At 36.3% G+C, this 72,089-nt stretch overlaps 7 protein-coding genes and 1 pseudogene across 8 annotated transcripts; 1 reads left to right on the forward strand and 7 right to left on the reverse strand.

Moving 5' to 3' along the window:
* Positions 1–2,158: 2,158 nt before the first annotated feature.
* Positions 2,159–3,097, reverse strand: LOC131395747 (olfactory receptor 5M8-like). The gene is given in 1 exon segment (XM_058527581.1): positions 2,159–3,097. A coding segment is annotated over 1 exon segment (936 nt). The 5' UTR covers positions 3,095–3,097.
* Positions 3,098–13,390: 10,293 nt separating this feature from the next.
* LOC131395748 (olfactory receptor 5M5-like) lies at positions 13,391–14,329 on the reverse strand. Its single transcript, XM_058527582.1, is given in 1 exon segment — positions 13,391–14,329. A coding segment is annotated over 1 exon segment (939 nt).
* Positions 14,330–21,216: 6,887 nt separating this feature from the next.
* Positions 21,217–21,858, reverse strand: LOC131395416 (olfactory receptor 5M5-like). Its single transcript, XM_058527299.1, has one exon. The coding sequence runs from the start codon at positions 21,856–21,858 to the stop codon at positions 21,217–21,219; it is 642 nt and encodes a 213-aa protein (XP_058383282.1).
* Positions 21,859–22,369: 511 nt separating this feature from the next.
* LOC131395750 (olfactory receptor 5M10-like) lies at positions 22,370–23,343 on the reverse strand (annotated as a pseudogene).
* Positions 23,344–31,333: 7,990 nt separating this feature from the next.
* On the reverse strand, positions 31,334–40,468 carry LOC131395099 (olfactory receptor 5AP2-like). Of its 2 annotated transcripts, none has more exons than XM_058526897.1 (2): positions 40,406–40,468; positions 31,334–33,442 (listed from the first exon to the last, which is right to left on the reverse strand). In XM_058526897.1, exon 2 carries the CDS (start codon positions 33,413–33,415, stop codon positions 32,477–32,479), a length of 939 nt encoding a protein of 312 aa, XP_058382880.1. In that variant the 5' UTR covers positions 33,416–33,442; positions 40,406–40,468; the 3' UTR covers positions 31,334–32,476. The 2 variants fall into 2 exon arrangements, with proteins under 2 accessions (XP_058382880.1, XP_058382881.1); XM_058526898.1 differs by having other exon boundaries at positions 31,334–33,445; positions 40,406–40,467.
* On the reverse strand, positions 37,894–40,579 carry LOC131395417 (olfactory receptor 5AP2-like). Its single transcript, XM_058527300.1, has one exon. The coding sequence runs from the start codon at positions 40,577–40,579 to the stop codon at positions 39,602–39,604; it is 978 nt and encodes a 325-aa protein (XP_058383283.1). The 3' UTR covers positions 37,894–39,601.
* A 12,300-nt stretch (positions 40,580–52,879) lies between these two features.
* Positions 52,880–53,812, forward strand: LOC131395751 (olfactory receptor 5AR1). Its single transcript, XM_058527583.1, has one exon. The coding sequence runs from the start codon at positions 52,880–52,882 to the stop codon at positions 53,810–53,812; it is 933 nt and encodes a 310-aa protein (XP_058383566.1).
* An 8,003-nt stretch (positions 53,813–61,815) lies between these two features.
* Positions 61,816–62,751, reverse strand: LOC131395752 (olfactory receptor 2G3-like). Its single transcript, XM_058527584.1, has one exon. It carries the CDS (start codon positions 62,749–62,751, stop codon positions 61,816–61,818), a length of 936 nt encoding a protein of 311 aa, XP_058383567.1.
* Between the last annotated feature and the right edge of the window lie 9,338 nt (positions 62,752–72,089).

A 72,089-nucleotide genomic window follows, 5' to 3' on the forward strand; every position in this document is an offset into this window, starting at 1 on the left:
TGTAGAGGAGTCGGAGAGTAGAAAAGTCCATTAAGTGTTTGGTAAAATTATCTTTGCTGAGTAAAAAGAACAATATTTTTTTTTTAAAGTGATCAACCCATTTAAAACTCCTCATTCAGTCTAACTTGATGGAATATTGGCCACATATCAAGTGACGGCAAATTAAATGAGACGTGAAAGCAAAGTGTTGCAGTCTCTTTGCCCTGTCAACTATGGGAAACTGCAGCACCATCTGATAAATAAAGGAGCCACTTTCGTGGCATAAACTCTTCCTACTGTTTCTCCCATTTGTTAAGCTCCAGCCACATGTCCTTTCTTTCTGCTTCTCTAACATGCCAGGCTTCATCCCCGAAACTTTGACTTGCTGTTGATTCTCCTGATTACAGTTTCCAAAGCTGTGTCTATGTTTTCCTTCTTCTGATCATTTAGGTTTCATTTCAAATGTCACCTTCTCCAAGAGTCTTTTCCCATCCATTGAAGTTGACACATCAGCATGACCCTCACTTCTGATGCTGCCAAGTCATTGTCTTCCATGTTGCCTGGCTTTACCTTCTCTATGACACTTACCAATATCTGAAATATTTGATTATGTTTGTTTAGATGACTTGCTGTCTAACTTCCTCCCCTAAAATGTAATAAAGGACTTTTTTATCTTGTTTATCACTGAATCTCCAGGTTGTAACATTTTGCCTATTAATCACATAAGTTCAATGAATGAAAAATTTTAAACTGATGGTGCCAATTCTATCTCCAGAGCACAGCTCGGCAACAGACCTAGAGAGCAAGAAGGGTAGAATCCAACAGGAGGACAGAGGACCCCCAGAGAGAAAATGTGGGAAGTATAGATCATCTATCATTTTTTCTCTATAAGAGGTGCTTTATAGTTCTGTGGAAGTTTGGGGAAAAGTAGATACAAAAAGGAAAGCAAAAATAAGGATAACCATTAACTGTATGAAAATCAAATAATTGTACAAGAAGATAATTCCATTCACAGTATTATTCATAGTGTTAGTAATTAGTATTAGTAATGTTTATAGTGTTGCTCACGGTATTGTTCAGGTATTACTAATGATATATTCATAGTAATTTTAACAACAATTATCCATTCAAGAAAAAATTCAAATACGATGGTATTGTGAAGACAAGGAGAAAGAAGTGGTGGCTCTTGAGAAGGGATGTGGGGATCAGTGGAAGAATTTTAATACTTTATATTTAATAAAAAGATGCCAATTAATCATGTCCAAGATTGAAAAATCAATAAACAGACATATAAGCATACAGTTTAAAGTGAGTTAATTACCTGAGGAAATAATGACAATAAATTATCTATGCAGGAGAGCCATGAGGCAGGAGATTACATAAGCCTTGTAAAATCCTTTCGCTTTTGAAACAATGTATACATTTAACATTGTAGTTTTAAATAGTACTCATAATGAATTTTAACTGAACATGTGCATGTGTATAAAAACATAAAAAAAAGACCAAAAGAACATAAAATCTCAAATGTGATTTCTTTGAGAGTTGTGGTGTTTAATTTCTATATTATATGCATCTACATGTTTGAACTCGGTATAGTTAAGGTTGTATCACTTAGAAGAGGCTACTTTCTGCCATGGAAATAAGCAACTCAACATATTGTAGTATCTTATAAAACAAAGAGCATTTCTCATTCATTCTACATTTCTATTGTGAGATGGTGGAGGGCTCTGTGCCCTCTCTCCTTACTCAAGCATCCGTGCTGAAATTTTAAATCTTGCTGTTCAGCGTGACAACAACAAAAAAGCTCACTGAAGGATTCTCTCATGAACAATTAAATGCTCAACTGAGAAATGACACATGAATGTAATCCAACTCATTTTCCAGAAATATCCACACACGTCCACCTAAACCGAGGGAGAAGTGGAATGCTATGATGTATACAAAAGACAAATAAATTAACATGACTGGAAAACAAAATGAATGACAAGCACAAACATTTAACATTCATAATGAAAATATTATTTTTCGTGTTTGGATTTTTAAAAAATCATTAAAGCTTTAAAAAAATGCAATGATCCCTGTTGGCATACTGTACTTTTCATTTCACCATCACTTCTGTCCTGTAACTTAGGAAAAAGGTCTAGAAAATGTTTGGGGACCAAAAGAGTAGTGATATCTTTTAAGAAAATAGTTTCTTCCTTAACAGCTCTCTGGTTAATGCCTCTTTCACATCTTTATTTCTAAGGCTATAAATCATGGGGTTCAACATGGGGATTACCGTGGTATAAAATACAGCAACCATTTTTCCCTGCTCCACAGATTCCTTTGAGGGGGGTCTAAGATACATGAAGAAAAGAGTTGCATAGAAGATGGTGACAGCTGTCAGATGGGAGCCACAGGTAGAGAACGCTTTGTGCCTGCCTTCTGTGGAATGAATCTTCAGAATAGCAGGAAAAATATACAAGTAGGAAATCAGGATGATGAGGAGAGAAAAGGAAAGGTTACAGCCAGCCACAACAAACATTGACATTTCTTTGTTGTAAGTGTCAGAACAAGCCAGCTTAATCAGAGGTGGGTCAGCACAGTAGAAGTGATTAATTTCATTGGGGCCACAGAAGGCTAGATTGTAGGTCCACATGGTCTCCATCAGGCCAGTGAGTGCTCCGTAAACGTAAGGCACCGTGATGAGGGATGTGCACACACCCTTGGACATTTTGCTGCCATAAAGCAGAGGGTTGCCAATGGCCATGTACCGATCAAAGGCCATCACAGCCAGGATATAGACCTCCACGTGGACCAAGGCAATAAAAAAGTAACACTGCACCAGACAAGCAGCATAGGAAATGGTTTTCTTCTCTGATAAGAAAATCTCCAGCATCTTTGGAGTCACATTGGAAGAGAAACACAGATCCACAAAGGATAAGTGGCTCAGGAAAAAGTACATGGGTGTGTGGAGCCGGGCACTGACCTGGATGAGCACAATCATGCCAAGATTCCCTGCCACCGTGGCCACATAAATGGCCAGAAACAGCAGGAAGAGGGGAATCTACAGTTCCTGGCGATTGCTCAGTCCTAGGAGGATGAACTCAGTCACTGAGGTGAAGTTTCTTCTCATAATTTCCTTCAATGAAAAATGAGGACTTTGGATCAATAATTTTGTAAAAAGGCAAAAAATTCATATTTTCTTAGGGCATCATTTTGGGATTTTTTTCCTGTGCTTTTTTTCTTTCCTTTTCTGTAATATTTTTGTCCCAGGAGACACTAACAGTGGTTTAATTAAAACAAGATCTAATTAAATGTTTGCAAACACACTCAGACTGGCTCTGGGTCTTAGTCACTAGTCAGCTTCAAGTCTTTTTCTTTGCTAATTGCAGTCCTATTTCTCCTTGTCTATTTCTCTTTTTGGTTTCTATCATTATATTTCTTACCCATGTCCATTTCTACTTTCTCTACTTTCCACATTTTCCTTAATCTTACATCATTTTTTTCATCTCAGATATTGCTCTCAGTGCCAATACACAAATACTCACCATTTATCTAAATGAATTTAACATATAACTTAATTAGAAGTTGAGAACTTGTACCAGAATCTCTTTTCCTCATAACAATTATTTCTTCCAGGACATACCAGATAAAATCCCTTAGGTTCTTTGTAAAAGGATGCTAATTGATAATTTAAAAGATGTATGTTAATTCATTCTTTGGAAGACATAAAAGGTCAGCACTTCCTATTTTAGAATGACTAGATGCTATTTTGGGGAAAAAATGGAAGAAAAGAGAAGTTTTTGAAAAGTTGAACAATTGCCAATGTTTTGTCATGAATGGGAACCAATCAAGTGTACAGGAAAGCTTTCAAAAAGTCTTCTAACATTTTTCCCGTTAATTCAATAAATTTAGGAAAAGCTAATTTTTCAGTCCATCAGACCTGAATTAGACCACAGAAAAGACTTAGTCCAGCATCTTCATCTACAGTTGTGAAAACAGATTGAAGAGCAAAGTGATGGCACAGAGCCACAGACTGGATTTGGGAGAGCCTGAGCTAGAAGCAGTGCCTCCCTCATATCCACATTAGTGCTTGCTCCTTGAAACCAGTTGGTCTTTATGAGACAGCACTTAAAAAAACAAAGCAAAGCCAAAATAAACATAATAAACAACCAAAACCATTCCTTTTCATTGTTTATTGTCAAACTAGATTTGCTACAACCAAACAGTAGATTCTCGCTGAGAGAATGTGATAAGAGAGAGAGTGCAGTTTTTATCTGTCCCTTTACAGCATAAGCTTGTCCTCCTCTTCCACTTTTCTGCCTCCCCCTGGCTGTAACATGGATGCAGTACTGAGCCATCCTGGGTCGTATGGATGAGATGGTAGAAAAATTAGAGTCAATAAGTCAAAATTCCTACAACTGTGGCAACGCTGAACTGACATACCAGATCAGAATGTTATATAAATGAGAATTGAACTTCTGATTTGTTTAACTATTATTTTGTTTTGCTCTTGCAGAAATTGAAATTCTCATCCAACTAATACAAACCTATAATATCAGTGCTCAAAAAAAAGATCAGTGTTCAAGATTACTATTATATAAGATAAAATTGTATCAAGTGATAATTATTAGTTAGAATTTAATTAATCCCTCAGAAATTATGCCCAAGGATCATGCTATGACTTTAAAATTGTGATGGTAATGGTTAGATAACCCTGATGTCAGCCTCTTGAGACCTTTTAAAATTGCCTTAAACCTCCTTTCCATTCATTCCATGCCATTTAGAAATCCAAAATGTTCTCAAATACACACACACACACACACACACACTGCAATTCTATAGAATGCAGGTAAAAGATAGTATTTGTTGCAAAAAGAATAAAAAGAAATGAAATTTAAATATTAGACATACTTTTTCTTTAAGTTCCCCTTCTGCAGCCTAATCACAAAGGATTTTTCCACTGTCCTACAGTCCTTAATATCTAGCTTAATAGCACATCTCTCATTTCTCTTATTTCTAGCCCCCTCCTATTTCACACCTCTATCTCTTCTTCCTTGGAGTGACTTTGAGAATTCCGTTTTTTCCTCCCCATGTTATTCTGAGACGCTCACCTTTTGCTTCCATGTGTGTGCATGTATTTTCAGGTGGGTTGGGTGTCTCACTATCTTATTCTCATCTCCTATTGGAGAACGCTGAAACATCGTGGTGTGCCCTTCTGTGTTTCCATGCCCTAGTCTTACATCCTGCCTTCCTTAAAAATGTTCTACCAAGGTATCTTTGTGCTTTCCAAAATTTCAATTTTGTGCTAAAATGTTTCTAGTATCCTTAATACTGATATTCATCTCACAAAATCAATTCATAGGTTTGGAACTGGCCAGACAGGATTTGAAAAATTACAACTGTGTTACATATTATCTCTACAATTGTAGACAACTTAACCTTTTTGAGCCTCAGTGTTTTCCTCTTGAAAATGTTGTCTCTGGTTTTCTGTGAGGATTTTAGAAGTTATAATGTATGTAAATATCTGACCATGTGTGAGGCATATAAAACTATCACAAGAAATTTTCAGTTTCTACATTCTTTGTTTAATGTTTAGAAGAAATAAAAATTCCCAAATTATGAGCATTGGTACTTTTCATACAATGAACCCTAATCATTTCTATGTAGTCATTTAACTATATCCAACTATGCACTTACTCCTGTCGAATAAGAAATCAGATTCCAAGTATAACTAATAATACTTTGGCTAGTTACTAACACACACAAAATAGACAACCCTACCTATAAAGAAGTAGAAAAACCAATGGGCCTTCAAAAATAAGTGAGGGAAGTTGTTGCCTTTGTTTATAAAGTTGATTCCTTTTCCCTATGGCATTTTTTAAAAATGTCAAGACTAAGCAATCAGTTCTGCCAATTAAAAGTTCCTTGGAGATAGCTCAGGGGCTTTTAACTTGGAAGTTAGGAATGGCTTAAGCATCTCTTCTGCATTTTCTTCTTCATCTCTTTTGGTAGTGACCTTGCCTACTGCTCGCCCTGCATTGCTGGGCACCATTTTCCCTCACTACATCCATTATTCAGCAGAGCTGAATGAGCTGCATTCAAAAGAAAGTAAGTTACTCATTCATTTCATTGGCCACTCGTGCAGCAAGAGCATATTCTACCACATGGTATCATTGCAGTGATCTCACATTCATTAGAAAAAAACGGATATTTTTAGGCATTTTTTTTTTTTTTTTTACTTCTTTCATATTGTTTTGTCTTTGTTGTAGAAAGTCCAAGGGAAAATGAAAGCAGTTGAATAAATCTATATTATTTACTTTTACTTACTATTATTTAACAAATAGTAAAGTATTATTAGTTTTCCTTAAATAGTAAAGTATAATTTATTGTAAAGTATTATTTAATGAAAGCAATTGAAGAAATCTATATTTTTTACTTTTACTTACTATATTATTTACTTACTGTTATTCACACAATTTACTTTCCTAGGCCATGAAGTACTTTATATAGTTGTTGAATTTCTAGTGCTTCAGTGTTTTTAATATATTTTATTAATAAAGTAACTAACTTTCATTAAACTCAACATATTTTTCACGTATAATTTTTTTAGAAACTCATAAAAAGAATCTTCGGTTAATATTATTAAACCCATTTTACAGTTGAAAGTACTGAGCCTTAGAGAGGATAATCAATTTTCTCAAATTCAAAGAGCTACTAAGTGACCTGGCTAAGATGAGAGAGCCGATTTGACTATGAATCTCTTTTCTTTAGCCACTGACATTCATGGATTTCCTTATAGTTGGTTCATCTCATTTCATGAAATGGATTAGACATGATCTCATTTTATGAATGGATTGAACATCTACTTCAATGAATCAAAAATGCCCATGCTTTCCAGATTCATGGAAGCAATTTCTAATAAATCCCTTATAACATTTAGCTAGAAAGAGAACTAAGTAAAGTGGGTTTAGTTCCACTGAGTAATTCTGTTGACAGAGGCTAGTCCATTAGTTTTCAGCAAGTTACCCTCTTTCAGCTTCTTCATCTTTAAAATATATGAGTATGTATATTCGAGGTCAATTCCCATTCAAACATTCCATCTTCTAAATATCTTAATAAAATTAAGAAAATAGAGTACATATCTAGATAATGTGTTGGGGAGTTTAGGAGACACAAGTTTTTTTTTCTTTTTGTTCTAAGAGCTTAATGGAACTCAGCTTCTGCTCAGCAATTTGGGAGATAAGGGTGATTTCTCAACATGCACTTTAGAACCTTGATAACAAGGAATTGGACAGCACAACACTAAATCTGTAAAGAAATAGGGCCCTGCAAAGGTAGTAAAGAAATAGAAACAGGGGCCGGCCCGGTGGCGCAAGCAGTCGGATACGCGCGCTCCGCTGCGGCGGCCTGGAGTTCGCCGGTTCGGATCCCGGGCGTGCACAGACGCACCGCTTGCTGTGGCGACAACCCATATAAAGCGGAGGAAGATGGGCATGGATGTTAGCCCAGGGCCAGTCTTCCTCAGGAAAAAAAGAGGAAGATTGGCAGATGTTAGCACAGGGCTGATCTTCCTTAAAAAAAAAAAAAATGGAAATAGAAAAATAACCAATTTATATGGTTCTCCTAAAGCCATTCTCTAGATGGAAGTAAGAGCTAGTAATCTTGAAGAGGAATAAAAATGGGTTGGGAAGATGACTCTCATTTGCCAGATTGACAATTGCGGCCCTTCATGCAGTCACTGTCTACCTTGGTTAAAAAAAGATCATTGTTCTTCATGGAACCCTTGTCTTTCAGGAGCATGCTGAATAATGGGGAGAAGTCATATGCCCTTCATGACACTACTCAGATTAAAAATTGTTGATGGTTCCTATCCATATCAAATGAAGTCTAAATATGCTAGCAAAGCACTCCCTTCCCTCCTCTTCTGATCCAGTTTACTATTTAGTCTCATCTTTTCTCACTTTCATATGCGTGATTGATGTCCCAGGCACAACCAAGTTATTCTATTTTGATCAGTTGGTTCCCTCTTTAGGAAATGCTTTGCACCCTTCCTCTACCCTTTGAAATGCCACTCAACTTCCAAATACCAGCTCAACGGTCACCTCCTCTGGGAGAACTACTCTAAAATCCTTTGTCAGAATTAATTTCATCTTCATCTTTACTCACAAAACAATTTTAAAAAATGCCTCAACTGTTTCTCTTGTCCTAGCAAGTCTTATAATGAAATAGTTGTAGAAGTTTCTCCGTAAATAAACATTACTCTTCAAAGACAGTGGGTATATATTTAATCATTTTTAAAATCTACAGTGCCTTGCCTTTGATAGACCTCAATAACTATGTGTTGAGTTTAGTTAAATTAACATATGACCACAAACATATCAGTCGAGGTGTGAAGCAAGAGACAACTTGGCTTCAACATAGTCTTGCCCAGGTGAAACAGGTTTTCATTAAGGTCATTAAACAGAGCAAGTTGTCTAGGAAAAATCTGTTCTATTAGAATAGGTCTCCCAACCTAAGATCCTCAGAATAAATAATGATTTTAAATATATTGCAATTTCCAAATCAATGGCTACTTTCATATGCATTCTAATTTTCTAAGTTCATGCCTCAGAGGATCACATTGTTTCTAAAATGCTCTTTAAAACTCAGGAAAATTAATTCAACAATGAAATCACCTTTGGGCAGCTACTTGTGGAATGCGAGACAGATAGGATTTATAAACAGAGGAATCAAGGCTTACGAAGCCAAAGATTTGCAGTCAGTCACTTACCTAGCTATTATTCTTGACTCTTGATTGGACATTCTTTGCAAATTTCCTTTACAAGATTTTATTCTGTTGTTTGAAGAACCACCTTCCCTCATTAAAGATGAACAAAAAATATAATGGTTTAAGCCTTCCATTATAAAAACACAATTATATATGAGCCTCTCAAATTATTCATATTATGGTGATTCCTCATGCTTATGGATGAAAAAGAGATTTATGTAACAATTCAACTTTGGATTTCCTCATATTTTCAAAAATCATTTTCTTGCTCTTTCTATTTATTTGACAGTTCAAAAGAAAAGTCACAAACTTAAAGGAGAGATACTATTTTAATTTTGCTATTGATTCCTTCAAGGAGGTACCATTGCCTAGCCATATTTAAAAGATAGAATTCAAAAGAAGAGATTTTCTTCTGGCTTACAAAATGTAAGTACATTCCAGAGGTTCAAAATCCAATTTTACTTGGTCGGAGTAGCCACAAAGTGGTGACACACAATGGTGTTTTATGTTCTCAGCTCTGCAGAAAACAACTGTGATGCAAAATAAGTCTATATGAAACCACCTATGTAGACAATGGCAGCCATATAAATGTAGAACACCTTAGATCCAATATTGTAGTAACATGAAAAGTAAATGATCACGTGGATGTGATTGTTACAGACAGCAGCAGGAACAAAACATTGAGTTAACAGCAATGTGATCATGTTATATTGTTCAAATAAATTGGCCAAGGAAATGACCTTTTTAAATAAAAAGTTAAGCAGAATGTGTGAGATTGGCAGATTGGTGAGGAGATAGTATAAGGGAGTGATCTGCAGAGTTAGGCTCAAACTTTCCACAAGAAAGAGAGTGCAGATAACTAGAAACAAGACAAAGAAGACCAACTGCAACACTGGGTAACTGGTCAACCACAAAAGGCTAAATGCCTTGTCTCTCATCTGATTTATCTTGAACATTTCCCGACAAATTCTTCTGTTTAAGGAAATAAAAACAGACCAATTACACATGAATAAATTATACACATTTAAGATTCTATCAATGTGTCTCACATGTTTTCTAATTCCCATCACCTTATAAAACTAATGTTATAATTTCCAATTTGTAAAAGTTATCTATATTTCTAGCTAGCTATCATCTATCCATCACCTATTTGTTTTCTTAAGAGAGGATAGACTATATACCAGGCTGAGCAATAGAGAAATAATTGCTTTCAAAAGCTATATCTGACCTTGTGGCATTTACACTACCATGGAGAACACAGCCATTAATTAAATAACCAAAACTATAAGGGTATTATGTTCAAAGAATGATAATGGAAAAATACAGAAAACTATGACAGAGAACAGAGTCTCAAATAGTGAAGTAACTTTCTAGTTAATAATAAAAGAGTTAACTTTTACTGAGTGAATATAGTGCATCAGGCACAGTGCTAAGTACTTTATTGTATTAATCCATTTCTTCTACACAGCTTCCCTGTGAGATAATATATATTCATCTTAGAGAGGAAAAACTGAGGCAGAGTGAAGTTAAAGAACTTACTCAGTAAATCTGATTCCAGAGTTCATGCTCTTAACTATTACTTTAGCTGATAAATGTTGGAGTCAAGATCTGACTACAAAGTTCACTTTATTGAGCAAGTTAAATTGTCTATACATGATAAAATAGGATGTTTTCTTATAGTGGATTATGTCATTCAGTGTGCATACAGCTGTCAAATACCTTATCCACAACATTTTTGGAAGACAGAAAATGATAGTTTTATTCATTGCATGGCTTTTTCCTTCAACAAAATACAGTGGAAAAAGTACATTATAGTAGGGAAAAAAACAGTAAACTTTGAAGTCAGACAGATTTGAACCTCTCTTCTAAGCTCTGATTTTAGGTTAATAATTAATCTATGAGTCTCTGTTGCTCGTCTTTAATGTAGTGATTATAACACTGAAGTCACAGGATTGGTGGGCAGATTTAAGTGGAACAACATACAGTAAAACAGTGCCTGAACTTTGTTAAGTGTTATTTTTTCTTTCTCTTTCCTTCGTGTGTGCATGCATGAGTATGAGAGTGTAAAAATTCTTCAGATATGCACTGCTCCCAATAAAAGATATGATATATGAATAGAAATGTTAGACTTATAACATTACCATTTTTTGGAAAATTTCTTTATATTTGTAAAATAGATCAGTTTTCCTTAAAAAAATATATACCAATTAGAATCATGATCTTTTATAGGTGGGAAGAAAAATAGAAAATATCTTCTCATAATTATTGTTCCTTACGGAAGTGCAGTAAATATTCTGTATTTTCTCATAGATTCTTCCATCATCACATGGCTCAATTTGTTCAATACATGCAGAATCCAGCAGAATTAAGTCTAGAAAGAGAAGAGCAAGGATTTAGGAGCCTATTGTAAAAGCCTTTATGAAAGACTTTATATAAGGGAATTCCCTAATTTTTGGTAAAAATCTAGAGTGTAATAGATTTTTTTTCAGAACAATTATTATGTGCTCAATAATTCATGAGCACATACTTATTCTATGTCCATCACAGTGCAATATGCACTAAAAAATAGCCTTTCTGATGCATAAATCCAGCCACCCAGTTAATGCATGTAAGCATTTGGTAAAATTCCTCTTTTATCTTAAACTTGTGTGCATGTGGGTATAACTATGGGCTTTATATTGCTGGTTTCAGTCATAAATGTCAATGACATGATGGGTCATTTGTATTTCTGAACAGTACTGTTGTCTTATAACTAACGTATTTCCCCAGAGTCATTTGTTGGTCCACTCAAAGACCTTGTCTAATATATGCAAACATGGAGGCACTTTGTTTACTTTCAAAATGGAGATTCATTTATTTTTTTCTATCCGACAATCATTATTGAACCTTTATTGGGTGCCAACCTAGGCTGTAAAGATAGAGACATGGATCCTGAGATCAGAAAATTTGGAATAATAAAAGGACTGATTTTATATAACTGAATATGTGTGTATGCTTAAATAGTAATAGATCTCTAGATATTTAAGTAGAATCCAACAAACTACTAATTAAATATTAAAAGTTACAAAAATAGTTGTTTATTTATATGTGTGTTTTCACAGAATTTGTAGGCAATCTGACTTTAAAAATAAAGTTATTTAAGTAATAACATCTAGTAATAAAAAGATTGAAATAACTGAATGGGATAATATAGAATTAATGAGTATGGAAATGTTACTCTGCAGGAAACATTGAGCAAAAATAAGTTCTAAGGTAGAAAAGAGCTTTAAAATTCCACTGAGAAAAATGAATCAATTGGGGGAAAGACTAATTACAGTTCTGTGGCTTTTCCTTTTTCATTGACAGTAACATCTACATATGTGATCAAAAATCGGTTCTAAAAGTTATTTTATTCAGAACCTGCCTGGTCTGACATAACATCGTACTAGGAGCTATGGGTATATTGGAGCAGATGCACAAAGGATGAACAAGTTCTTGTCTTGTACAATCATAAGACTAACTTCAGTTTCCTCAGAATAAATTGCTTCTTTCCTCTGTTGCATTAGCACTTGATTTTCTTATATTATAGCACTTAAAGAATTGTACTGATTTTTCTCTTATCCTTTGCATCCTTTGTCATTAAGATACTTACAAACAAGTCAACATGTTTAATTCTGAAGTTAGAAATATAATAACTACTTGTGGCAAAGGACAATTGTGGGTAAAATTTGAACTATGGTACAAGCAGCAAATATCTGTCCTCACCTGAAAAATAGATTAATAAGCAGACATGAGGGAAGGCATGAAAATCCCAGACCCCGGGAGGCGAGAATGTCATTGATTAAACTCTGCAGAAGTCACAATTCCTTCTGGGGCAAGCATTGTATCTTTGTAAGAGCCATTCTTTGCCTGTCTCAGGAGTTAAGATCTAAAAAATAATTGTTTGAATGTTCTTGTTTCCTGTCATGACAGAAGGAGGAAGGTGTCTTACTGAAAGTGACTCTCACAAGTGGAGAGAAATAAATGGATGTCAGGCATGGACTTGGGGTTGTTGTCAAAAATTCTCTCTCCTAGAAGTGACAGCAAGTCTCATCAGCAGTTGTGGTCACATTTTTCTAAACCATGAGATCAAAGTCCCTGCATTATAAATATTGCAGAATTATAAACTACTAAAAATTAGCTAGTGACAGTCAAAATGTGTATTAACAATGTTGTGTATATGTGTATATATGTAGCCATTGTCTACTAACATTTGTTAGTAGACATTTAGAAATGTTCTGGAAACTTTCTGGTAACTGTTAATAGTGGTAACTTTGAGAAGTGAGAATGGAAGATCCCGGTGGGGGAAAGAAAAGGAAATATTTTACTCTTTTATAAAATACTCTTCCAGAGATCAACTATTTTACTATAAAAATGTATAATTTCTGTAATGTAAAAGTGTATAAAGGAAGAGAAATTATCCACTATACCTACACATATAACTCCCAACCCTTTACACACACCATGTACTCACATGTCACGTGTAAAACTAGAAACATCTATACTTATGTCTTTCATGTATTCTTGTTAGATTATAGCTTTTCATCATGGATTTAAAATTGACTTTAAATGCAGTTACAGTTGGATCCAGTTTTTATAGATATATTTTATTTAACTTATAAATAAAGATACACTATAATTTTACTTCAAAAGTATATTTCTTCTGATCAGTTTCCAAAAAGCGCGTTTCACATCTTTGTTCCTCAGATTATAAATGATGGGGTTCAACATAGGGCTTACAAAAGTGTAGAAGACAGCAATGATTTTGGACTGCTCCACTGACTTGTCTGTGGGAGGTCCAACATACATGCAGAACACGGTCCCATCAAACACAGTCACTGACACCAGATGGGACCCACAGGTGGAAAACGCTTTGTGCCTGCCCTCCGCAGAATTCATCCTCAGGATGGCAATGAGAATGAAGATGTAGGAGATGAGGATTATGAGAAGGGAGTTAGAGAGGTTAAATCCTGCTACCAAAAGCATGGATGTCTCCTTGATGAAAATGTCAGAGCAGGAGAGTCGGTTGAGGGGCGGATCAGCACAATAGAAGTGATTAATGACATTGGAGCCACAGAAGGTCAAACGTTACGTCCACATGGTTTCCATCAGGCCACTAAGGAACCCGTAGACATATGGACCAGCAATCAGGCGAATACAGACCCCTTTGGACATATTGCTGCTATAAAGCAAAGGGTTACAGAAGGCCATGTACCTATCATAAGCCATTACAGCTAGCGTGTAATATTCAGTAATAGCCATGGCAATGAAAAAATAACACTGGACTAAACAAGCGGCATAGGAAATAGTTTTCTTCCCTGATAAGAAGTTCACCAGCATCTTGGGAGTCAGATTAGTGGAATAGCACAAATCCAAGCACGACAAACTGGCAAGAAAGAAGCACATGGGGGTGTGGAGGTGTGAATCTACCCTGATCAATACCAACATCCCAAGGTTCCCCCCAACAGTGATCAAGTAGATCACCAGAAACAACACGAAGAGGATGGGTTGAAGCTCTGGGCGATCTGTTAATCCCAAGAGAACAATTTCAGTCACCAAGGTGGAATTTCTTCTGACCATTTTCTTAGATGTCAGCCTTGTTCACTTAGGGGAATTAAAAAAAAATTAAGAAGTGAATGAGAAGCCCATCATAGGCTTCTTCTCTCTCTTTCTCTCATTTTCCTTTTCTCTTTTTCTTTCACTCTCAGTCACCTTCATGCATAGCTATTATTGGACAGAGTCTGAGACTGTAGGAGTTGGTACTTTTAAGAAAATCATGGCCTCTATTAGCTAGGTGTATAATATATGGATGGTTCCCAAAGAGAATGGCTCATTTGACACCAACTTGTTTTGGAATGAGGAAATTAAGACCTAAAGTTTCTCTAAAAATGGATTGAACTACCAATTGCCAATTGCATTTCACTATAAAATTGTGGGCTTTATCATTGAGCCCAGGAATGGTTCTGGACAAAATGGTGATGGTGACATATGTTTGAAAATGCTTTTGTACTTATTAACTGTATCGCATATTTAGAAGTTCAACCTTTAAGAATTGCACTTCTTACTTGCTGTATTAGAGAGCCCAAAATTATAGGGATTTGAAGGACATTCTCTGGGCCTGTTTACTGCTATATCCATAAAATACAGGAGATTGTGGTATTCCTCTGTGAATAGACAAAGATAAAGACACTACATTTGAGAATAACAAGGCTCTGTGTGAATTACTGATGATGGAATTTTCATTCAGAAGAGTTCGTATGAATAATGTAAGAGCGACACAGATAAGGAAAAAGAGAAGTGGCCAAAACTTAGATCACAGTTTTGTTTGCTTATCCACTTATTTATTTATTTTTTCATTTATCCCAGAAAGCATTTAAGGAGTTTAGAGCACATAACAAAAATGGGGAAATTTGTGCTGCTATTGAAACACAAATTTGACTCTAAGCTTTCCAGCAGCATACGTAAATACTCCAACCTTCCTCATTAAAAAATTATAAAAATAATGTTCAGAAGTTATAAAACAAAAACTAATTGAAAGAGAGAGAATTATTCTTAGTGCAGAGTTCAGTTATACTATTTGTAATGAAAGAATTATACTTTCAGATAGTATAATCAGTTTAGATAATATTGATTTTAATGAAAGAATCAAATTAGAAATTTTTATGCCAGGAGTCTGGAGAATATATTTTCATTATTCTCAATGCTGTCATGTGTTATTTTATAAGGGATAAGATATGAGATCAAAACTCAAATGCCTATGGGAGCCATTTAGATGATAAGAATGAGAGAAACAGGCTGAGTACAAGAGTGAACTGAGGTGAACGAGTGGTTCCCAGGCTAAAGAGACAGCAGCCATTCAGGCCAGTAGACTTTTTACTATATGGTAACATGGGCCCTGTGTTCCAAGATCTCAAGAGCTTCCAATTTTAAACAGGTTTCAGAATTCATTATTTTTATATGAAATTTTCCAAATACAGGGTTGGCAAATAATTCAATTTTTAAACTTGTCTTTGATCAGAGCATAACTAAAGAAGTCAATAAGCTTGATCAACTGAGATGCAAATAAGAATTCCATGCAATGCCAATGTCATTGACTGTATCTCCTGTATCTAATCTGTTCCTGGAGGTTGAACCAAATACCTTCAAAAGCTAGTTACTTTGACTCTGTGATGCTTCCAGGATGTTGCAGGATTTAGTCATTATAATGAGGTAACCTTTGCACACAAACAGCATTGAATACTACATGTGTGCAAGTCACTTTGCTAGGGAAATAAAGATTTCTGGTAACAGTGCTTGTCTTGAAAGATCTAATGGTGTTTCCAGGGTAAGGGAGACATATAAAGAGAAAATTAAGGTTCAAAGCGATTAGTTCAATAATAAAGACTTGAACAAAGTAACTAATTTTGTTTCGGAATCAGGATTGGCATTGAAGAATGATAACCTTTAACTAGGACTTGAGGGATAACTAAGAATTCTCTTGAAGGACAAGGGTAGGCAGCGCTTTCAGATACGGTGATCACTAAATGCAGCGACGGGAGGCTTTCTAGAGAGATCAAAGATATGACACATAGATGCAGGGATGAATTTTCTATTGTGTCAAAATGTTTAAGAAGTGGCAAGCAGCCAAACAAACTGAAAATCCCTATCACAGGCCGAGAAGTGTGGACACTCCTGAAAGCTACAAGGTAGCTTGTTTTTGAATTTGTCTTTGTTTGCAGTGTGTGTGTGTATTAGTGTGTTACACCCCGTGAGAAACGTCTATATTCTAGGATTGAGGATAAACGCTCTCTTTAAAATAGTGAGCAAAACCAGACATGGACCTTGCCCTCATGGACCAGACAGTTGAGGAATGATACAACCATGAATCAATCTCACAAATAATGTTATTATTGTTATGAAAAGTCCTATAAATTAAAGGTACACGAGACTGTGAGAATATATACTAAGGGGATATGACTTAGAAAGATAAGCCAAGGAGGCATTGAAAATGGAAAAGGATAAAAATAACTTAATCCCAACAAAGACAAAAACTAAAACTGAAAATAACCAAATTAAAAAAAAAATAGAAGATATTTTCCCTATAGAGATATAACAAAAAATCTGGTAGTACAATCACCCATACAACAAAATTAATAGAAGCCGGAGTATGAAGTATTTTCTAATACTTCAAAACAAATATCTGCCTATCTAGATCCATACCCAAATGAATTCTTTGACAATTTTAATGAGACATTTTCAAACAAATAAAAACAGAGAGAATTTATCTCCTACAAACTCTCACAGAAAGAACTAATTAGTGGTATATATTACACTGTGGAAAACTAAATTCAGAACAAAGAGTGGGATCCAAACAGAACAGTGAGAGAGTCACTGACAAAAGTGGCTAAATTTAAAGGAATATTGATAATATATAAAAATTTCATATAATTATAATTGTAATATATATAATTATATTTCGACTGTCTGTTACTATATGATAATTTACTACCAGTGATTTATTGTATACTTCCACATGACAGCACACAAGGTAGAAGCAAAAGGTAACTAGAATTAAAATATTCTAAGTATCCTTTTATTATTACTGATTAACAGAGACTTAGTCAAGACAAGTATATGCACCAAAATTTGATGGAATTTATTAAAAATAGAAAATAGAATGTGTAATAATCAAACAAGAAGTAGAAAGAAAAAGGAACTTAGAAAACACAACTTAATTCATAGTAGGAAAAGGGGAAAAAAGCATAGGGAAAATTTTTTAAATGCGCAAAATAAGCTGTTAGAAAATATTCCCAAGTATCACTATGCACAATAAAATAAGAAACTCAGTAATTAAAAGGACCAACGCCTGAAAGTCAAAGGGGAGAAATACACATAACTGGCATCAACTAACCAAAACAATGAAAAATACTGCTGAAGATATGTGAATATCAGACAACATAGACTTTTAGATTTTAATCATCAAAAATGGGATAGAAACTATAAAATAATAAAAGGAATAATACTGGTTCATTACTTGGCATTATCTAATTATATGGTGCCAATGTTTAAAGAACAAAAGTACAAAGAGAAAAAGACAGTTCCACAAACATCTCTCTCAGCTTTCCTACGAAACAATAAAACATTTGCTCATATGAAACAATAAAACATTTGTTCATATGAAACAATAAAACATTTGCAGGGATACTGAAGATCTGAAAAAGAAAATCAACTCGATTGATGCTGCTCTGCTCAGCTCTCATCTCTTGAGAGTTTTTTGGCACCACTGGCCTCCATACCTTGTATGGTTCAAGAGGAAATGTCAAAAGTAAGAAGTAGGTTGCCATGAAATGGATAGGTGTGCAAATGGTCCAGCAGGAAATATACTACCTGTGATGTCTAGAGAGTACAATAACATGACTTCGGTGGCACTATCCTTACGAACTCTTAAATCAGGATATAGCAGCTTCCAGTTTGGGAATTGGCCCAGTGGGTAGGAAAGAAAGAATGATCAAGGCATGCAGAACTGATGACACCTTATAAAATAGGTTAAACCATAGCTAGGGAATATTTGTAAGGGTGACTACCAAAATAAGAGTGTAGATACAGGACTAAATATAGACTATAAATTACTTTTTTTCTTCTACTTCTCATAGCCACCACTATCAGGTCAATGAAGTTGGTTTCACATCGCTTCTGAGGAAATGATGGACGTGGACTCTGGAGAGGATATAGGTGTTTCTATACACTCTAACGCCAGCCCTGGTAGTCTAGTGGTTAAGATTCAGTACTCTAGCCTCCAGTCCCATTTCTTGGTCAGGAAACCACATCACCCTTCTGCGATTGTCAGACTGTGGCAGCTGTATGTTGCTGTGATGCTGAAAGCTATGCCACTGGTATTTCAAATACCAGCAGCGTCACCCATGGTGGACAGGTTTCAGCAGAGCTTCCAGACTAAGACAGACTAGGAAGAAGGACCTGGCCACTCACTTCGGAAAAAATTAGCCATGAAAACCCTGTAAATAGCAGCAGAGCTTGTCTGATATAGCACCAGAAGGTGAGAGAATGGCACAAAAAGACCAGGCAGGGGTACACTCCACTGTACACAGGGTCGCTAGGAGTTGGAATTGAATTGACAGCATGAAGAACAACAAATACATTTTAATGCTATCTTCTGTCTGAGATCTTTCAAGAAAATAATGTTTCAAGCTTCAAGATTAGGAGTGGCAAAGCTATTTTTATAAAAATAGTTTGTATTGATGAAAGATTGACAAATTGGTCATAGAATAAAGAACCCAGAAACAGACTGATACATGCGAAAACTGGATATGTGACAGAATTTACACTAAAAATTTAATGAGAAATGTATGGAGTATTCAAAAAATGGAAAATTTATTATTTTCATTAAAAGTCGGATTAGAGGGGCAGCCCCGTGATGTAGTGGTTGAGTTCATCAAGCTCTGCTTCAGCAGCCTGGGTTTGCGGGTTTAGATCCCAGGTGCGGACTTACACCACTCGTCAGCCATGCTGTGGCAGCGACCCACGTACAAAATAGAGGAAGATTGCCACAGATGTTAGCTTAGGGCTAATCTTCCTCAAGTTAAAAAAAGAGGAAGATTGGCAAAAGATTAGCTCAGGGCGAATCTTCCGCATCAAAAATATAGATAGGATTAGAGTCTGTTTTGTAACATTTACTATACCAGGAAAAAAAAAGACTTAAATATGCAAAAGCAAAACTTTAAAACATTGAGAAAAAAGATAGGATAATATCTTTATCATAGGAAAGAATTATTTTAGACAGGACCTACAGAGCACAGCGATAAAGAGTAAAGAGAAGATTGACAGCTTTGAACTATGTCAAAATGAAAAACTTCTGCAGCATCAAATATATCACGCACAAAGATGAAATACAAGCTACAAACATGTTGAAGATATTTGCATTTGATATATCATTAAAAGATTAGTATCTGACTCAGAATATATAAAGAGCTATTACAAATGCAGGAAATAACCAGCTGAAAGGTGAACAAAGAGTGTGGACATGCACCTGAAAACAAGAGAAATCTTCAATTAGCATCAAAGCATTTAAAAATACTTCACTTCACTTATAAGGACAATTCAAAAACTTAAAAAAGAAAGGAGAATCCATTTTGCACCCATTAGATTTGAAAACATTTTAAAGTTCTGACAGTACATTGTGTTGACAAGACTGTGGAGTGAAGGACTCGCTCACACCGTCTTGGCAGGAGTGTGAATTGGTAGAGCAATTTGGTGATATCTACTAAGTTTAAAGATGTTCACATCTCATGACCCAGATATTACCATCCTCAGTATATGTGTGAGAGGAACTCTGGAACTGCTACACATTCAGAATTCCACAAGAAAATGTTTTGCTGGATTTTCATATTTTCAGAAACTAGAAAAATGTAATTGTCCATCAATAGTAGAATGAATAAATATATTGTGCCGTATTTATACATTGCCATAAAATTATCAGTGATAAATTCTGCTAAATGAATCAGCATGGATAAATCTAACAATGTTTAGCAAAAAATAAAATAAATTGCAGAAGACAACATGGAGTGATTTCATTTATGTCAGGATTTAAATCAAGCAAAATAATACTATATCATTCTGTGGATACATAAACACCCAGAAAATGCTAAAATTCTACATAGGGATAAGAAATATTAAATTCATAATTAGAGTTTAATTCGGGAAATGGGGAGAGAAACAGAATGAGGTAAGGAAGAGTCAATTTGAGAATATCTGAGTTTCTGAAATATCTGAAACAGAAGTGGCATCATGTGAAAACTTAATAATGATTAGTTATGTTTACATAGGTGGTCTTTATATTACAATTTTCTATTTTGGGCTGTGTGTTAGAAATATTCCATAATAAAAAATCAGCAAGTGAAACCACAAAACCAGTTTTATAATGAGGATGCCTATTAGTAAAAAAAAAAATAAAAAGTAAAATGCCTTCTAAAGGAAATTTGACATTTCCACCTTAAGGTAATAATCTGAGATGCCCAAAGATCTTCATTGCTATATAATTTATATGAAGGGAAAATAAATAAAAACTCACCTGTTGCGGTGGATGAGTTTCTGGAAAATACTTTAGAATTTACTAAGCAGTTTAAAAATCTAACAAATTATCATTGTCATAGCATCATTTGGTAATTCTGTCTTTCCTAACTTTAACCAGTATGAGTACTATAGGTAGATTCATTTATTCTTTACCGGTTTTATAGAGCAATAATAATGCCGTCTGGTCTTGACTTTGAATTTCTCTGTGGTATTATTTTTAATTCACTGAGACAACACTGTAAACACTAGCAAATAATTTGACACGCTCTTCCAAGTCCCACATGCGAGTTACAAAAGACAAAAAAATACTCAATGACGAAACATGATTGGTTAATTTAAAATGCTCATTAATTTGTCAGATAATATGGACTTATTACATCCCTGTGACCAAAATGTCTATTTTATTTAGCAAACAATTTCTTTCGGATCACTTTCCTGATTGCTGTTTGAACATCTTTGTTCCGCAAGCCATAGATAAAACGGTTTAACATAGGACTCACAAAGATATAAAAAACAGCTACAATTTTCCCCTGTGCTACAGTTGCCTCAGAAGGGGGCCTCAGATACATGCAGAACAGGGTCCCGTAAAAGATGGTGACAGCTGTCAGATGGGACCCACAGGTGGAGAAGGCCTTGCGTCTCCCCTGAGCAGAGCGCATACGCAGAATGGCTGTGAAAATGAACATGTAGGAGATGAGGATGATGGTGAGAGAACAGGTGAGGTTGGAACCAGCCACCACAAACATGGAGGTTTCTTTGACATGAGTATCTGAGCAGGCAAGGACTAAAAGAGGAGGGTCGGCACAGTAAAAGTGTTTGATTTCATTGGGTCCACAGAAGGAGAGACGAAGCATCAGGATGGTCTGTGCCAGACCGTTTGCAAAGCCATAAATGTAAGGAGTAGCAACAAGAGAGAGGCAGACACATCTGGACATTTTGCTACCGTATAGCAAGGGTTTGCAGATGGCCATGTAGCGGTCATAAGCCATCCCTGTGAGCATATAAGCATCTGTGATCCCCAGGGCAATGATACTAAAATGCATGTCAATTTATGTTCTAGTCTGTCTCTAAAAAAATTCTGAGTTGGCTTCCACCCCAAAGCATACACAATGAAAAAATTAAATTACAAATAGAAGTAAATAAAAAGATTATTTTAAAAAAGCCTACAAAGAGAGCAACCAATTGGGTTAAGAGAGTTGCCAAGATGGAGTATAAGTTTGGTTCCCGAAAGCCACAGTAGCTCTCAGGACTAAAAAATAAAGGGAAGCATATAATTATTTAGACAAAATATAGAGTACTAAAATGCATTTTTCAAATAGGATTATAAATCTGGATATCAGCATATTCTGGTGCTAGGAAGGGAATACAACTCTGCTTAACAAAAAGAGAAGTTTGTTATGCGTTAAGGGAATGTCCCACATACAAAATGATGCTGATTCTCAAAAGGAAATTGGAACCAGGGACTCTGTCACATTTAGGACCCCTCTCTTACTCATTTTTAGGTACAAATCACTATCTTATCACAGACATTTAGTCATTCAAATTAACTCATGCCTAAACTGCAATGTTATGAGGGAGATTTCCCTTAATCATTTGCCACATGGCATGGATCACATCCTTGTTCCTTAGACTGTAGATCAATGGATTCAGCATTGGGCTCAGAAAAGCATATATGACTGCAATTATTTTGGACTCCTCTACAGACTTCTCAGTTGGAGTCCTTAAGTACATGCAGAAGAGGGTTCCATAAAATATGGCGACTATTGTCAGGTGGGAACTACAAGTAGAAAAGGCTTTGTGCCTGCCTTCAGCAGAACAGATCCTCAAGATGGCTGCAATGATGAAAAGGTAAGACAGGATAATGATAAAGAAGGAGCTTGAGAGAGTAAAACCAGCAACTACAAACATTGCCATCTTTTTGACATAGGTGTCAGAGCAGGCCAACATTATAAGAGGAGGATCAGCACAGTAGAAATGATGGATTTCAAGGGAGCCGCAGAAAGATAAGTGAAAAGTCAGCAGTGCCTGAGAGAGTCAGTCCATTGAGGAAGCCAAAAGTATAAGGGACCATGACTAGAAAGATACAAATGTTCCTGGACATTCTGGTACTGTAATGTAAAGGGCTGCGAATGGCAACATAGCGATCCAATGCCATGGAAGCAAGGATATAAAACTCAGTGATCACCAGGGCAATGAAGAGAAGACATTGCATGAAGCATCCAGCATAGGAGATGGTCTTCTGGTCTGAGAGGAAATTGTGCAGCGTATTTGGAGTAATGTTGGAGGAATAACAAATGTCTAAAAACGATAGGTGGCTAAGGAAGAAATACATGGGCGTTTGGAGGTGGGAATTGGTCTTGATCAGCAGGATCATGCACAGATTCCCTGCCAGTGTGATTATGTAGATCACCAGAAACACCCCAAACAGGAAATTTTCTAACACTGGATCATCTGTGAGTCCCAAGAGAATGAATTCCGTCACTAGAGTGTGGTTTTGAGAAGACATTTTCTTATCTCTTGAAAACTGAAAGTGAAGAATTCTGTCTGATCCAGATTCTGCATTTGTTCCATTTATTCCAGTAAATGCATTCCATCATTTACTCTTTGATCTAGTCGTCTATGAGGAAATTACTCTTTTTTCAACAAACATCAGAATTTTTACATAAATATTTTCGCTCTTTGTCTCTGTGATATCTCTTTCTCTCTGTATCTCAAATTCTCTCGCTCTCACTTGTAGATATATATATAATCACACGTTTATACCTATCATCTTGGAGAACTCCCAATTTGGTATTTTTTTTAAGTTTTGTGGAATAAAAAAGAACAGGATTTAAAATCAGATACAAAAGCAGCAGGTCATTGGCGTCATTCAAACGGAAAACTGAAGGAAGTTGGATTTCTAGGGTCCTCCAGATCGGACATCCTATTTTTCAGATACAAAATAGAAAATGAATATTCAGTACAACATTTTCACTTGGAACTCATAATTGTCTGGCTTAGTTTCATTCAGAAGGCATTCAGTTAATAAATTTATCTCATGACATATGGCTTAGAAGGTACAGAATGAAGAATTGTTCTCTCTGCTATGTAAATTCAACCACTCACTTATTCACGTACACTATAAAGATTGATTTTTTTCTGTTACAGGTTCTGGGGTTATGGCAGTGAGCAAATTTCCCATCCTCATGAAACATATGTTGTAGGAGAAGGTACAGATATTTAACACATAGATAAAGATGTATAACATGTCAGTTAGAAGCAAGTACTATGAAGAAATGAAGGAGGGATGCTTTCAGATGGCCATTCAGAGAAGGCCTTTCTGAGAAGTTAGTATTTGAACAGTAAATAAAATACAAGTATCTGGAGAAGAATGTGCAGTTTTTTAGTCTCCAATTTTTGTGCAGCTAACACACATATGAACATATTTGTTTAGGGAAAATACAGATCATGTTTAAATGTGTCCTTAGCTCCCACCTGGAGCTGCTCTCTCTCAATTTTTTGTGAAAATAAGATATAGCTGGAAAAATTGTGCCTCAGAATTGTACCCTAAGGCTATTTTTATTTAGTTTTCACATATACATGAGAAGAGCTTGCATATAATAATTAATTTTTAGAGATATCATGAAATATTAACGTATGAATGGAAAAATCAAGTAGAATTGAACAAAATAATTTTTCAACATTGGTGGGATATTAATCTCCACACAAAAGAACACACATATTTTTAGTGAACAAAAATATAAAATGACCTACCTGTAAAAGTTGACTTACATATTTTGTACAAATGAGATGGGAAGATTCATAATATATTCCTTGGTTACACTCCCTAGGGTATTTTAAAAACAATTCTAAAACATCCAATTAAAATAGTCTTTGTTCCTCAAGGGTATAACCTTATTTTGGTGCTTTGAGATCCTAGATTCTCCTTTGAGGCCAAAATTTCTACCCAACTTCTGTGTACCCTGCTTGGAACTGAGTGCATGAAGTCTGTAATACAGACAGAGAAATTAGTCATCATCTTTTATAATATGGAAGGAAGAAAATATGGGTAGATAAGTTTTGTAGTTTTAGTATAGTAAAGAGAGGATTCTCAACAGAAGGCTTCAGTGTTCCTCAATAAACACTGAGGTTAGGTCATTTAATGAGAGGGAGGAGAAGGAAGATAAATTCGGTGAGAGATTTGAGGAGCAGAAAGAGTGTGGCAAGCAGAAGGGTGATATGATCAATGGAAGGAGGTAGAAGAACTGGCAGGGGTGAGGACCCTTTGGAGGGTGAACATTATGGATTTATACTGGAACAATCTGCTCCAATTGAGTTAATTTCATCAACATGCTAGGAACCAAAGATGAGTCTGAGAGCCAGGATCATTCATGAAACTGATGATTCATAAAACTTGTGATTTAGGAGGAGGGTTGAAAGTAGAATAAAGAATATTTGAACAATTGTTTGGTGCTGCATCTGTTAGAGAATAAATAAATCTAGAGTTGCTTTCACTAGTCTGTCCAGTGCACTGATAGTTCCAGGTCAGTACAATCAAAGAAACCAAAGTGTATTCTGACCAAGAGGAGAAGCATTTCTGATTTTGTTAGCTCTTCAAATATTGGGTTACACTGTGAGAAATCAGTCAGTGAGATAAAGCTGTACATCAATATCAAAATGTAGACTGTTATCAACTCACCACATTTGAGGAGATTTGAACATTATCGTATATTATTTTTCAAATTGAAGTGGAAAGATTTCTCTATCTCAGTTTCTATATCAATTTTTATCTTGATTTCTTGCACAAATAATAAAATTTAAAGAGTAAAATCTACTGCTTAAATATTCCCATGAAATAAAAGTTTCTTGTAGAATAGTAGAGCTCATTGCAGGATGGCAGAGCCCTCATTTCCTGATGCCTTAATATGGAGATTTCTTGTTTTACATAAAAATAGTAGAAGTTTTGACTCTTCTTTAAGAAGAATGTCAATTTTTAGTTTGAAGAAAATTTGTCTTAAAGTACTTATGTGTGTATTTAAGTATCTTCTGATATACTTTGACACATTATATACTTTGACAACGTTATAATAATCATAAGATTTACAAAACAAGTTTTTCCAACAAGAGATAGGACTAACTAAATAGTAACTGAATGGATAGCCAAAAATTAGTGAATTAGCTCTTTCAGATCTGGAAGGCCAAGTATCCATACTTTTCAGTATGAATCACTTGATCAGAAGTCCACACGGAAGAAGCTGATGTTCATTGATTTGTAGAGTAATGAATAAGATTAGAGGTCACAGACTTTACCTAGTGTATAATATCTACTCAAAGAAGAGATTTGTACATTCTTATTTTATTTTCCTAGAAAGGCTTCAGAAGACTCTATTTAAATTCGACCTGAAGACATGAATTCCTTAGTCAATATCACTCTGCTTCAATTGCAGTGACCAGCTGACATGAGTCTGCCAAAAAGACACCTAATGACTTTAGCTACATGAATGTCATGATAGTCAGATAGTTGGAAACATCCTTCTGACATTGTAAGTTTGTTACTTTTGTTTTTGTGATTATTCTGCTAGCTATGTTTTTAAGTTATAAGGTTCAACATCATATTGGAAGTTCTAATCTATGTAATAAAGTTATACAGATTGGAAAGGAAGAAATAAGATTGTGTTACTCATAGATCACATGACAGTTTATATAGAATTTCCTTTTAAAATATGTGAAATGAATGTTAACTAGAGTTATTGTTGTGACCTTTTTGTAATAAATAATAATATCAAATATTTATGCTCTACACCTGAAACTAAAAAAATATATATACAAAAGAAAAGTTGAGTGTATATATATGTATACACACACACACACACACATATATATATATTTTTTTTTTCGGGGAAGATTGGCCCCAAGCTAACATCTGTTGCGAATCTTTCTCTTTTTTTGCTTGAGGAGGATTAGCTCTGAGCTAACATCTCCGCCAATCTTCCTCTATTTTGCATGTGGGTCGCCACCACAGCATGACTGACGAGCGATGTAGGTCAGCACCTGGGATCCAAAACTGTGAACCAGGGTTGCCAAAGTAGAGCATGCCAAACTTTAACTACTATGCCGTGGGGCCAGCCCCTGAAAAGTTGAGTGTATTTTAAAACGTGACATGATTACAAGATCAATATAAACAAATCATTTCTATTAGTATAAAAACCAAACACAGCCGGCAAATGAAATTTTTAAAATATCACTTACAATAACCTCAAAAGCACAAAATGTTTAGAAATTAATAAAATAAAAAACATGCAAGAGATACATACTGAAAACTACAAAACACTACAGAGAGAAATTAAAGAAGACTTAAAAATATATCTCACTTGTAGGTTGGAATATTTGTTATTAAATAGTCAATTCTTTCTAAATTGAGCAATAATTTTAAAGCCAGTCCCTTCAACATTCGGTTGGTTTATTTTTTCAAAAACGACAAACTGATTCTAAAATATATATATATAGATGTAAAAAAGACTTAGATTAGCCAAAGCTATCTTGAGAGAAAAGAAAAATTATCAAATGATCTACACTAGCTAATATCAAGGGTTAATAATGGGCCGGCCCCGTGGCTTAGTGGTTAAGTGCGCGCGCTTTGCTACTGGCGCCCCGGGTTCGGATCCCGGGCACGCAGCGATGCACCTCTTCTCCGGCCGTGCTGAGGCTGCATCCCACATACGGCAACTAGAAGGATGTGCAACTATGACATGCAACTTTCTACTGGGGCTTTGGGGAGAGAAAAGGAGGAGGATTGGCAATAGATGTTAGCTCAGAGCCCGTCTTCCTTAGCAAAAAGAGGAGGATTAGCATGGATGTTAGTTCAGGGCTGATCTTCCTCAAAAAAACAAAACAAAACAAAACAAAAGTGTTAATAAGAAGTTACAGTACTCAAAACAATGTGTGGATCTAAAGATAACAAATAGATTAATGGCACAGAACCCAGAATCCAGAAATATATCCACTCATGCACAGTTAGTGGATTTTTCAACAAAGATACAGAGGTTTTTCAGTGGGGAATGTTGCTGGAACAATTGAATATCTGTAGAGCAAAATTTAACTTCAATTCCTATATCACGTTATAGTCCAATATGCCAATGTTAATTTGATGTACATCATAGGACTAAATGTAAATACTAAATCTACAAGTCCTCTAGGGAAAAAAAGAGAGGAATATCTTCATGGTCTTGAGGTAACTAAAGATTTCCTAGGGAGGACAAAAAAAGCATTAACTGTCAAACAAAAAATATGTATTTTTTATGTTATCAAATTTTGAAACATGCACTCTTCAAAAATAGTGTTAAGATAATGAAAACGCAAGCCACAGGCTAGGAAAAATACTCGCATTAAGTAATTCTGATAAGAACTTTTATTCAGAATGCATAAAGATTCTCCACAATTCACTGATCAAAATACAATTGACCAATTAAATTTTAAAAAATCAAAGATGTGAACAGACACTTCAGAAATGAAACTATGTTAATATCCAGAAATCAAATGAAAAAAATTTTGATATCTATAATTGTCAAGGAAATGCAAATTTTAACTAAAATGGGATACTATTTCACAGTCTCCTCAATATCAGAAATTTAAATGACTGACAGTAACAATGTGAAGCAACTAGAACTCTCATAATACACCACTTCATTAAATGTAAAACAATTCAACTACTTTTGAAAATGGGTACTTCCTTATAAAATATTTACAAAGCTAAAATTTCTCAAAAAAAACCTGTGACCAAGCAATTCTACTCTTAAGTATTTATCGAAAAGAAAAGAAGACATATATTCACAAAGAAACTCAAATGTATATTAGCAGATGCATAGATAAACAAATTGCGATATTTCCATTTGGCAGACTACTATGCAGAAATAAAAATGAACAACCTACTCATACACCTTCAAGAAATCTCAAAAACATTGTATGGAGATGGGATCAACTTCCTGAATGATAGAGTGATGACCTCTCAAAAACTTCCTCCATGAAAACAAGGAGAACACTGGCAAATGTTATCTAAGTCGACTTTTTCAGAATGTTGGAAATTACTGAAGGGCTGGCAGCAAGCCCAGGAGTGTCTATTCCAGAAAAATGGCAGAATTTTGCTAAGAGTGAGCTTCATGGCAGTTTTTTCTTGCCCTATTTCCACGCCCTCTCCACAGCTGCATAGTAGGCATGAAAATTGGAATTGTGATCACATGGCTGTACTCATTAGTCAAAATGCATTGAACTGTACACTTAAAATTTCTACATTTCATTTTGAGTAAATTTACCTCCATAAGTATGATTTAAACATAAATTTTGCTTTCCTCAGAATCAAGCAAATCAAATTATTCACTTTAATATTAAGTTATTGATAAAAAAACATAGGGGCATAATGTCATAAGTGCTCTTTTGTGGTAGAAATTAATGCAAGCCAAAAGCTTAAGCATTGAAAGCCAAGGTTTTCCTCAAACTCATTCTTCACTAGAATTTTTTTAACAATTACATCAAGAACAGAATCCAGAAAGCTACATGAGTTATCTTGTATCTCTTCTCTTGTGTTTGTTCCCAATATCACTGAAGCCTGGAAGGGAAAGGTGGGAGGAAGAAGAAGAAGAAGCAGGAGAGAAGAAGGGGGAGAAGGAGGAGGAGGGGGAGGAGGAGGAGGAGGAGGGAGAGAAGTAGCCAGATGGAGAGTTTTAAGTAGTAAACAGAGGTTGTCAAGGCAACTACTGATGGGCCATCTCTGTGGAGACAGGGCCCCCAAGAGTCTTTACCCAGGCTGATGGGACCAAGGAATTTCTAAATCTATCCATCACACACACTGCATAGTCTTTGAGAATCAGACACACTAAGTAATGATGATGTTTTTTACGTTATTTAGGCAATCTGATATGAGCAGAAAGGAGAAAACACAGGAAACTCTCAAATCTAGGAACTATAGAACAAACAAAAAAGCAGGAGCTGCATATTCCAAGTTTCAGCCTAAAAGTCATGTCTTCTGTAAGGCCTTATGGGCTGATGTTTTCCTGGTCCTCTACACCATAAGGCGAGTCTAGCTGCCAGTCTAGTCCAAATATTTATGCATAACTATCAGAAACATACTAAGGATCTGCTAATTTCTGGGCTTTGTTTTTAAATATATTACATGAAGTAAACAGTCAGCAGGCTTAATAAGCAAAAATTCAGTGACTAATACTGCTGGATGGAGGACTCTGACCATTTCATTATGTGAAGAGCAATCGCAGATCAATCACTTTCAATGTAATATTGGTAGACATTGCAACCCCGTGTACTAAAAACACTGCAAATACTTGTATTTGTCTATCAGCAGATTTCTATGCATGGTGCTAGGCAGTGTTGCAAATATGTTTGAAAAAAGGAATCCAGAAATTGTATTACATGGAAAAACATCTAATGTATCTACTAGTAAAGTTAACACTAGTTTTAACATTCTTCTTGAGGTGTAAACAGCATAAAGTGTTACTGACTAAACTAGGAGTTTGCGAATGAAATGAGCAGTGGGTAGACAAGGAATTTAATTTTACTGAGTAATGTACAGTGGACTGCAGTAGCTATTTTAGAGCAAGATTTCTTCTGATAATTCATGACCCCACTCTCACGACCAACGTGCACACACATGCACAACTACATAATACCCCCCACACATATGCAAGATGAACATCTGAGCCATTTCAGGCAATAGCTGTTCTTTATAAAGAGATACAGCCTTGTCTATAACGTAATCATCATCAAAGTATATAAATTTGAGACCATCATGTGAAAAGATTGTGAAAGAAAACAAGTGAATCTATAATGAGAGAAGAAATGAGAGAAATAGAGATAAAGAGAAGAGAGACAGAGAAAGAGACCTGGTAGCGCTGAGGATTCCAGGTCTGTGTTTGTTTGAATTTGTGTTCCTTCATTGAAAAGGTCCTGAATACTCTATTACTATATGTTTAAATCACATTTAATTTACGCAAAATGAAAAATACAGGATACTGAAATATCATCTGTTTATTAAAATTTTTAGTTTCAAAGAAGATAGGACAGCTTGTTTTAAAAAGAATGGAACATTATCCAACAGATCATCCAATCAGGTATAAGGGAACTTTTCTAACATTGACTATTTTGAATACTTTCAGTTCAAGATGCCAGAAGCAACATTTTGTTTTCCATCACCCTGTGCCTTCCATTGGAATGATTCTTTCTTAATTTTAAAACTTTTATTGATGGCCTACAATGACAGCATGGAGATATAAAGAGGTTTCTTTTCTCAACTAGTGCTCAGTCTATGTTAGAAAACATTACACTGAATTTTTATGATTTGTTTCTGTGACTGAGAACTTTATTAGAATTTCAATATGTGTAGAATCATAGGAATGGTCATGTGTAACTGTCTGCTTTAGGAAGGATGAGGGAGGGTAAGAGACAATCATAAAGAAGATAAATTTGTGCTGTGTCTTAAAATGTGAAGAGCTCTCCAGAAAAATAACTATGAGATGGAGAAAAATCATTGGATAAGCAAGAAAATTATGTGTTTTTAATATGCAATGTTTGAAAAGCAGGAAAAAGGAGGATTAACTGATAAGATCTGCATTTAATTTCCTTTCAAAAACCATAGCCTGTAACTGAAAGCAAAATTATTCCATAGTCTCTTTTAAATGGCTAATTTTCTACTAGGATGACAATCAGTCTTTCGATGAGAAAGGGATATACTAGGATCACACCTAGTATATTTTACTGAATCCTCACCAGTTTAAAATACTTGATGTTCACATGTCTCCGGACACTATCTGTAAAGAAAATCCAGTCCTCCTAGGGACATATCCAAATTATGAAAATACCAGTCAAATCCAATGGAAAGCTTTAAATTTGTCCCAAATTGCAGCCAACAGTAAAATAGATATGTATGGTTATTTGCTAAGGCATTAGGGAAAAGATATACAGCTCGCCCTAGCTCTTTAAGCTTAAACTGCTTACCCATTCAAAGATCAAACACTATGACACTATAGCTTCAGGAATTATGAAGAATTCCTCTTTTCTAAATCCCAGAAAATTACATTCTGTAATGCTTGGTGTTTTTGGTTTGTGATTCCCCCTTATATTTACCCGGTGGTTTGTTCCCATTACTCCCTCAGTGGTCCAGATCACTTGCCCAGGTTAGAAACACTTAACTTCAGCACCTCTATCAGGATTTAGTCTGATATTTCTCTCCCATTCACTGGGGACAAGAGGCAGTCTCTAAGCCCTGTTTCAATCCTCTGGTCATATCCTGGCTCAGCCTACTCCTTATCACCTGTCCTCTGACAGTTACATACACCACCATCCATGACGGAGTCATCAAATGGGGAAGAAAATGGGTCATTCCTCCTTCCACTCCATCTTTTTGTCTCATCTACTTTTAGACTGGGTTTTATACCTCCAAATAGGGAGTTGAAATGTGACATTTGTTTATTTTCAAGGATATAGGTTCTGCAGAATAAGTGGGACTTATACAGAATAATCATATTCCCCAGGTCGCCTAGGACATTGGTCTAACTCTACTATCAAAAAAACCCCCCCAAAGCCTCATGACATAATGAAATGGAACCAGGGTGAATGGAGGTGGATTTGGTCATTTCTAAGTTCCCTTAGAGTCCTAAATCCCATGCTTTGAAGATTCTAAGTACAAAAGTAAAAAGAGTTTGTTTTAAAAATTTTACTTAAGGAAGATTTGACCTCCCTGTTTCTCAGACTATAGATGAGAGGATTTAACATGGGGATGACCACTGTGTAAAACACAGATACCACTTTGTCTTGGTCCATTGAGGAGCTGGAGCTGGGGCGCAGATACATGAACAGGATTGTGCCAAAGAAGATGGTGACCGTCATCAAGTGGGAAGCGCAGGTGGAAAAGGCTTTGTGCTTCCCCACAGCAGAATGGATCCTCAAGATGGCAATGAGGATGTAGACATAAGAAATGAGAAGAGTCAGGAGGCAACTCAGTTCATTAAAACTGGCAAAAGCAAACATGACAATCTCATTGACACGTGTGTCAGAACAAGAGAGTTTCAGGAGGGGTAGAATGTCGCAGAAAAAGTGGTTGATGACATTTGAGTGGCAGAAAGACAGTTGGAAGGTGAAGCCAGTATGAATGGCAGCGTTCATAAAGCCTGCAAGGTATGTGGCCAACACCAGGAGGACATTAAGATGGGGGGACATAGTGACTGTGTAAAGGAGAGGCTTGCAAATGGCCACGTAACGGTCATAGGCCATCACGGCCAACAGGAAGCCCTCAGTGCCAGCAAAGGAAGCAAAAAGGAAGAATTGTGCAGCACATTCATTAAATGAAATGACTGTGTTCTCCACCCAGAAATTCACCAGCATAGTAGGGGTAACAACAGAAGAATAACAGAAGTCAACAAGGGACAAGTTACTGACGAAAAAGTACAATGGGGTGTGGAGATGAGAGTCGATCTTGATTAATAGGATCATGCCAAGATTTCCAAACACAGTGATCATATAGATGACTAGGAACGCTATAAAGAGAAGGCACTGTAGCTCTGGATAATCCCTGAATCCCAGGAGAATAAATTCAGTCACTGTTGTGTGGTTGCTCATACTTTTCTCTCAGAGTGGATGATTCATCTGCTGGGATAAGAAAGAAACCAAGGAAATAAATTGCACAAAAAAGAAAATACCAGAAAAAATCAAATAGTTCATCCTCTGCTATAGGTAAGATTACTTCTAAGATGTCCTAAGAACATGTGTAATAAATATCTTTATTTTCTTATTATAGTAAAAAAATGACAAGATTCCTTAAGTAAACTCAGTGAACTATTTTATTAAAAATGTGTATATGTGTGTGTGTGTGTTTGTGAGGTCTTTGATGATCAATCCCTATTTGTCCATATCCTACTGTTAACTCCCAATTTTCTCCCCTTCTCCCTTGATCCTACTGACTTCATCACTTATCATCCAATTTCCTTGCATTTGCAGTGGCAATTAAACATCTGATACAGTTGAATATATTTGCTGTATCCTATTCTGTTTTTCCTGTTTTCTCTTAAGCTACCTCCAATCAGGCTTTCACTCCATCACTCCATGGAAACTGCTCTCATCAAAGTCATCAGGGTCTTTATTTTGCCAAATCCAGCGGTCAATTCTCTGTGCTCATCTTTTTGATCTATCAATAACATTTGACAGAGTTGATTGCTTACTATTCCGTGAAAGGCTTTCTTCTCTTATCTTTCAAGACACTAGATTTTGAGTTTTCCTCCTACGATATGGGTTGCTCCTCCTCAGTCATGTTTGCTTATTCCTCTTCTCTCTCTGGCTTTTCAGGTTGGAGTAGCTGAGAGTTCAGTCCTTGATCTTCTTCTCTTTTCTACCTACACTCTACCTTGGTGATCTTTTTCAGTCTCGTGGCTTTAAATACCATCTATATACCTATAACTCTTGAATTTAGATCTCCAGCCCTGACCTCTCTTCCAAAATCTGGACTTATAATTCAACTGGTTACTCACATCTCCACAGGAATGTCAAATAGCAACTCAACATAACCCAAAATTAAATTCCTCATGCCCTCTTTTGATTTACTGCAAACAAGTATTCCCTGTCTCAAGTTAGTGGCAAATCTATGCTTCCATTTGCTTACAGGAAATTAAACAAAGAGATAAGTAAATATGGGAGGAATTAATATCTTCTCTTTTTCACACACTCCATAACCAGTTGATTAGATAATTATGTTGGCTTCTACCTTTAAAACATCTATATCCATAATCCAACTACCTCCTACAACCTTCACACCCACCACCAAGTCCCAAGAGTCAACAACATCTCTCACCTAGATGACTGCAAAAGTCTTTCAACTGATCTTTCTATCTCTATAATTGGCTAAAATCCTACCCTGCAAAATAACCACTTTTAAAAATTTGCACCCATTTTATAGAGCTCTACTTTATGCATGTATATATACAAACACACTTGCATTATATATATAATAATCATATAAATTGTCATAAATGAAATTATACTCTATATGATATATACGATCTTATATACGTGTGTACATATATATGTATGTGTATATGCGTGTACATATATATATATATACACAGCAATATATATATACGCAAACACACACAAGATGAAGGCTGAAAATTGCAGTCATTTTCTCAATTTGTGCATATAAAAGAATAAAATTATTTTATCTAATGCCCTTTAGAGGGCCTTAAATATGCCAAGTGTTTTGGCACTCTTTCTAAAATTAGCTGCATTTCCCTGTTTTGCACACACACATATGTATAAGTATATATACACATGGATATACATATATACATATATTTCTGTATGTATGTGTATGCATATGTTGAATAGTCTATACAATTCTTGTCTCTTATTAGTGATCCTAAATCCCTGTCTTCTAAAAAAAACCCATGTTCATTTAGTTGGTAACATTAAATTCAGTGTTTCAGACATATTCCAAATGAGATATTTAGTCTTAATTACTTGAATGTTTTTTGAGTCCTTTTGGAAACTTTCTATATCTGAACACTTTGAGATAAATTAAATCATCTTACCTTTTGTCCTTAAAAATATTCGCTGCAAGTAGAGGTGTTTATTAGTTTAATTTAGTTTTATTTATTGGTTTTTGGAGAAGTACAAGGTTTCTGTCTTACAATGCGAAATTTATAGCTTTGATAGCAGTGGCATAAAGGATTCGGCTATGACAGAATTAAGACATGGTTAATTAATTCAACAAAGAGTAGAAAACGCTGTTTCTGAATCTGAGGCAGAGGGTGAGCCTTATTAAGGTTGTGATCATTCTCTTGAGACTTAGTCACTGCAAAATACTAAAAAGTCTAAAGCTTGACATGCGCTAATCCAAAATTAAAACATGCATTTATTTTTCACTGATAATTGAACTACATTCTCTCCAGTGAACCACTTATACCCTGGACAGTAAATTAGGCATTTAGAGATGTGCAGAATCTATTTCAAGGTCCTGAGCCTCCACTGAGCACAACTTTGAATTAAGTGGTAAGGACTGGTCAGATCCTGCCTCCAAACTTCAGAATTCCACTTAAAATATAATCCTTACTCATTTCTACTAATTTGCCTTATGGAGCAGACATAACTTTGGTACTAGTAGAGCAGCCAACAAAATCAATCTTGTTCATTCCTTCATGAAGCCTACAGTCTGGTGTTGGGGGAAAACAGCTATCACAAGGTGATATGATAATGTAAAGTCTAAAGCCTGTTTATGAACTATAAGGCTTATCTGATCTGCCACTTTTTCCAAACACCTTCCTGAATGTAGTTTTTCCCTCCTTTCATTCACTCACTCTGGTCCACAGTACTTGTCTCCTTACTATTCTTTTAACCCAGGAGGATCCTGCCTCAAGGGTTTTGTATGTACTGTTAAGTACAGCGGGAATGCCCTCCCACAGACACTCATATGACACTATCCCTAACCAGGCTTTGCTCAAATGTTATTATTTCCACAGAGAGCTCTTCTCTGATGCCACCACTCCTTATTTTACCGCCTGCTTTATTTTTCTTCAAAACGCCACTCATATCCATGTCAAACACACACACACACACACACATACACACACACATCTAGGCATACATGTATGCACATTTGATATAAACAATAAAGTCTTCCTCATTCAAATATAAGTCAGTTTTCTTACCTGTTACATCTCCAGTGCATGTTACATGCTAGTTTTTCCGTTAATAGTGTAGTTAACAACTTTATTGAAGTGTGCATGTGCCTAAATTCATCAAATTACATACATTAAATGTGTGCAGTTTTTTGTATATCAATGAATAATTTTTGAATGAATTAAGAGTAAATAAAGATATAAAGGGTGTCCATTTTCTTGTCCCAAGCACAAACTAAGGAAATATAACAGAAAATACCTTTTATAAGTTAACATGGAAAAGAATGTTTTAAGCTCAATGACATATAGGTATGATGATAAGATACAGACCCTCCTAGGAGTACAAAAGGTGTCATTATTATATAGATGTATGAGTATGATAACTAAGTAAGGAAAGCTAATTTCTTAATCCTTTTATGTGTCCAAAATCCATAGGTGTCATGTTGTGAATTCAATCTACTAATCTGGAACTCAGGTGAGAGGTCAGGGCAGGAGATATGGATTTTGGAATCATTGCAGACTTCTTAGATCACCTAAGAAGTGGCTGAAGATGGAGAACCACGGTACCAATGAAGCAAATTAAAGGATTAAGTCTTTGGCTCCGAGATTTGCAGACCAGCGTGAGAAGGAGAAAGAGCCATCAAAGTTGTCTGGGAAGAAATGGTAGTTGAGGGAGAAGGTAAATCAGAAGACTGAAGTGATATAGAAACGTAAAAAGGAGTTTCATTTTGGTTAGCTGAAGGAATTAACCATGGTAATCCTACTGAGATATTAAGTAAATTAAGGTAGAACAGCGATCTTTGCATGCAATAGTGTTAAGGTCTCATGAGTCCTTGACAAGATTAGGTTCAATGGAGAGGTGGTACAGAAATAGAATTAGAACAGTTATGGGGTATGAGGAAGTAGAGACAATGACTAGAGGTAGTCTTTTGTCTATTTGTTTTGTTTTGTGAGGAAGATTAGCCCTGAGCTAACATCTGTGCCAATCTTCCTCTATTTTGTGTGTGGGTCACTGCCTCAGCATGGCTGAGGAGTGGTGTAGGTCTGCACCCGGGATCTGAACCCACGAACCCAGGCCACTAAAGTGGAGCCTGTTGAACTTAACCAGTAGGCCACAGGGCCGTCCCCTCTAGAGGTAGTCCTTTTGAAAAGATTAATTGTAAAGGGAGCAGAGAAATAAGTTGGTGACTGGAGGGACTTTCAGCCAAGGAAATTATTAAGAAGAATGATACCAGTTGATGTTTGTAAACAAGTGAGAATATTTCAGTAGAGTTTGAGAAAGTGATACTTAGGGAGACTAGAGATATAGTTTCTGAAGTAAAGTTCATGGAAAGCTCCAAAGTTGTGAAAGAACTGGTTTTAGGTAGAAGCAGGGATATATTATCCTTTATGACAGGTAGGAAGAAAAGTATATATATAAAGATTTGGAGGTGTTAAGATGGAGATGATTTTATCTAATTGTTTATATTTTGAAGGATGAAGTATGAGACAAGATCAGCAACAGAGTGAAGTACTGGGGGATTTTCTCTAATTGCACTAAGCAGCTTAAGTGGAGGACAGAGAGAAGAAACAATTAAGTTTAACTAAATTGGAATTTAATCACAGGAGTAGAATTGAGAGAAAGTAGAACCACAGAATTGAGACTGATTGAGAATGAGTCATTATATGATGGACTGTGGAATCTCAGCTGGGCAATGAGTGAAATGTAGATGTGAGAGTAGTGAGGATTAATGATAAGGTGCCATTTTTCTTAGCTTGGTGAACAAGAAGCAGTTAAAGGTTGGATATGATAGTAGATGCACCAAAATGAAAGGGAACTTGAAGGAGGATGCCAGCCATGACACAGTTTTGAATGTCTTCAAGAGTAACCATGGTTAACAGTTGAAAGTGGAAGTTATAAGGAGATGGGAGGACTGCTCAGAATGAACAGGATGAGTTAACTCCTGCTTTGCGCTCTCTAACAAATTTGTCAAGGGTGAGGAGGTCTCACTTGGAGCATGCAGGACACTAGTGCTCTCCCTCATGGTCTGCAGTGGAAGTGGAATGGGAAGAAATAGGGAGCAAACATTTATCTGATCCCAAATCATTCGGCTTCCTTCAACATGCCATCTCATCAAAGAAGGTTGTTTCTCCCTTTCTCCAACATTGACAGCTCCCCACCCCACTAAAATGAGCAATAAATAGATAATTTAATTCGATAAATGTTTATTAAAAACTATGTGAAATGTTGGGAGACGTAGAGATTAAAAAGTTAAAGTACATTGATTACTACCCTCAAAATATTCCAATTAATTCCAAAAGTCGGTAAACTATTGCTCTGCTAATTGCTGTTGTGCCAGTATTATTATAACATCTGATAAGACTCTTTCTTGTATCTTATTTGGTACTCCTGGAACCCACTGAGTGAAATGGTGTTATTATTTATTATGGATGCTACGGTACACCAACCAAATTTGACTTTCAGTGTTGAAGTATTTATTTCCTTAGTTTCCAAGTAAATTGGCAACTGACACTTCACAGCTGAGTTCTCTTGGAATGCCCATGCTGAAAGGCATTGCCATGCCCAAGATTACATCTATATCCAAAACTAGTCATTATCGAGGTAAAAATGCCTCGCCCTTTTTTCACAAGTTAGGATATCTCTGAAGGATCCTCTCAGCTCCAGAGCTCCATGTGGAATTGGTTGAGTAGTGTGTTACAACTTCATCACAATTCAACTTTTTCTACCCACTTCTGGTTCCCTCACTTCCTTATAGGTATTGTTCCCGGGAACACTCTCCAATAACTTCCTGCATACAAATATCAGTCTCAGAGTCTGTTTGCCCAGATCCCAATCAAAGACACGCATGTATATATAATAAAACTAAGATTAAGAAAAGCTAAGTACTGAAATTAGAACTTAAACCCAGATGAGCCAATTTCAAGTATTTTGATACTTTACCAGACACTACCCTTCCCCACTGTGTTGATTCATCATATAGGCCTATGGACACACATTTAAGACACCAGGAGATTAAGAAGCAGACCTTATTTTAAATGATATACTTTAACCCAGAAAAAAAAGCTTAAGCAATCAGACAATACAATTAAAATGAAAATATATTTTCTTCTACATAACAGGATGGTGTGTAACGTGATTTTACAGTATGTGTTTCTGTAAGATCTTCTTTAGGGCCCCTTTCACATCCTTATTTTTCAAACTGTAGATGAGAGCATTTAGCAAAGGGATCACTGCAGAGACAATCTTGTCCTGCACCATTGAGTAGCTAGACATAGGGCGCAAGTACATGAAGAGAATTGTCCCAAAGAATATAGTGACAGCCATGAGGTGTGAGGCACAAGTGGAAAAGCCTTTGTGCCTGCCCTCTAATGAAGACAGCCTCAATATGGCAATGAGGATACACAGGTAGGAAATGAGGACAATCATAACACAGCTGATCACTATAAAACTAGAGAAAGCCATGATCACGATGCCATTGATGTGGGTGTCAGAGCAAGAGAGTTTGAGCAGAGGTGGGGTGTCACAGTAAAAATGGTTGATCCTATTAGAGCCACAAAATGATAATCTGAAAGTCATTCCTGTGTGTATGGCTGCATTTCCAAAACCTCCTAGGAATGAGGTAGCTACTAGCAAGGAGCAAATTCTCCCAGACATGAGAACTGGGTATAGCAGAGGGTTCCAAATGGCTGCATAGCGGTCATATGCCATCATGGCCAACAGGAAGCATTCAGTTCCCAGGAAGGAGCCAAAGAAGTAGAACTGGGCAGTACATCCATTAAAAGAAATGGCCTTATTCTCAGCCACAAGGTTCACCAGCATCTTAGGAGTGACGGAAGAAGAGCAAGAGGCATCAACAAAGGAGAGGCTGCCGAGAAAGAAGTACATGGGAGTGTGGAGACAGGGATCAATCTTAATTAACACAATCATCCCCAAATTACCCACCATGGTTGCCACATAGATTAACAGAAACAATCCAAAGAGGACAACTTGGAGATCTGAATTGTCTGAGTGTCCTAAGAGAATAAATTTTGTCACTTCTGTTTGATTTCTGCCTTGGACCTCTTTCATATGCCTGATCGTTTGAGCTGCAATAAGAGAGAATATGGAACATGGCATTTGGTCAGATGAATACATGACAGAGCTGTGAACATCTTTTTACCGACAGAGACACATACAAAACCTAACAGTAGAGATCAAAGTGCAAAACATAGCAAAAAGTGTATTGGACTTGATGTTAAATCAAAAGACTGTGTCTGAGATCTAGGTCTGTCGTCTACTAACTAATGACCTTGAAACCAGTCACTTAATACCCAGTAACTAAGTCAAGTCTGGCATTAACTATTTATTGAATAATTATAGGAACTTATTCCTGTGAAGTATTCCTCTTCCTTATTTATGATAAATAAATTAATTTATTAATATACCTTCTAGACACAGCTTCTGGAGAAAGATGGCGAAATGAATTCAGGCTGCAAACTATTCCTCCTCAGTACTAAGGGAATGAATAAAAGATATTAAAAGTTAGCAAAATTAATCAACAGTGTCAAACAAGAAGAAAAGAGTTGAATTTTCTGAGGGAGAGAGGAACTTTAAAAATTGTTGTCCAAGGAAAGAAACAGAGCAGCTAGCATGGCTCCAACCTTGCCCTAATTTCTTAGTATCAGCATCTACAGAAAAAAATATATATATCAGTTAAATATTGAGAATTTTGAATAATTTCCTCCAATGTTTAGAGAATCAGATTGTAAGAATGAGTAGACAACTCGGATGAGAATAATAGAACAAGCCACGGCAGTGGAAACCTCTACTTAGCGCTCAGATTCACGGGATCACAACAGAACCAGAAAACACCAGCAGCAGCACATGGAATATTCCAGCCACCATACTGAATTGGGGGAATAATTTACCACCAGGTCATCTAAGTGGGAATAAAATTCACCCCTTGCAATGTGTAATGAAGCCAAATAGACGACCAAAAAAAATAAATAAATAAAAAGAAAAGGATAAATAAAATTCAAAATAGATGCCCAACCTAGGTCATACAAGTAAAAGTTTAAGCAATAGCTCTGGTGGAATTCTCCACTTTCATTCCAATCCCCTATCTACCCCTTCCATGACTTCAGATTGAGCAATAGATAGAATTGTACTAGGCTACCTATCTAATCATAGCTCAAAGTGTTAAATCCTTTATCACTCACTGGATACCTTTACTTGATACTGTATAAAATTAAAACATAGGACTAAGGTAACCCAATAGCTGTGCTAACATTGGAGATACTGGATCTACTGAGCACAACTGGAAAGAAGAGTAGGCAGGAACTGGTTCCATTCTCACAGACACTGCCATACACAGAAGCCTCTACCCATGCTCAGCTCCACCTAGTTTCCATTGGAATAGGGGCTCAACATCCCAAACAATAATAAAACCTGAGAATTTTATACAGTATTATAATGCTTTCAAAGCCTCATTGCACCCATTATCTTATCTGAGCCTCACCACAAATCAGTGAAGGAGATAAGTGGATTACTATCCCAAAAATATTAATAAGACTATCTTTTGTTAGATGAAGTCAATGAAGTATGGGGCTTTCTCAGCTAATTGGTGGTGAATCTTGAGCTAGAACATAGGTCTCTTGATGCCAAATTATTTGTTCTTCCTCAACCCTACATCACCTCTCTCCCTGTTTCACTGGACAGATATACAGCCTAGTTCCTCTTCCTTGGAATAATCTTGCTCTTTGAACTTCAAAGAACAGCATCTCCAGAAAGGAATTAAAAAGAAGGAATGGATCTTTTTGTCTCATCCTCAGCCACAAAGTTTCCCTGACAGTATTATTTTATCAGAAACAGTGAAAAAAATAAAATGCCACAGATATTTTTTGTGTGTGCTAGACCCACAACAAAAGGTAATGATGAGTAAAAATAACAAGTACTAAAATCTACTAAAATACCTTGAGCATTTCTTATGCTCTAGAAGCACCGTGTTAAGTATTTTTTCCTGCAATATTTTATTTAAATCCATGAGATAGACAGCATTTTAATTCTCTTTTTGCACACAAAAGCTACAAAAGATTGGTGACTCTTGCTCAGAATCAGAGAGTTAGCCTAATGGAGTCTAATTTATGCCCAACCAATGCAATTCTTATTCTCTTAACACTTGAGGTCATTTAGAATGACATTCTCAATAACAGATGTGAGCACTAATAGAGCAATTGATATTGTAATTCTCAGAGCTTCATTAATATGCTAGAACACATTTAGTTACATTAAAAAAATCCATGTATCTCCTAAAGAGAAAATATAGAGTTACTAAAAATTTCTTTCTTAGAACTCATGTTCATTAATTTGCATTATTAGCAAAATATCATTTGTTTTACATCTGGTGCTGTGAATTGCATGTTTCCATCTTCTCTCTACTTTGGCAAATACATTTCTCTGCTTCTCTGCAGGGATACCCTTCCCCCTGGTGAGATTTTGCAGTCAACCCTCTAGTTCAGAGACTCTTGATCTGGGTTTTTAATTTCTAGAGTTCGTGAAAATAATAATGAGATTCCCTGAAAAATCTGGTGTTTAAAAGGGCCTTAAAATCACATTATTTATTGTTGCCCTTATTTCTCCTAATGATTTACAAGTCTTGTAATAATAAAAAGAAACAGAGTATTTATTTAACATACTTTCTTAGCCATTCAGTGTTGTTGGAACTTTGGGCCTATGGGTGATTGGAGAAATTAACAAGATTGTGAATTATTTTTTAGGTCAGTAAGTTACATGGGCAAAACCCTTTATATCTTTTTCTTATCTTTCTTAACTGCTTGACTTCTACTTGATCCCTTTGCTTGTTCCTGTTCAATGCCTAAAATCAGCAAAAAAGAAACAAAATAAATAAAGCCGCCTTCTTAGAGAAGGCACTCACTAATTCTCCCAGGTTAAGCAGGAGGCACAGTTGGAATGGACTTTAGACACCATCCGTTACAGAGATGGGAAAACTGAAACCCTTTACACCTTCCCTGTCGTAGGAGAGTTACTCTGCATTCAGCAGAGTAACTTTCTTTTACTTTTCCTTAAAGATAAGTATCCCAATTTGTTAAATCAGAGTAAAATACATTTCAAAAAAAACAATATATCCCTGCAGTGCAGTTGTGATGTTGTTTGCAGTTATTTTCAATTGTAGAGTCTCTAGACCAGACTCTGAAGTAAGCATCCTGACTTATTTTAAATAGGATATATTTCTTGTTCTTTAATCTCTGGGGACAGAATGCCTCACGTCACCTCATTTTAATCTACTTGTTTTTTCCCTCTGAAACTAAGGAAATCACACGTCACTTTCATATTTCTCTTCTTTACTCTCGGGACACCTGGGCCCAGTGATGAATGAATTTTCAGTTCCATATTCTTAACCCCCACTAAACACCATTCTTCTGTCTCCTCTGATATTTGGTGGTCTGGCCCCACTTGGCACCATTGAAAGAATCCACAAAATAGCAGGTTAGCTATTAGAGAGGTAGCAGCTCTACCTCTGGTCCTGCCTGCTCTAAGGACTTTGTGCCCATATAGGAAGTTATGCTCCCTGGATCATGGGGAAGGGCTGACGGGAGGAGGTGCGGGGAGAACAGGACTGTCTTGGTTTTGAATCCTGGCTCTGTGTCTCACTGATTGGGGACTTTAGATATTGCACTAAATCTCTTTGCACCTCAGCTTTTTCATTTCTAAGTGAGAATACTAATGCCTACCTCATAAGGTGAGCCTGTAGATAAAAGAAATGAATGACTATGGATTGCTGCATTGAATGAATATACATAGACGATTAATAAATAAGAGTTTCCCCACTTTGACACTATTCTCTGCTGTCCAGAGTGAGAAATAGTTATCAGCCTATGCAGCCTACATTGAGACCTACCGGGTTCCCCATTTGCCCAAATAGATCTTCCATATAGAAAATACAGAGTCTGAAACAAATTGATCGATATCTGATGAGCATTTGCATTATCTATGCCACTTTGAGAAGACAATCTAATAAATTTGTCTCTCAGTACCATTTAATCGACGCAATTTGCACTAAATGCTGGAGGACACAAAGACTTAAAAGATGTCTTGCTTTATCTCTAGAAATTCAGACAAGATTTTTATTATTTTGGTTAAGTCTTAAATATCCTACTTTTAATTGGTACCTTGGAGGGAAAATACAGAAGGCTCCTATCAACACGGAGTCTGAAACACAATTGGCAAACAATGAAGATTTATTTAATAAGTAAACAATTCTTCCTCAATTAAGTGTGAATTAGTTATTATATAGGAACAAACTGTTATAAATTAAATGAGATTAAATTGTGTGGAATTGGAATAGGGATGGAGGTTGGAGGAAAGGTCACATTGGCACTAAGAGGTCAGTGGTAAGGGACACAGGATGTAAGGAGCCTAGGTGATAACAGAGTGGTAGAATGAGACCACTGGGCAACAAAGGAGTAATTAATCATGGGCAGTATAGGTGGTAGGTCCTAGTCAGCCTAAGCTATAAAGAAGGAACTCTCAAAGAGTTTGAGAATAAGAAGGGAACTCATTTTTAATCCCAGTTTGAGTGTTATTCAAAGAGATACCAGATGACGCTATATCTCTCTGCCACCAGGATGGGGATCATCAGAACTTAGGATGCAACTTGATCCCCATGAAGTATTCTGAGAATTCAGAGTGAATACAGGGATGTTTTACTCTTACTAGACACTGTCAACATTTCAATGACTCGTAATTGTAAATATAAAAAAAGTAAACCATACAAGTACTAGAAGAAAACACGATGAAGTCTTTTGTAACTGGAAGTGTTATTTAAAATATACACAACAGTTATTTTTTATTTTATCTTATCAAATATACCAATTTTAAATTTAATTGCATCTGAATTTTGAATATAAATAGAACTCAAAACTGAGAAATAATAAAATTGAAAATTAATAAATTTGATGACATAAAGGAAAAAAAAGAAAGGAAGAAAAGGAAAGAAGAAAGAAAAAAGGAAGGGAGAAAGAGAAGAAAAAGAAACCTATTGCATGATAAATTTCTTAGGAAAATCAAAAGACAAATGATAAATTGGAGAAAATTTACATCTTATATACTAGACCAACAGATGATGTCTCCAATATAAAAAGAATATAAAAATTAATAAGAAAAAGATCTGTGAAGAAATCTAAAATATTTAAGAAATATGCCCTGGAAAAATGGACACAAAATATGAATAAACATTTCACAAAAATAGAAATGCAATTGGCCCTCAAATATTTGAAAATATATTCAACCTTTACAGTCAGAATCCAGTTAGGAGAGAAAACCACATGGTAATTCTATCAGGTAAAATTTAATATAAAGACTTACTACCTGGCAACAGGGTATTAACTATCAAGTGATCAAGAAAAGTCCAAAGTATACAGGAAGAACAGATAGAGGGAGCAGCTACTAACTCTGGGGCTGAGGCAGAGCACCAAGAGAGAACAAACTTGGAAGAGGACCCCACCTCCCAGGCTCCTTTAGACGTGGTTGTACTGGGTGTGGCTGTAGCCTGCTATACGGCAGAGACATTCCCTGGCCATGTCTGCCAAACAAGAAACCACTCAATAGGCTTCCACTGAAACACACTGGGTAGCCACCCCCTGGGGTGCCAGTAAGACTTGCTAGAAAGCCACGTCTGGAGTGCTGACAAAACTTGACCGGAAGCTACTTATGGAAGTTCTGATCAACCTTTACGAAGGGTGAGCACCACCCGGCATCCCACATGCTGCTGGCTACTACATGCCATCAAGCAACAGGGAAAGAACACACCAGTATTAGAAAGAGAGCCTTTTCCTTCTGCAGTGTCCCTCCAGTGTTCTCCACTGATTAGCTTAATATTGTCCAGATGCAAGAGGGGAAATGTTTACAGTGTCCAGGTCCAGTGTCACTAAAGCAAGGCAAATGTGGACGGATTTGGAGCTGAGAGACAAAAACTTCACAACTAGTATATCATTCTCAGTGAGAAAAAATGCAACTTATGACTACCTTCAGAGAATATTTTCCAAATTTTAGATGGGCCTATATATATATATATATATATAGAAAGAGAGAGAGAGAATAGGTAGATAAATTTAGATGAGAAATACAAATATTTGACAACCAACTTTATTGAAAAGACTGTGGGGAAATAAGCACTCATACATTGCTGGAGGGAAACTGGAATATTTAGCAAGTTGCATATTAAATTTCCCTTTGACCCAATAATCCAACTTCTAGGAACCCATTCAGGTGACGTACTGGTCAAAGAAGGAAAAAGCATATGCATTAGGCTATTTATTATTATATTTTTCTCTTCTAATAGCAAAAGATCAGAACCAACTCAAATGCCTAAGAACAAGAAACTTTAGAAATAAACAACGGTACATCCACACAATGGGTTGTTATGCAGCTAGACAAATGAGAGACAAATATTTATTTCAAACCAAAGTTTGACTTTAAAACAGATATTATAAGTAAGAGAACATGTCAATGTTATTAGGAATTAACTTTTCATCATAAAATGAGATTTAAGAATAAAATTAAAGAAGCTGGATTAAAAAAACAAGATCCAGCCATATGCTGTCTACAGGAGCCCACCTTATGTTTACGGACACACAGAGGCTGAAAGTGAAGGAACAGAGAAAGGTATCACAAGGATTCTCTTATTAACTTCTTTGATTTTATTTTTTAATCTCTTTTTCTTGAGGAGGAAAATTTCTCTCAAATAATATAGCATTTCCAAATTAAGTGGCTTTTTTTAAAAAATTGTATAGGTAGGGAGATTTTACAGCTTCCCATTTTCGTTTTTCTTTATACAATGGGAAGCTGAAACAAAGTTGCATGCCATCTCTTGAAATTAAAAAAAAGGTAAAGCACACATATTTTTTACTAACTTAATCCCATTTTTAATGTTTGAATTTTATCTTTCCTTCATCCTACTTTTCTTACAAATATGTACATGGGATAAGAAAATAAAATTTTTGGGTAAGCTACCCTAGATCTCTTCCTGGAATAGGAATCTTTGCCTTATGAATGGCAGTCTTCTCACGGTTCTTATCAAAGGAGGAAAAGCGGGAACACCATACTCAGACAGATGAGTGTTTCCATTCTGAATCGACCACTTCTAAGTTGTGTGGTCTGGGAAATGTTAGACAACTCTCACTTACTCACTTTATCTCTAAATCAGTGAGTCATTCACTTCATCTGAAACCAGAGGTAATAATGTTATCAGCAGAAGATTCAATTCATCACATATGTAAAAGTACCCTGCAGCGTCTCTAGCAAATAAACCTTCTCAAAAATGGTTAGTTTCATTTCCCTGTTCACCAAACTATGGTCTCAAAAAAGATTAAATCTCATTAATTTGTTTTGTGATGTTAAATTTCAGACACATGTCCCTTACACTGGATTAAGATAGTTTAAATAGGTATATACAACATGGAAGTTAAATAAATATAATTATATAAATATATATAAATGTAACATGGAAAGAATCAGCCTCTTTGAAAGGACTTTCAGGCATCAGCAAACAGCCCTTTCTAAATTACAGTCAAAATCACACCATAGAGGCAGCTTTGAGACAGCCCTGGTGGTCTAGGGGTTAAGATTCAGTGCTCTCACCACCACAGCCTGGGTTCGTTTCCAGATCTGGGAACCACACCACCCATCTGTTGGTTGTCATGCTGTGGTGGCTGCATTTTGCTATGATGCTGAGAGCTACGCCACTGGTATTTCAAAAATCAGCAGGGTCACCATGGTGGACAGGTTTCAGCAGAGCTTCCAGACTAGACAGACTAGGAAGAAGGACCTGGCCACCCACTTCCAAAAAAATTGAGAAAATCCTGTGAATAGCAGTGGAGCATTGTCTGATATAGTGGTGCAAAAAGACCAGGCAGGGTTCTGTGCTCTGAGGTACACATGGTCCCTAGGAGTCAGACTCCAGGCACTAACAACAATAACAAGGCAGCTTGGGCTGGTAAAAAAGTCCCTGCAGCACTTATGGTTGATTCAATCATCACAACCAGAGTGACTGGAAATCCCCCTGTGTTTCCTTCTTTTATCATTAAGGCTTAAGGAGGAGAGAGTGAAATTCCTCAGGGGATGACAGTTCATCAAATCTTTGGGTCTCGTGTGAGTGCAGAAAGCATTTCATCATATTTCTTCTGAGGATTACTTGTGACTCTGAGACTGAAATACCTTCTGCACAAGGGAGCAAAGGTGGGAGGAGCAAGTAGCTCAGAGACCACTATCAGAGTGGTTCACCGTCACTGGATTCTTCTCAGAATAACTGTTCAGTAGAGCTCCTCAGGAGAAGAGGAGACAGTGAACCTCTCACCAACAGGGAGAAAACAGGTCAGGTCACAGGTCAGTATTTGGGAAAGAAAGAGAAAGAGATGTGACCTTTTGGGAGTGGAGCATTACACTGTCCAGTGCTCCTTTGAGCATGGATTTGCTTGGCACCAGACCCATGTCATTTTAAAATTTCAAAAGGAGACATGGACTATACCTTGGCTTTTAGGTATCTCATAATAAGTCTGAATTCAGAAAATATTAGAATTGGAAAGTTCCAAAAAGTTTTTATTCTCCACCCCATTCATTTCACAGATAAGGAAACTGCAGCTCATACAGCAATGCATCAGTTAATTAGTGCAAAAAACTAAACTACAGTCAGGATTCCACACTCTTACTCCAATATTCTTTTAATATAAACAAAAGCTGGTAATAAATAGAAATCTAAAATATATTTGCCCTGTATTTGCTTCTATAAGACAATACTTTTGCTGGTCTTTTAAAAATATTCGAGTTTAGTAACTGGAATATGCTTATGTAATCACTATTCTACCATTTCTTCAAGAGTCAGATCTGCTCTATTTTAGCTACATGAGACTAAAAAGAAAAATATAAAGGTTTTTTTTTCTTTTGTCTTAATCAGCCTTGATTTTGAATTTTATACCTTCATCTCTACTTGTTTTATCATTTAATGGAAGAGCTGTAGAATTAAAACCACACTTTTCCTAAAGGTTAAGGCAGTCTGTGATTCATCACCCCATGGAATAAGGATTGAACCTTTTTTTTCTGGAAGTTATGAGTGTGCTCTCCTCTACTGAATTAAATCATCTACACTCACATACAATTGCCAAATGCATTGAGCACCTAGCACATCACAGTCACTGAATTCAGCACTATGTATGTGTGTATATATATACATTTGTATATGCATATATATATTCTAACCAATTTTTTTGTGGAAAGTCATTGAAGTAAGCATCAATCTCATTCAACAAATGAAAAACTGATTCCAAGAAGACAAGTAGTGTGCTAGAAATCAATAGCAGTAGGTGACAAATCCTGGATTTGTCTGCACATTATAAGAGATAACAGAGGCAGGGTGCTTTAAGATGGTTGAAACACCTCTCATATCGTTCCTCATTTAACTGGAACCTTGAATCTGTGAGGGAGGAGAAAATGATTTTCTAATCACATATTCTAACCGGGCGCGATGAATTGGTCAGCACATACCCAGCTGTGGCTCCGTCCTGGCTCCCTGTGCTGTGTTCTTACCAGGCGTCTCGTAGTCCTCTAAGACACCGTGTAGTATCACTCCTGTATTTTCAAGTTTGATGTCTGGGTCTGTTTTCTCATTTATAAAATTAAGAGATTGGACTAAACGACTCCCTCCAGTGTCAACAATAGGATTATTTACTCTCTTGCTAAAGTGGAAGAACAGATGAGAAATGGAAGGATTATGGTAGATCTTTTGTTTTTTCTTTTTTCGCAGTGAACTGTTTTTAAATTCCTATGTGAAGAAGTGGGGAAAAAAACAACACAGCACTATATATGAAATTGGCAGTCCCAGATTCAATTGCTGATTCTGCAACTAACCAACAAAATAACTAACTGTGTGACTTTGTAAGTCCCCTCGGCCAAGGATTTTGTTTCCTCATTAACATAATCTATGAAGTTACATATTCATTCACATGTAGTGAGAATGAGCTGAACTTGGGTAGGGAAAATAGTTTGTTCTTTTTTAATAGCTTTATTGAGGTATAACTGACATACAATAAATCAAATAAATTTAAAGTATAACATTTGATATGATTTAATATATGTGGGAAACCCTCATCCCAATCAACCCATCACTGCCAAAAGTTTTCTTGTGCCCCTTGGTAATCTTTCTCTCCTGCTCCACCTCACACACTCCTCTACCCAGGCAATCATTGATCTACTATCTGTCACTAGTGATTAGCTTACATTTTCTAGATTTTTATAAATGGAATCATATAAGGCATACTTTTTTTATCTGGCTGTTTTCTCTCAGACTAATTATTTTGAGATTCATTCATCGTGTTGAATGTGTCAATAGTTTATTCCTTTTAATTGCAGAGTGGTATTCAATTTTATGAACCTATATAATTTGTTTATCCCATCACCTGTGGATGGGCCTTTGTATTGTTCCCAGGTTTTTTTAGAATGGTTGAATCATGGGGTAGACATGTGTAGGTTTAATTTCCTACTGCCAAAGTGTTTTCCAAAGTGGTTGTACTGTTTTACATTCCCACCAACAGTGATGAAAGTTCCAGTTCCTCTACTTCCTTAACAACACTTAGTCTGGTCCATCTTTTTAAATTTTAACCATTCTAACAGATTCCTAGTGACATCCCATTGTGATTTTAATTTGTATGTCTGTAATACAAACAATTTGAGTGTTTTTCATGCATTTATCTGCTAGTCAGATATTTTCTTTGCTAAAGTGCTGTTCAAATCTTTGGCCCATTGTTTTTGGCTTGTTTTCTTATTATTGAGTTTTGAATTTCTTTATATATTGTGGGTACAATTTCTTTATGAGAAATATATTTTTAAAATAATTTCTCCAAGATTTGTCTTTTCGTTCTCTGTTTCCTGATTGATCTAAAGTATGAAATGGTGAACACATTCACAACATACTAAGAATGAGTTGAATGGGAGTAGATATAAGTACTTTATAAACTATAAACTCTTGGGCAGATATACAGGGTTGATTATTCATTATTAGAGCCCCTTCTTTGCTGCAGTTGATTATATTCTATGCAGAAATTGAGAGACGGGGGCACTACTGTCACCCACCCCAGGATTTAAGACAGCCTGTTGTGAGTGTCCACACCCCCGTGAAAGACACATTCTACTCTCTGCTTTCCTGTCTTCCTTGAGCAGAAAACAAAGCACATACAGCCCGAGTTCCCACTTCAGGTTTAGGTGGAGGATGCTACTTATTTCTAAATCACTTTGTGTTTTGTTTTGGTGTAGTTTTGCCTACTCCCTTCTTAGAATTCTTCAATGGACCAGATATTCATCCAACCAAAGGGAAAAAAGTTGAACAAATGCATGCTCCTGTGTGACCACGGAGTTGGATAATGCTCTCTCTATTCCCCTTGAGTGAGGGATGCTTGAATCTTAACTTTGAACTGAGCTGTACAACAACCTGTTGGCTAGACAATAGAATTATCCAAAGACACAGCTGTGTCTTCACCCTGAGCATGTCCCATGCCAAACTTCTGGGTGCTTCCAAAGATCAGGGAAACCAGAAAACTAATTCTGCGTCCATGTAAGATAGGCAAGACAGGAAAAAGAAAGGCAGGCGCAAAAATAAAGAAATCGAACCTCCATCAAGTCACATATACATAGAAGACAATAAAGTGAAGTGGACTCTAGAGCCAGACAGACCCAGCTCTGCTACTCACTGGTTGTTGACTTTGCTGAAGTTACTTAATATCTAGTCTTCTTTTCAGATATGAGATGGAGATAATGGTGGTACCTACTTCACAGAGTTGCTGTGAGGATGAAATTATGTAATGTGTGCAAAGCACTCAACTGTCAGGCATATAGTTAACACTCAGTAACTCCTGGCTTTTTAAAAATTATTACTATCCATTGCCTTTTGTAATATTGCTCACCCTCTGCTCCAAGTATTTCCCTTTCTGTGTGTGTGTGTGCATGATGTGTTATACTTTGAGATCCCTGAGTCTTTCATTTTTCTTTTTGTGTCTACCTACACTGAGAGCTCATGTTTATTCACTATCTGCTGTCATATTTGCTTTGTTTTAGAAAGAAGGAAGGGACACTCAAAACTGCTCTTCTTTGCTAATTAATAAGACAGATGATTGCACAGATCAGGTCAAACATTTGGTACCCTGTGATAAATGACCTCAGAGCACCAAGGTCTTTGGAGAAGCAGAATTTGCCATCCCTAAGACACTAACACTTTCTCCTATTTTTACTGGGCGTCTGAAGAGGAGACAGGACCATCACTTTCACCAAAGCCATTTGAGTTACCTTAGGGGTCACAGAATCTAATTACTGGGAAGATTTTTAAGAATCACCCCAAATAATAAACCAACTCCAGGCACACATAAAATTGAAAAGATGGAGAAAGAAAACCACTCAGTGGTGACTGAGTTTGTTTTTATGGGCATCACTCAGGACCCTCAGCTGCAGATCATCTTCTTTGTGGTCTTCCTCTTGGTCTACCTGATCAATGTAGTGGGGAATGTTGGTATCATTATGCTAATCATAACAGACACTCAGCTTCACACACCCATGTATTTTTTCCTCTGCAACCTCTCCTTTGTCGACCTGGGATACTCCTCGGCCATTGCACCAAGGATGCTGGACGACTTCCTAACAAAACACAAAGTTATCTCGTTCTCCAGCTGTGCCACCCAGTTTGCTTTCTTCGTGGGTTTTGTGGATGCTGAGTGCTATGTCCTGGCTGCCATGGCCTATGACCGTTTTGTGGCCATCTGTCGACCCCTCCACTATAGCACTCTCATGTCCAAGCAAGTCTGCTTGACTCTCATGCTGGGGTCTTACCTGGCTGGCCTGGTGAGTTTAGTTGCCCACACTTCCCTCACCTTCAGTTTGAGTTACTGTGGTTCCAATATCATCAACCACTTCTTCTGTGAAATCCCACCACTCTTGGCCCTCTCCTGCTCAGACACCCACATCAGTGAGATCTTGCTCTTTAGTCTGTGTGGCTTCATTGAATTCAGCACCATCCTCATCATATTCATCTCCTATGCCTTCATCCTCATTGCAATCATCAGAATGAGCTCAGCTGAAGGCCGCCTTAAGGCTTTCTCCACCTGTGGGTCTCACCTCACTGGCGTCACACTTTTCTATGGCACAGTCATGTTTATGTACCTGCGGCCAACATCCAGCTACTCCCTGGACCAAGACAAGTGGGCCTCTGTGTTCTACACCATTATCATCCCCATGTTGAATCCCTTGATCTACTGTTTACGGAACAAGGATGTGAAAGCTGCTTTCAAAAAACTAATTGGAAGAAAACCTCAATGACAACAAAAAATGAAATTATGTCATCACCATGTCCATAGGTAAATGATAGTGGTAGAAGGATTGTGGCAGGAGATAGGAAATGCAAATAACTTTCCAATGAACACTACCCAAATTATCATCTATTTGCTGAGTGAATCTTAATCCCTAAAGAGTTTCCTGTAAACTTTAACCCTATGATCTGAAGGAAATAAAAATTAATGTTTTTGAAAGACATGGGAGCAAGTATACATTATAAGTATATGTTATAATTGAAAGATCAGTTGCTTTAGAACCAGGAAGATCTTTGAATCTCATTTTTACATCTCTAATTAGTGACCTTGTTGCCAAAGGACTACCTTTTCTCCTTTTTAATTGATTGTTGTATCTAGTCAATACACAAAGCACTCTAAATTGCATTAAATGCTTACAACAATTATTAGAGACAGGTATTACCCTCATTTTAAAGATAGTAAAAGTAAAGCTCAGGCAGGTAAACAAACTTGTCAAAATTAAGTGCTGGAATCAAAAATTGATCCAAAGTCTACACTTTCCATTCTGACTAATGGCAAACATTCAGGCTTTGGACTATTTAGTAATAAGCCCTCATCTAGGCTCTGCTATTTTCTAGCTATGTGATCTTGGGCAACTTACTTGATCTCTATAAGCCTCAGTTTCTTCATCTACTAAGTGGAGATAACAATGCTTATCTTTCAGTATTTTTCAAAGGATATACTGTAATCTATGTAAAGAATGTCAAATAAAATTCTTAATAAACATTATTTGCTTTTATTTTTCCTTCATTTCTATCTTACTATCCAGAATTATGCTATCAGTGTGATGCAATAAAGTGAGGGAATTAATTTTTATCCATGTAGTTGGTGGTAGAGTATGCATATCAACTTATAATGGCAACAGAAAAATGGATAGAAGTTGGATGACCTTGGTCTTAGTCCTACTCTCACCAATAATTCTCTCAGATAAATGCCTTAATATCTCTATACTTCAATCTCTTCATCAATAAAAAAAGGACTATTATTTTTATTTTTATTATTTTTTATTGTTTTGGTGAGGAAGATCGGCCCTGACCTAACATGTGTTGCCAATCTTCCTCTTTTTCGCTTGAGGAAGATTGACCCTGAGCTAACGTCTGTGCCAATCTTCCTCTATGTTGTAAGTGGGTCACTGCCATAGCATGGCTTGATGAATGGTGTAGGTCCCCACCCAGGATCCAAACCTGTGGACCTGGGTCACCAAAGTGGAGTGTGTTGAACTTAACAACTATGCCACCAGGCGGGCCCAAGAACTATTATTTATACCTTACCTATCCAATTAGTTTAAGTGATAAATAAATGCCTTCTGTTTCAAAAAACCTGAATTCTCTTTCATACATTCAAACTTTGTCCAGTAATAAAATCATAACAAAGATACATATGTCAATCACGTTCTCTATAATAGACTGCAACAATCACATGGGTTGGTGTTGTCTTTAATCAAAAAAGAGTTGGTAATCACTGTACTAGGGGCTATGAAAGGCAAAAATTGATGCAGAAGTGGCTAAGAAGGGATATATCAGAGTGAGATAAAGCTGAGATTCAATTATGCTTCCTCCCTGGTCAAGCTATATAATCTCAGGTGAGATTTTTTTTAAACAATCTGTGCTTAAGACTTGGTGGACGATGTGATTGTAAAGAAAGAGAGAAAGACAGATAGATAAATATAGATGTATATATGTCCTGACCTCATGCAATTTACATCCATAAGAAGATAAGATAAAATGCAAATACCTTGATTCACAGGGAAAAAAAATGAATAAATGCAAAAAGAGACTTGCGGTCAAAGTGCTGTGGAAGCTCACACTAGAAAGACAGCACTTCATCTTGGGAGATTAGGATATCTCTATGAAGGAGGGGGCGACTGAGTTGGGTTTGAAGCACGGCTCAGAAATTAAAGAGGAAAGCAAATGTAGCAGGGAATCCCAGAAGGAGAAAACATAGTTAACAAAGGCAAAGAGGCTGGAACCATGGGACATGTCCATGGGCCGTTTTGACTGCTTTGATGGAAAGGTTTGATGGTGAAGCTGGAATGTAGCTTGAGATCTGGCACCAATTTAGGGACACACGAGTTTATTGCTTGGGGCGTAGGGAGTTTATCATTTATGAATTCTAGAGAAGATTCTTCTTTGCTCCCTGAAATCCTGTCACATATCCATTAGCAGTGCAACCTTTGGGGAAACCAGTGGAGAACCACAGCCCTTAGACTGGTAAATCTGAGTAGACTCTGGCTTCTTCAAGCAGGTTTTCGATGGTGTGCTTTTCTTGATGGGGCTTGGACAAAACTCGTACATTTAGCCTTATGACTGGTCTTCTCCTGGGGGAAGAATTTAAACTTAAGTCCCTGGTTTTAATCTCTGCTTTAGAGAAGATAGCGGAATAATTAGGGTCTAAGCTTCCTTATCTATCCCATAGCTACGCCTCTTCCCTAACTCAGGAGCTATAAAATTGCCAAAGTCCTTTCCTTAGCATTCCAGGCCCTCCTCTTCCTTAAACCACCTCTCTGATATTATTTCTCCCTGCTCTCGTTGTGCAACATATTCTTTTGTAAAACTATTTCTCGAATGACTTTCACGTTTTTCTACCTCTGTATCCTTCCCAATTCTCTCCTTTCTCTACTCTCTGATTCTTTGATATTCTTAACTCCATGTCTCAGAATATCCAAACTCTTCTCTTCCTTCAAGGATCAGCTTAAGTACCACACCTTAAAAAGCCCTCATTGAGCTACTGGAGTGGTAAAAAAACTCTCTTCTGAACAGCAACATCCTTTAATTTATAGCTTTTTTATGGCTGTATGTGTGGACATTACAGTCATGCACATAACGTGTGTAAATGCTTTAAAGGCAGACACTATGTAAGATGTATCTGGATTTCTCCCATTGCAATAGTGAACTCATAATGGACGCCTAAGGAATGCTTATGAAAAGAAAGGAGTGGGATGAAATGTTTGTTGGCTAGACTGTTTCAAACAGCTACATGCACTACAGAAATGTGCAGCCACATGACGTACTCTGGAAGCAGCTGTGTTGGTATCTGTGTGCCTAACTATGTTAGAATAAGTGTTAATGAGACTAATAAGCCCCTTCACCAGACCTGGTTCTAGGAGACTGGAATAGGAGCTCACAATGAAATCAACACTATGAATGGCATCCACAGATGACATCTGAAATTCTACATTGTCAGCTTTATCCTAGCCATTCCCTTCCATGTCCCACCTCCCAGAAGTTCAAGTCCCATTGAACTCAAGTACGCCATGAAATTTCTCCCTTTGTATACTCTTGCTTATACTAGTCCTATGCTTCAAACACCACTAACTCACCTAGAAAGCACAAACTTCTGTTTTATGTCGCAAATCAATCATCACTCCATCTATAAATCATTCCTGGACTCACCATCCAGGGTTTTCTCATCTGTCAAGTGGTACCAATAACACCTACAACATAGAGTTGCTGTCACAGCTGAGTAAGATATTGTTACCATGGCCAGTTGTCCCTCTTCCTCAAGGCAGTTTTGTTTTTTGCCTATTGTCCTGGAGTAAGTATCAGTAGTGCCACCTTTCACTCTCAAAAGTACCCAAGCTCAGATATTAAAATATATGAAAAACCTAAGGAGTATTTTAAACACCTTGGGGCTTAATTAAATGGCGGCTTTCCTCTGTGTTAGAGAATTACTGTATACATAACTCTGCTATAACATTAAAACATGTACAGTTATGCATCACTTAACGATGGTGATACGCTGAGTTGACTGAAGTGTTGTTGCAGGGCTCATGACTGTGTTCCTCAGTATGAAGCCCTCCTTGCTAGACTGAGAGACTTTAAGATAGTCTTATTTTTTTTTAATCCTCAAATCCTAGGATAAGTGAGTAACAAATGTTCATTGAACAAATGAGTGACCATGACCTGCTAGACTAAAGAACTACCGAAACCTAGTCCCAATTCTGGATCTCAGGAAACCTATTAAAAATATGTGTAAGATCCAAAAATTCATAGGACATTATTGCATCATATTTTAAGATGATGAATTTATAGAAGTTTAAATATCATGCTAATGTGCTCTTAGTTTACAAGTAGTACAGCTAGGATTAGAACTAATTTTTACTGATTCCTAGCTCAGGGTTCTATAGAATAGGGAAATGTCCAGCATTGTAGAAAGTGAAGACATGATCAGAATTGAGGAAGAGGCTTGGAGAACCTCTATAAAGGTCTAGTTCATGGCTGTATTCCGTCTGATGATTTGATTAGATTGATTAGTCAGGATTTAAACAGGCTTGTATTGTGAAACCGTTGTTGAAAGACTCACATTTGCCTATGACTATGGCTAGCTGAACCTTTGCAAGATTAAATGGGCTAGAGAAGTCACCATAACATGAATAAGTGAGGAAAAGACACAAAATAGGAGATGACATCAAAGAAGCAGTTCAGCTTTCAGATTATGCTGAAAGAGTGGTATTGATGAGGAATAATTAGGTTCACCATGACTTTCTTCCCTTTCAGTATTTTACAATTCTCATACTTGCTACCTGGAATATTAAATTACTGTTATTTTTTTACTTTAAGAGGAAATATATCCAAAAGTAAATAGTAAAGCTGGTAACATGATGTGTGATGGTGGTGTTTATTATATCTGCCACACCTACAGTGACGACATTTAACCATTTAACATTGCATTATTGTCCTTAAAACTAATCAACCAAACCCAAAAAGTGAAACTATAAAGCCATTTCATAATAAATTTTGACAGGTTTATAACATATAAATTTATAAGAAATCTATTCTAGAGAGGATACAGATAGCTAGATATAGATAAATAGAGAGATTGATAGATATCTAAAGATTATCTAATCAAACAACTTTCATTTTACAAATAAAAGGAATGAAGTCCGTAGAAAAGTGTTCTCATAATACACAATAAAACTGAATAATCAAGTACTGAAAAAGTGTAGTTCACAACAGTAGTCCATTCTCTAATTATTTTGTTTACTCTAGGCTTTACTTTTATTTAGAAATGAGCAAAGCACTAGTTAGTATATTTCCTAGCTATGCTGTCTTCATGTTCCCATAATCCCAAACAAATCGAGGGGAAATAACTCAATAGAACATTTGATGTTGTGAAGGACGTGTAATTGTTGAGTTCACGGTTATTTGTGTTAGTCTTAAAATTAATTGTTGTTTGTTTTAGCAATGATTGTAACATAAAGTACATAGAATCATCAGTTAAATGTCTTTAAATGTTATTTTTCCTTTTAAGTCAAAAGAAGCAAATACAGGAAGGGAAGAAAACTTGTCTTGAAGTGTCTAGATGAGAACTAGGATAGGACGTGGGCTGTTTGGATGGCATTATGTTTCTTAGTTCACTTGACTCCAAGTTACCGATCAAAACAAACCAGTCAAAATGAATTGACCAGGTCAAGCAGTTGCTCTAAATAATGACTTTTTTAGAAAAACAATACAAAAATATTTACTTCTAGTTGTTTATGTGTTTTGGCTATGTGTGGCCCCTATGAGAATGGTTTTGTAATTTTTTCTGCATTTTTAACTAATTCATCCATTTATAGAGTTTGAGGGGTAAGGACTGGTAATGTTTTTTATATTTAATTTTTTTATTGATGTCATAATAGTTTATAACATTGTGAAATTCCAGTTGTACATTATTGTTTGTCGGTCACCATATAAATGCACCCGTTCACCCCTTGTGACCACCCTCCAACTCCCTTCTCCCAGTGACCACCAAACTGTTCCCTCTGAAGGACTGCTAATTTTTGTAAAACAAAAAAGCTTTCCATTTTATATACCTTTATGCATTTAATGTTTCTTCTTCAAGACTAATTGAATGTTATGTTTCCAATTTACAAATAGCCAACTTAGCATGTATTTCTTATTTGATAATATTTGGGAGAATTTTAAATAGTACTTTTTACTTTATTTTTATTTATTTATTTATTTTTAAAGATTTTATTTATTTATTTTTTCCCCCCAAAGCCCCAGTAGATAGTTGTATGTCATAGCTGCACATCCTTCTAGTTGCTGTATGTGGGACTCGGCCTCAGGATGGACGGAGAAGTGGTGCCTCGGTGCGCGCCCGGGATCCGAACCCGGGCCACCAGCATCGGAGCGCGCGCACTTAACCACCAAGCCACGGGGCCAGCCCAGTACTTTTTACTTTAAATAAATTGTTTGAAGAAAGTTAGTTAGAAGTATACCTTTCTAATCCTCATTCAGGTATTAAGCAAATATATAATATATAAAGTCATTTGTGTATCAAGGCAAATATACAAAAAAAAAAAAACCCTACTGTTTAACAAATATGACTGTTTGGTTAGTGATTTTGCTTTTTACTTTTTAAGTCAACTTTAAACCAACGATGTCTACTTTCCCTATTCCACCAGAGATGCTACATTTACTGATTATATATAAACTTTATATTTAGGGAGAAGAAATACTTACATTTTAGTTGTATATCTGTGAAAGGAAAATTACATTCTTTTTATTTTATTCTAAATTGTGAAATAAAGTGAGAAAATTTTAGAAACAGTTTATCTTTAATTTAATAACACGTTAATCAAAGGCCATATTTAAGCTTATTAAGTATATTAATTCTAAATTATATTTTGGTATTCTCTTAATTCAAAGAATAATTTTTTTTAAAGATACCACTGGTTGAAAATCTTCAAAACACAAAAAATATTGGTTTCCTCAAATTTGTGATTATCTATCTATCTATCTGTGTTCCACGTAGCATCTAGAGAGTCCTTTCAAAAACATAAGTTGTGTCATATCACCCTTCTTCATAATACTTACATTTTACCAAGAATAAATCCCTACTTCTTACCTCAGTCAACTCAGCCCTGTTCGGTCTGGCTGCTGCCTCCCTCCCCAGCCACACCTCCCTCTGCCCTGCTTCTCACTAGTTGCCTTTACTCTCTCAAATAGAGCAAACTCTCTCACACCTCCACAGCCTTTGTTCACAACCATCCCCCACCTAGAAAGTTCATCTCCTCAATCTCACTCCTATCTTTCCTGATCTTTGCATGCAGTCTCCTCAGAGAAGGTTACCCTACTTATTATTGTCTGTCACTGCCTCTTGATGATTATTTCCTTTATTACATTGATCACAATTTGTCAGTATAAGTGTCTATATAGTATGTATATTATAAATATTCGTGTATATATGAGGAAAAGAAGTGTTTCTATTTTATTTAACGTTATGTTACATAGTCTTTCAAAAATATGTAGCGAATGAACAAATTAATCCATTAATTAACATTTGACTAAATCTTCTGCTTCTGATCATTGCTATTCTCTTGTTCATACAGTCAGCCTAAGACCACCAGGAACAAACCTACAGACAGATAAAATCAGATTTATTGATCCATTGTAACGAGGAATACCACATTCCAGGATTTGGAGGGAAGGGTGGAGTTAAGACAAAATTTAAATGAAGCAATATTTTGACAGATTCGTTGCAAAGCAGGGCTGTATATAAAGGGGTCAAAATCAGTTGTAAACCACAATGTAGGTGTAGGTTCTTGTTTTCTTGGAAACTACAAAATTAAGACAGATGTGAAATGTTGCTTCTAAAAATCCTTATGTGAAGTTCTGATCCTGAGTTGAAAACTAAGAATGCTTCTCTATATTAAGGTGCTTTAGATCCTCCAGGCAGGAGTAAGAATTTTCATCTTACTGGTATAATTTCAAGCAATTAATTCCAGATAGTATACAATTTTAGAGAACCAAGATTTCTTGAAGAGTAGGGAAATCGTAGTCCCTCAATGAGGGGAGATGGTTTGACACATTAAAGCTGTGGCTTGTTCTTGGGGGAGACATTTCCTGTTGAATTTGCAGCTGGATTTATGTGTCTTTTATGAATGGCAGGGCAGATGTTGACAATCCAAGCTGTTTTTTTTCCTCTCTTCATATTCAGAAGTCAATTGTCTTAGATTAGCAGTTAACCTTAGTATCCCATTAAGAGCTCTCATGTCCTCTGTTTTGCAATAGCTTTCCTTAAAACTCCTCTCGCATCCTGGTTCCTTAGGCTATAGATCAAGGGGTTGAGCATAGGTGTGATCACAGTGTAGAACACCACAACGATCTTGCCCCCAGCCTTGGAGGACTTCGACTGGGGTCTCACGTACATGAAGATGGCAGTTCCATAGAGTAAGGTCACCACTGTCATATGAGAGGCACAGGTGGACAGTGCCTTGTGCCTCCCAGAGGCTGCCCGCATCCTGAGAACTGACAGAAGGATTCGGACAAAGGAAACAGCAATGAGGAGAAAAGGAATGAAGACAATGATAACACTGAAGATAAAAACAACCAGCTGGGTAAATGAGGTGTCAGCGCAAGCCAACCTCAGGACGGAAGGCACCTCACAAAAAACGTGATTCAGGACACTGGGCCCACAGTAGGGCAAACTCAAGGTGAGGACATTGATAATCAAGGAGCTCAGGAAGCTACTGGACCAAGAAATGGCTGCCAGTTGGACACAGGTGCTTTGGTTCATAATGACAGTATAATGAAGAGGATGACAAATGGCTACATATCTGTCATAAGCCATGACACCAAGGAGAACACATTCAATCACGCCAAAGGAGAGGGAGAAGTACATCTGAGCAGCACAGCTGGAGACTGGGATGGTCTTCTTTTTTCCCATCATGTTGGACAGCATTTGTGGGACATTAGTGGACGTGTAGCAGATATCCAGAAATGATAAATTAGTAAGGAAAAAGTACATGGGAGTTTGGAGACGAGGTTCTATCTGGGTAATAGTGATAATAATAATATTACCAGCCACCGTTAATAAATAGAAGAACAAGAACATAATAAAAAGAATTAGCTGCATCTTTGGCTGAGATGAGAGCCCCAGAAACACAAATTCAGTCACCGTGAAGTTTGTTTTTATCATATCCATTTTTCAGGCCACCTCCCTCTTCCGGAAACATCCACTCACCTGAAGACAAAAATCAAATGCGCTATGTGTCACAGTGTTGGAAATTCAAGACACAATTAAGAAAGCAGGGAGAAGTCTTGGTCTGAGATTATATCCTGAGTATCTGAATTGTACTGCAAATGGAAAGCTTTTTTTCGGCTTTTGGATGGAATAGTCTTTTGATGAGATTAAGAATTTCAAACTCAAGTGCTGATTAAGTTAGGCAGAGATTCTTGCCTTTTCTCTAAGAGTATGCTCTTTTGCTTGTTCATAATCTTTCTAAACCCTATTCATTTTTCAAAGCCTTTCTCATGCCACAACTCTTCAAAAAGCCCAGATTGTGTCTTTGTTCTACACCTGACAACAGAGCAGCATGATGCAGCACTCACATAAAAAGCAGTGAAGGGCCTTGCTTCATGTGCTATCCACCAACCTAAGAGTACAGACAGAAACAGCAGCCTATGGTTCTTCTCTATCATCCTGATGCAACTTTCCAGTGCTTAGACACCCTGATACCCTAAAGAACAAAGACTGTGCACACCAACAGCAAAACCACTCGTGGATCACACTAATTGCCAATTCTCCCAGCTTCACCACTTCCAGACTGTGGAGTCTTGGATGGTTTCATTATGTATAAAATGAGAATAATGATGGAACCAATTTTTTTGAGGATTGAACTAAATAATGTGTATAAAGAATTTAAGACAATGTCTATATGTAGGGGACAATCCACAAATAACACCTATTATTAATAGCGCTAATAACATTCAGTAATTCTATGTTTATCTGAAATTCACTTCCTCTAAAAAAAAAATTTCAGAGAAATAATATTATTAAAATGATATAGACCATTTAAAAGAACTAGGTCTTGGGGCCAGCCTGGTGGCACAACCCGTTAAGTGCTCGCGCTTTGCTACCGTGGCCCAGGGTTTGCCGGTTCACATCCCAGGCGCACACCGACGCACTGCGTGGCTAAGCCATGCTGTGGCAGTGTCCCATATAAAGTAGAGGAAGATGGGCACGGATGTTAGCCCAGGGCCAGTCTTTCTCAGCAAAAAATAAAAGAGGAGGATTGGCAGATGTTAGCTCAGGGCCAATCTTCCTCACAAAAAAAAGAAAAAAAAAAAAAAAAGAACTAGGTCTAGTCACTGAGAGCCTGTAGGCCCTCACCCTCTGCCTACTTACTCTCAGCTTATGCACAGAGTTAGTATGTTTGGTTAACTGACTTGCAGCCCTGAGCAGATTAAAAGCAATGACTTAGAAAAATTGGGGGTAATAAAGAGTTCTAGATGTAGGCACAGTTACGACAGCATGAAGAAGTTGCCAATCTTTCATTCACTCACTTGTTCATCTTTTTTTTTTAATTTCTTCCTTCCCAAAATACGTCTTTGATAATCTAGTACATACCAGATGCTAGGCATACACTGGTAAACACAACAGACATTTTCAATCTTTCATAGAGTTTACAGATTGGTAGAAAGTTGCGATGAAGGAAACAAACTGATTCCTGAGGGAGTGGGGAATCTTATCTAGAAGACATTTAAGAACCAAGTAAGTAGTTGCGGGTCATGAAAAAGACCACTCTATGCAAAACATCCTTTTTCAAATAATATTGATTCATATGTAATATGTTTTAGAGGCCTTTCTGATATTTTGATTTAAGTCACGGTTTTTCAAATCAAATAATTCAGCAAACTGGTTAACTAAATTATCTAAAATATGATGTCCAGGGATAAAGGAGAGATGGGCCTAGGAAGAGGAGAGAGAAGTTAAGTCACTGTCCTGTTTTCATCAAGAGTAGCAAGAAAGGGAGTGAGCAGGAGAGGCTGCAGAGTTCCCTTCCAGACCCTCCAAACAGTGGTAGAAAGCTCTGCTCCAAATAAAAAAAAGTTTTGATGATTTTTAGGAGTTACTAATGACAACAAATGACATCAACAGTGAGTTTCTCAGATGACAACAAGATGGCACACAATTAGGAGGTCACATGACTAGAAGTGAAGGGCATGGGATCCGCGATTGGAGAGCCGAGGTTACATGCCTGGCTCCACGATGAGCCAGCTGAGAGGCCTTGCACAATTCATTCACCAATCTGTGCCTAACTTCCTTTATCTGTAGGATGGGGGCAAGAGTAGCATCCTCATAGAATTGACGGACAAGGTAAATGAGATAATTCATGTAAAGCATCTAAAAGAGAATTAGGCATATGTAGTAAGGGCTCAATATTTGTGAACTATTATCATTATGATCCATGGGATCCTCATTAGAGGATCTTTGTTAAGTGTACAGAACAGGAATTACTGGCACTCCTCACCCTCCACCCAATGACAGAGAGACTAAGGCTTTAAGACAGTAAACAACTTGTTCGAAATCACTTGAAGAATTCCTGAATATTCATGCAACACCTACAACACACATGTGTATAATGTATCTACTATAGGAAAAAAAAAAAAAAACACGCCAGAAATAATAGTCTTGGTTCCATAGGCATGCGTGCATATCTAGAATCTTCTTCACATAAAGGAACATAAATATATTGGTTCAACATTTAAACACTGTTTATATTTTGAAGACAATAAAATAAGATACTCCCTAGTTCCTCTAAAGGCACAGGTGCCTCAAAGAGAATTTTTAGTCACTTTATGGCTGCAACTACTGAAAGTCAGCTAGAACCCATTCAGTTGTCAATTTTTCAGGATATAAATCTGTTTCTGTTCTTATCAGAACACACAGAGTTGCATATCTATCATAAGGATAAGAGCAATAAAGACATTTTTGTAAATAGATACCCACAATGTGAAGTAAATTCATCAAGTTAAATATGCGGCTGCAAAAGCCCTGGATATTTTGTAATTACCTGTAGATTCTATATAGGCATCTCAATCAAGCAAGCAGTCTCTTAGTTAACTGTGCACACTTCATTTTACCTCACAAGACAAGAGCTACTATTGCCAAATGCTTTCTTCCAATTTGTCTGCCTGGAAAACTCTTTTAAATGCTAGGCATGCATGACATCCTCTTTGAAACTCTCCTTAATTTAATTCCCCCAGACAGGGTTAATCAGAGACCTCTCTGCTGAACCATTTCCATCCTTTGAACAGACTCTGTTGTTGTATGTATGTGTGTGTGTGTGTGTGTGTGTGTGTCTGTGTGAATAAAAAGTTATTAGTCTATCCCTTCAATTGACTTTGGGTTTCTAGGGATCGTGTCATGTTTATTTGTTTTTCCATTTCTTAGCCCACAATAAACACTATTAAACGTTGATAAAACTCAAGTAAACTATTCTTATTTTCTATTTTTCTTAAGTCTTGAGCTTAGATTAAGAATAAATTCACTCTCATAGTAGCCATGATTTTAGTCAGTGAATAAAGTCAAGCAAAGTCATTTACTCCCTAATAGTTTATTTTTCTGAACAACACGGTCTCATGCTCAAAAATCTACCTAATTCAGTTTGAAAAAAAAGAAAAACAGTTGATGTGCCTTGGTGCCAAGCAGGTACAATGAGTGCTAACTACTACTTTGCTCAAGTTCAGGTTATTTTGGCAACATATAGACACAACGTATTAGGCATTTTATGTATTACATGAATAAATGACTCATCTTTCCATTCTGCAAGTCACAGGAAGAATCTAAAATATATTTGACACCAAACTAGAAAAGACTAAGGTTCCTTCATAAATTCAGGATTTTCAAAAGCTAGCTCTTTAATCTTTGTAATATAAATCACTTGAATATCATTTCCTCCAATGTGTAATTAAATTGTTTATTAAGTTTGGTAGACAGATTTGATAGATAGCAGTGACATTGTTGACCTTTGGTAGTATCTCATTTTCCAAGAACAATTTCACAAGGCATTATAGTGTAGGGCTAAGCATCAATTCTGGAGAAAGACAATCTGAATATGAATTCTGACTCCATAAATTCTCGGCTGGGTCACTTGGGTAAGTTTCTAAACTTCTCTAAGCTCATTTTTCTCCTGTTAAGTGGGATGATACTTAATTCATAGGATTATCTTGATTACATTAGAAAGTGCATCTAGCAGTTTTAGCATAGTATCTGACACATAGTAAGAGCTTAGTAAATTATAGCTAACAATATTATGTAAACTTCAAGTTTATTCAATTTGCTAGAAATATACTTGTGTTGTAAGCATGGAAGGACTATTAGACATGATCATAAGGGAAGTACTTGCTATATCCCTGTAGAGACGTTTAGAGCCTATATAAACTCATACAATCTCTATGTGTGTTTAGTATTGCCAAAACTTGTAATGTCCTTTCATTGGTTATCAGTTCATCAATGAATGAAATATATTATTAAAAGATCAATTTAAGGACTAAGAAGTTTAAGGACTGAGAAGAGTAGAGATAACATCATTTTTCTGTCCCTTACCTAATTAAGACAGAAATTAGGAAGGACTACCAGGAAGTCCATAAATATTTTTCTAATGAATCTGTCACTGAGTTATGAAAATTGTAATAGAAAAGGAATGATCATTTTTTAATAAAAACACCACTTACAGTGCTTACACATTACACTGTAGATGGTAATTTACCACTTAGTGTGAATTTGTTTCACAAGTCCTCTTGAACAAATAATTGGGATCTGCTTTAAGATAAAGCATGCAGGGAAAAGAGGAGAACAGGGAAGCAGGGGATCCTGGAAGGCCGTGCTCTAAGAGGGGGCCAAACCCCAACATCAGGAAGAAAGCTACGTTGGAAAACATTGTAACAAAAGTCACCAAATTTGGAGTTTAGTAGAGACAAATAAATCACCCCCACCCCAGAAAGAAAGCTTTCTCTATGAAAAAACAAAAATCACCAAAAAAACATTAATTGCTATCTATTATAATTCTGTATTACATGATAAGAATTTTTAAGTATTTTGTTGATAGCAAATCACATCTTCACAACTCCTAAATCTATTTATATCCGTTTTGACAATGAGAACACTGAAGATCAGCTATATTATTTTATCAAAGACAGAGTACTTAGCAGAGACATAATTTGTACTCGAGTCTGCCTAATTCCAAAATTTCCTTTAGTTAGACAACTGCTGGCTTTATTTTACCATTACTACTATTATTTTTTTAAATCTCACTAGATAATTGTAAACATAGGCGCAGCAGACAAAACATACCCTAAGGCCGTAAGTGATGTGTAGAAATAATCTGCTTCAAAGAAGTCCTCACCGCACACTCATGCAAACAGAAACCCATAAAAGACAAAACAGACATGACATCCACGTGCAAAAAATACAATTCCATGAAGATAAAATAAATCTTCTTTTATGATAACCACAAATGAGATACTGCCATAACCCAATTCAGCCCGTTTATAGATTAAAAATAAAGATAATGAATACATACACAGTGAAATCCCTGAGTCATCTGCGTTTTCTCATTTTAGGACCTTAGGCTGAATTTTGGATTCTTGAGGGATAATGTCCCAAACCAGTAATTAAAATTTACTTATTCGTTCTGAGGGATTCCTGATGGATGCATTTATTGTCTGTTCCTCCTCTTCTCTCTCCCCCGCGTATGAACCTTTGCCACGGTTAAACGCAACATGCCTTCCAAGAGACCAGGGTGTCCTCATCCTTCTGTATTGCCTAATACTGGTCATCATGAAAATGGGTGCATTTATCACAAGAACAGTAAAACCTGAAAAGCAGGCTTCAGAGACTATACACAGAATCATTTCCTGGAATCAACTGGAATTTGGAGATGGTTATGATCTTAGTATACTTTCAATAATCTACATAGCAAATTTGAACCCTAATATCTCTTCTTGATTATAGCAAACTCTGGAACCATCTATTATTGCACAACAACTAAACAGAAACTGTTTATAAGGAAATAGTAAAGCCGGCAAGGGAACTTACTAGTCTTGTGAGCTCAGACGTATCATTTCACTGTCATGATCCTTAGTTTATTCATTTTTAAAATGGGCATAAAAATATCTAGACCACTATATCACTCCTTTGTTATGGAGCTAAATGGGAGAAAAGAAAGAATAAAGGCAGGAAGGAAGAGAGGAAGGAAAGGAAATAAAAAGTTAACATTTATTAAGTCCCTTCAAAGTACAAAGAGCCAGCTGAGTCGAATAATGCCTCCACATAGTAATATAACGTAATCTGGTGATTCTCAAATCCTGAATGCACTATAGTCGATTGTTGTAGTGTATTTGTTTGGTTTTAATATCAGTGCCCAGGCCCTATCCTGAATCAATTAAATCAGAATCTCTGCAAATAGGACTTAGGTGTTTTGAAAATCTCCCCAGGTGAGCCACTGAGGCCTTATTTTCCCACTATTTTTACTAGGAAAAAGGATACATTTGTGGATTTAGAAAAAGCTTAGCCCAAAATCTTCATCCTCTTAGGAAGTTTCATGTCATTACCTCCCCACTTTTCCCTACTATGTTCCAACTTTTAAGAACTGTTGTGTGAAAACAATCTAAAAACTACCACATCCATCTAAGACTTTTTGGAATGTCCAATTCTACTGTACTTTAAAGAAGCTGGAGTTCCCCAGATTAGATCCCCACCGGGTGTCATCCTCCTCAGACTGCACTGGCTCTGGAATTGCAATGGAAGCTACTCAGTGTGCAAAGGAAAAACAATACATGGCAGACATAACATCTTTTAAAGTATACTTTCTCATTTGAGCCTCATAACTCCTGGAAATAGAACTCCACTAGATGGAAATCTAGAAAGGACAGATCACTTGTCTAGGTTTGTGTAGTTCATAAGTGATATGAAAAGCACTTAAAGGTTTCTCACATTAATACGTACATTGTCTAGGGCAGTGGTCAGCACAAGGACCTATGTAAACCATGGAATTTACTTGAAGCAATATGGGATCCTAAGACAATATGATCCATGACCTACCATCAGCAGAGCTTGAGTGTTTCTATGACTAGTAGACATTACTCTGTATCAAAGGGCCATATGCTGAATGCAGCCTGCAGTATTCCATTGACTCAAGCAAGTCCTGTTTTGTAAATCAGTCAGTCAACAATTATTTATTGAAGGCCTACTATGTGTTAGGCACTCCACTGGGAATTAAGCAGTCACAAGAAAATCTGTAAGATAACAAACTCTGATGAAACTAATTAGATGACACACTAGTGAAAAATGAATAAAATTGGATACTGATAAATTCATGAAGAAAATCAAACTAGGATGTTAGCAAGATGGCAGAATATGAATTTTCAGTGATCATAAAACTACTATGAACAACTATATGCCAACAAATTGGATAACCTGGAATAAATGGATATGTTTCAAGAAACAAGACGACCTTCTAAGACTGAATCATGAAAAAGATAGAAAATCTGAACAGAACAATAAAGAGTAAGGAGATTGAAGCGGTTGTCAAAAACCACTCAGCAAAGAAAAGTCTATGACCAGTTGGCTTCATGAGTGACTGTTATCAAACATTTAAAGAAGAATTAAAGCAAATTCTTTTCAAACTCTCCCACATAATTGACAAGGAGGGGACACTTACAAACTCATTTTATGAGACCAGCATTACCCTGATATCAAAGTCAAGGGTGTTAGAAGAAAAGAAGAGTATAGCTAATATTTTTGATGTACTTAGATGCAATAATCCTCAATAAAATTTTAGCAAATGGAATTCAACAGCACCTTAAAAGGATCACACATTGTGATCAAGTGGGATTTATCCCTTGGATGCGAGAGTGGTTCAACATACATAAATCACTAAGTGTGATATACCACAGTAACAGAATGAAAGATAAAAAACACATGATCCATCTCAATAGATGCATAAAAAGCAATTGACAACTTCAACATCAGTTCCTAATAAAAGCTCTCAACAAATTCAGATTAGAAGGAATTGACTTCAACAAAATAAGGCATGAAGGACAACCCCACAGCTAATATTATGCTCAATGGTGAAAAACTGCAAGCTTTTCCTCTAAGGTCAGGAGCAAGACAAGGATGCCACTCTTACCTATAGACAAGTGAGATTTCCTTAAATTACAAGTCTTCTGCACATCAAAGGAAAGAATCAACAGAGTGAAGAGACAATGCACAGCATGGGAGAAAATATTTGCAATTCGTAATCTGATACTCTGATATTTGCAATTCATAATCTGACAACAAAATACTCAAAAAAATAGCAGAAAAACAAGAAATCTAATTAAAAAATGGACAAAGGACCTGAACAGACAGTCTTAAAAGAAGACATACAAATGGCCATAGATATAGAAAAGAGTGCTCAGCATCACCAGCCAACAGGAAAATGCAAATCAAAACCTCAGTGTGATATCACCTCAAATCTATAAAATGACTATTTTCAAAAAGATAATGTGAATGTGGAGGAATAGGAACTTTTGTATACTGTTGGTGGGAATGTAAACTGGTGCAGCCAGTATGGAAAAAAATATGGCACTCCTCAAATAATTACAAATAGAACTACCATATGATCCAGTAATCACATTTCTGGGTATATAGCCAAGGGAAGCTAAACCAGTAAATCAGTATTTCTAAGCGATACTATGTTCATTGCAATCTTATTCACAATAGCCAAGGTAAGGAAACAACCTAAGTGTCTGTTGACCAAAGAATGCATAAAGAAAATGTGATATGCATATATATATATATATATGTATATGATTGTGACATTCAAAACTGACATACATATGATTTATATATATTATATAAATATATATTGTATACATGATTTATATATTTTTATAAATTTTATATATATAATAATTTTACATATAATTTTATAAATTATATATATTTTTATATATGATTTATGTATATTATATATGTTATAGATATAATGTGGTTTATATATTTTATATGTATACATTATATATATATGTTTTATATATTATATATATATATACACATAATGGAATATTTTTCAGCCCCAGCAGAAGAATGAAATCTTGCTGTTTGTGACAACATGGATGAACCTGGATGGCATTATGCTAAGAAAGAAAGACAGAATAGACAAATATTTCATGATCTTGCTCGTAAGCGAATATAAAAAGGTCTAACTTACAAAAGCAGAGGGTAGAATGGTGGTTGCCAGGGGCTGGGGGGGTGGGGGAAATGGAGAGATGTTCAAAGAGTACAAAGTTTTAGTTATGCAGGATGAATAAATTCTGGAGATCTAATTTACAGCATGGTGACCACAGTTAGTAATACTATATTTTATACTTGAAATTTGTTAAGAGAATAGATCTTAAGTGTTCTTATCACACACAAAAAATAACTACGTAAGATGATGGATATTTTAATTAACATGACTGTGATAATCATTTCACAATATTTATGTATAAAAA

This window comes from Diceros bicornis, chromosome 31 (genome assembly GCF_020826845.1).
Source record: "Diceros bicornis minor isolate mBicDic1 chromosome 31, mDicBic1.mat.cur, whole genome shotgun sequence".
Classification (NCBI taxonomy): domain Eukaryota; kingdom Metazoa; phylum Chordata; class Mammalia; order Perissodactyla; family Rhinocerotidae; genus Diceros; species Diceros bicornis.

Coding starts and splice junctions, on each gene's coding strand:
- LOC131395416 (XM_058527299.1), bottom strand. CDS start 21,858: ATGCATTTTAGTATCATTGCCCTGGGGATCACAGATGCTTATATGCTC.
- LOC131395751 (XM_058527583.1), top strand. CDS start 52,880: ATGGAGAAAGAAAACCACTCAGTGGTGACTGAGTTTGTTTTTATGGGC.
- LOC131395099 (XM_058526897.1), bottom strand. CDS start 33,415: ATGAGCAACCACACAACAGTGACTGAATTTATTCTCCTGGGATTCAGG.
- LOC131395752 (XM_058527584.1), bottom strand. CDS start 62,751: ATGGATATGATAAAAACAAACTTCACGGTGACTGAATTTGTGTTTCTG.
- LOC131395417 (XM_058527300.1), bottom strand. CDS start 40,579: ATGCCATGTTCCATATTCTCTCTTATTGCAGCTCAAACGATCAGGCAT.